Source organism: Sylvia atricapilla, chromosome 3 (assembly GCF_009819655.1).
Source record: "Sylvia atricapilla isolate bSylAtr1 chromosome 3, bSylAtr1.pri, whole genome shotgun sequence".
Lineage (NCBI taxonomy): Eukaryota > Metazoa > Chordata > Aves > Passeriformes > Sylviidae > Sylvia > Sylvia atricapilla.
The window spans coordinates 110837236-110909324 of NC_089142.1; the positions used below are offsets into that span (position 1 = coordinate 110837236).

General features: G+C 43.7%; 1 protein-coding gene across 2 annotated transcripts; it reads left to right on the forward strand.

Annotated features, from left to right (window-relative positions):
• The first annotated feature begins 4904 nt into the window (after positions 1 to 4904).
• On the forward strand, positions 4905 to 50954 carry EFEMP1 (EGF containing fibulin extracellular matrix protein 1). Of its 2 annotated transcripts, none has more exons than XM_066316585.1 (11): positions 4905 to 4941; positions 5406 to 5493; positions 8440 to 8488; positions 8667 to 8927; positions 38577 to 38699; positions 42119 to 42238; positions 44397 to 44516; positions 45925 to 46044; positions 47474 to 47597; positions 47719 to 47914; positions 49735 to 50954. In XM_066316585.1, the coding sequence occupies exons 2-11, from the start codon at positions 5413 to 5415 to the stop codon at positions 49891 to 49893; spliced, it is 1353 nt and encodes a 450-aa protein (XP_066172682.1). In that variant the 5' UTR covers positions 4905 to 4941; positions 5406 to 5412; the 3' UTR covers positions 49894 to 50954. The 2 variants fall into 2 exon arrangements, with proteins under 2 accessions (XP_066172682.1, XP_066172681.1); XM_066316584.1 differs by lacking the exon at positions 4905 to 4941 and adding an exon at positions 5200 to 5278.
• The last annotated feature ends 21135 nt before the right edge of the window (positions 50955 to 72089 follow it).

A 72089-nucleotide genomic window follows, 5' to 3' on the forward strand; every position in this document is an offset into this window, starting at 1 on the left:
TAGACATTTCAAAATGAAAGCACGGGTTAGCCCAAGTTAGCCAGAGGCCTCAGCAGAACAAAACTCATGTAAGATCTCTCATACAGGAGACAACTTGAAAAAAAAAAAAAAACAGGCTGAAATTCTACTACTAGATTTTTCTAATCCAACTTTTATGCCTTTTCTTTGTCAGTTTTCTCTAATTCTGTGTTAGCATCATATCACCTATGAACTCTACTGCAAAACAATAATCAAAGAACAACAACAAATACATCTTTAGATTGAATGGGAGGATTAAGCAGAAGGAGAGACTTTGTTCTCTGTCCCTTGCTACTGACATTTTGGTCCTTATTAACTTTCTATCATTTCAACACCTGTGATAAGAAACTGATACGGTGAATTTTTTACCTCTATGTCAGCTTTCTAATGAAAAGTGAGAGTAATTTCCTAATACAGGCCTTCTTTCAAGTTAAGTTTACAGTACAGTAACAAACACCTCATGGCACATACAATATGCTCAGGATACCTCCCTTAAAGATAAATAAACTTGTAAAATATTACCTCAAATAAAAGCTTAACATTTGTCATGTTTAATCAGCAATAAAAAAATCAGACATCTAATTCTTCACAATTTATCCTTCACCAACACTGTGTCACTTCCAAGTTGAAACACGGAAAAAATTTGACATTTGCAGGCAGCGTGGCCGAAAGGCAGCCTGCCATGTTATCAAAGTAATTTATGTTCTAAAATTCCTGTGAGTCCAACATGAAAATAACATCTCCACCATTCCAGCTCTGAGTTTAGACAACTCCAGTGTTACTCGATATGACACACTCAGGGACAGAAATCATCTCAAATTGACAACGATGGTCCCCTGAGCTGACAAACATGAGTTGCTTAAGTTCTCCATGTGCCTCATTTTCTGTTCTAGGGAGTGATGTTTGAAACAGGAAAAGGGAGTCAGATCTGGGAGTAGAAGAGATTAAACTGCAATTTTGTTTTCCTTCTTTTTGGGCTAGCCTCTAGTATCAATCTCAGCCTGTCTAAATTATGTCCAGCTGTCTGTTGCCCCAGGGACAATTCTAGCAGCCAGAATTAGTTGGGAGTGCAGTGACATTTTAACCACACACAGTCTTCCTTCAGCCTACCTATTCTTGGGTTTTTGAGGACAATGGGGGGTGGCAACACATCCTGCCAGGAAGAAAAAATGTGAACATTGAAGTCGTAAACACATTCGAGCTAAAGAATTTATGAAAACTGTTGGGTTTAAAGAAAGCCAAAACTGAGATGTGACAAAGAGTTCACTAAAGCAGTAGGGAGTGCACAGTTTTCAGAAGGAGCCAAAAGTAAGGGAACAAGGAAAAATTAGGGACCAGCCTGACAGGGTTTCTTCAGTTGCTGCAGGGGTTGGCCTCAGCAGTGCCAAGCTGCTCATGGTCAACATGGAAGGAGGGATGGTTGGACCACTGGGACATCTCCAGACACCCCAGATATGTCAGTAAGTTGTCCTTCAGCTCATTCACATACCTCACACTCCCATCAGCATTTCCAAGCGTTGAAGTTTTGCTCTCCCACACCAGGCAAGTTTTCAGCTGTCTCAGCAGGGAATATCAGAACTACCAAATCATGGAGCGAGTCTCCTACCTCCATTTAAAGGACTGACAGCCATCCTTGGCAGAACGGGGCATTTCTGCAAATGTAAAACACTGCCTGAAGCCCATAGAAGGGGTCCCTGCTCAGCCAGCATTCAGACATCCTCCAAAATGATGTTCCTGCTGTTCTCTGCTTTGCAGAACATCTTTCCAGAGGGAAAAAACACAATTGCAGTCCTGTGATACGGGCCGTGTTTTACTTTGTGATAGCTTAAAACAAGACTTTTTTAATTTTTTACTTAATTCAGAACCCAACAACTTAAATTCCGTTCTCTTTGTGTGGCACGGATGACAATACCACAATGCAAAAGACAATTCAAAACTCACTAAGTAGTCTTGCCAAGTGGATAAAAGCAATTATGACACTATTTTGCATTCATTAGATTATTAGAAATACCTGCATTTCTTTCTATAAGCAAGAAACAGTGGAGTTTAAAAATATATAAGAGACCATATCACAAATAGGACTCTGATTTATACCAACAGAAGAATCTAACACTGTGAAGCTGTATTCATAAATAACGAAATGGAGGCTTTAAAGCAATCATTTTGGAGCAGGAGAACACATGTTAAAAGACAGCCTGTTAAATATGAAATAAATATGCACACAAAAGTACATGCAAAATGTCCTATATTGTAGTTAACTTAGATTTTCTTTATTACACCATGTTGTTGCCTCTGTTCTTTATTAACCACTATTTGTGTGGATTGTAAGTACATTTTCAGGAGTTCCACTTACCTGTAAGCATAGAAACTGCAATGAGGAAGGGAAAATCCTGCCTTTTCTCAAAACCACCTGAAAAATAAAAGGCAACATATGGTTGCAACTACAAGTATTCTAAAATTACCAGCTTGGCTGATTCTAGAACAGATAAGAAGTGATTGGGTTCAGAGAGAAAATGAACGTGCACTGTATGGCCATCCAAAAAAGAAGTGATGCTTTATGTGAGATCAACTATAATCTAATGTTAAGAATTTAAGGGATGGTACATTTTTAAGGGAAAGCCATTCTCTAGGCCAGCAGTGTCAGCAGTCTGCAGCCTAGTAAGACACTTTCTCAGATTTCCAGTTCTCCAGGCCTTTCAAGGTCTACATTAAGGAGGCAAAAACTTATTTTAAAAAGAAGGACCTCCTGTTGAACTACAGGAACAGAATAGAGCTGCTCTACTGTGTCACAGGCCCCCCAGAAACAAAACTGGGGAATCAAATAAAGGTTCAGTGAGCACATTCCTGGACACGTTCTCCTCACCCAAACCCACCAAAGCTTCTAAACTCTTGCAATGACTTGTCATCCTTCCTTCTGTCCTCGAACTTTCCTCCTGGGTGGGGAAATAACAGCATTTCACAACCTGGAAAGGTTTTTAGAATGCTGAACTTAGGTGGTGTCTGAGGAACAGGCATTGCCCTGTGGAGGGCTCCTCATGGCTTTCATCTACCGAAATTTCAACAGCCACAACGCATCAGTGCTGCTGCTATTTTAAGTTTCCAGGGGAGGTTTAGATTAGAAATTACCGGAAAAAAATTCAAGGAAAGGGTTGCAAAGCACTGAAAGAGGCTGCCCAAAGCAGTGGTGGAGTCACCACCCATGGACATGTTCAAAAACGTGTGGATATGGAACATGAGGGCAAGAATATTGGAAGCAAGCTCTGTTTGCAACCAATCGAAGGGTAAGAGAGCCAAAGGTCTTTCTGTGAGTTTATTTTCTTTTAAAAATAAAAAAAAAAGTTGTGTTTGGTGTTTGGCTTGCATAGTGCATGTCAGAGAAGGAGAGGAAATTACACAAGCTTGGACTGGGGAAAACCCCACTTTTCCAGTCTCACTTCCAGATCTGGTTAAGGTTTGTAATTGACAACGTCGTAGCGATGGACTCGACAACCTCAAAGCTCTTTTTTTCCCCCAACCTTCACGACTCTATTACCGCACGACTCATGACAGAAACCCCCCAAAACCATGGCCCGTTCTGAAGATCCCAAACATCCGCGGCGCCGCTCCCGACCGGCGTGAGGCCGCCGTCCCCTCACGGCTCCCGGCGCAGGGCCCGACCCGACCCGCGGCGGGGCCGTGCCTGGCGCTGCCCTCACGGCGCTGCCCTCCGGCCGCTGCCCTCCGGCCGCTGCCCTCTCGCCGCTGCCCTCTCGCCGCTGCCCTCACACCGCTGCCCTCACACCGCTGCCCTCCGGCCGCTGCCCTCACACCGCTGCCCTCACACCGCTGCCCTCACACCGCTGCCCTCAAGGCGCTGCCCTCCGGCCGCTGCCCTCAAGGCGCTGCCCTCCGGCCGCTGCCCTCACACCGCTGCCCTCACATCGCTGCCCTCACACCGCTGCCCTCACATCGCTGCCCTCCCGCCGCTGCCCTCACGGCGCTGCCCTCAAGGCGCTGCCCTCAAGGCGCTGCCCTCACACCGCTGCCCTCACGGCACTGCCCTCACGGCGCTGCCCTCACGGCGCTGCCCTCACACCGCTGCCCTCCGGCCGCTGCCCTCACGCCGCTGCCCTCACGCCGCTGCCCTCAAGGCGCTGCCCTCAAGGCGCTGCCCTCACACCGCTGCCCTCACGGCGCTGCCCTCACACCGCTGCCCTCACACCGCTGCCCTCACACCGCTGCCCTCACACCGCTGCCCTCAAGGCGCTGCCCTCACACCGCTGCCCTCCGGCCGCTGCCCTCACACCGCTGCCCTCACACCGCTGCCCTCACGGCGCTGCCCTCACACCGCTGCCCTCCGGCCGCTGCCCTCACACCGCTGCCCTCACACCGCTGCCCTCACGGCGCTGCCCTACACGCCGCTGCCCTCCCGCCCCTGCCCTCTGGCCCCTGCCCTCCGGCCGCTGCCCTCCCGGCCCCAACATGGCGGCGGGGCCGCACCTGCCCCGCGCGCGGCCGCGGGGCCGGCAGGGGGCGCTCAGCGCCGGCGGGCCGGGCGCCCGTTCTATTTAGCCCGGGGCCGGCAGCGGGCACGCAGCGACTGCGGCGGGGGAACGGCGGCCGCCGGGCACGGACACACACGCAGCGGCTGCCGGCAGCGGGAGAACGCGCACGGCCGGCCGCCGGCACCGCACGGCACCGCACGGCACCGCGGGGGGGAAAAGGACGGCGAGCGGCCGCCGGCACCGCACCGACCCCGCGGGCAAGGGAAGGAGCGGCAGCCGGCACCGCACAGGCACCGCGGGAGAGGGAGCGAGCGGCCGCCGGCACCGCACCGGCGGCGGGGCAGAAGCAGAGAGGGAGAGCGGCCGCCGGCAGCGCGGAGCAGGCGGCGGAGCGGAGCCGCGGAGCGGAGCAGCGGCCGGCGCCCGGCCGGTCCCGCAGGTAGGAGCGGGCAGCGCGGGCGGCTCCGTGCCCGCCGGCCCCGGGCGGGCTCTGCCCGAGAGGGTCCCCGGCAGCTCAGGGCTGGCCCCCCACGCCGTGTTTGGACCGACAAAAAAAATCGCTTTTCCGCCCCGAAGCGTGCGGCGGCTGGGCAGTGCCGCTGCCCGCGCCTCGTCCGGCGCTGCTCCCGGTGAGCGCTGGGGTGTTTTAAACTCCATGGACTGGTTATTTCCGCCCCTCTCTCCCAGCTGGATAAAATCCCTGGGCTGGGAAGCACGGCCAAGCCTCACCCTCTCCTCGCGGGAGCGAGCGGGCAGCGCCCGGCCGCCTGTTCCAGGTAGGGGCTGGGTGGGCTCCCCGGGCAGGACCCGCTCCCGACCCGCTCCCAGCGGTGCTGCAGCCTCTTCCAGCGAGGGAGACCGCTGAAAGCATTCCGGCTTGATTTGTTTTTCCTTTCTTTCAAGGTTCACGATGTTGACAGCTATGTTCTTGGCTGCGCTCATTCTTATTACGGTACATTCGCAGGAAACTGAGGAAACCATAACGTACACGGTAAGGTTTAATAGACTTGGAGGTAATTGGTGCTTTGTGGGGATTTTTTTTGCTAAATGACCCTCAAGAAAAACCGGATTTCTTGCCAACGTATAGCATGTGCTACAGAGGTTGCTGAGTTCGAATGTTAACCGTAAAATAAGCTGTTCCTGCACTCAAACAAGTATTTAAAAGTTCAAGTTGACAAGATTGAGCATAATACATTGCAACTGCTTGTTTGGATAAGTTAATCGATGTACTCAGTTTGAGGGACTGAACAAGGTTAGGAGGTTTTAATATTTTTTTAATCCATTTTCATAAAGGCAGGGTCCCTAGAACCTTCGTTTGAAATGTATGGAGTTTGACAGATCATTAGGTCAAACATTCTTTTGTGTTTTCTTATGGATTTTTCATGCTGTTTTTAACAAAATGTAAGTAACTTCCAAATTTGGGGCTCTTAATGAAGCATATGAATCCTGGAATGATCATGGGACTGTTCTTTTCTGAGCTGGATTTGAGCAGTGGTTTTGCATGGCTTGACAAAATTGTTCAAGAATACTGGAAATAGGTTCTACTTGCAACCAAGTCACAGGCTAAGAGATTTAAAGGCCTTTTTGTCAGGCTTTTTCTTTTCAACCTGCTTGTGTTCAGTGCTTGGCTTGCATAATGCATGTCATAGAAGGAGTGGCAATTACCCCGTCTAGGGCTGGGGAAAAAAACCACATTTTCACATCTGATTACAGCTGTAATCCCTGCAACTTGCTTCATATGGGTGGACCTCTGGATATGTGCACACACATCAGCCCAATGCCACACAAGCAGAAAATTCTGCACACATGCAAAAAGTTAGAGAACCACAGCCAAAGCCCAGGATTGTGTCTTATACAAGTAATCCCACTGAAGTCAGTGGGATGGCTCAAGCAAGTAAATATTGCAGAGTTGGACCTTCTTGTAGAAGTCAGGGTTTAAAGAAGTCTCAAGTGAGCATCAGGAAGTCAGTAATAAAATACTTTAACACTGGGCTTTAGAAGCATTAGGGTTTTGAAGACTGGGAGTAGTTTTATTTAGAGGCTTCTGTGATTTACTTTTTTTTTTTTTTTTTAAGTCCTTATACATAAGTGGAAACTGAAGATGTAAGTATCTTTTGAAAATCTGAACTAAACAGGGATCTCACCCTCCTCCTTCTCCACAGTTATTATATGAGGGGGGGTTTAATTATGTAGCATTTCACATAATTCTGATTATACAGATTGAACATATCTAGCAAACCTGTGTGACTTGGGCACCTGTGCTCCATTTTCAAGGACGTCTTAGCCTTTAGGTGCTTCACTGGTCCTTTAACACTGATCATGTAAAATGAAACAAATAAAAAAAAAAACCAAAAACCCAGCTTTGGGAGATTTTGCTCTTGGGATGCTACTGTTTCTCATGCGCACATTGTATCCATGGAGGGCCAAATCCTTTGCTATTGTAAGAGCCTTTGGCTGCAGTAATAGATGGACTTGGCTCCTTGCAGTTAAACAGACAGTACTTCTGTTGTGCATTAACAGGAATTGGGTGATTCAGTAAATGCATGAATTAGCTGTTTTCCTTTGGGTTTGCCTTTTCATAGCTACAGTAACTTTGGAGTTGTCAACTCAGCATGTAGTCAGTCCTTCAGAGAGTGTCCACTTACCCCTCAGGGAGCAAAACCCTTCCAAGCTACAACTCGCTGCCACATTTGACAAATCGCTGGTGTCACCTGCAAGAGAAGAAAATATTTTCAATCCTCCTGCTGAGTCAGAGTCCATCAGTAATGAGTCCCTCAAAATAACTTGAGAACAGGACCCGCAACAAGTGGATCTTGGCATCAGAAAGTCAAGTTTGTCACTTGTAAGTCCCTCAGCAGCAGACGAGCTGCAATAAGATTTAGCTTGCTTGACTGTGACTAATTACATTAGTCAATTCCATTCTTTTTTTTTGTATGGGGCCATTAAAGTAATACCCTGAGCAGCCCAGGATGCACCTACACAGCATAGCATAGTTGATTCAGTAATACTTTAATATTTTAAATGTTTCTGCTGCAGTTGGTAGCACCATGATACTTTGATAATCAGTCTCTGTAGCTGTGACCTGCAATTAAAATGACTGCCCTCTGGATAATTTTATGGTTTTGGGCAGAGGAATAATGAAGGTGCAGAGCAGACTATTTAAAATCTTTTCTGAACTTGCTGGTGTGCATTGATATGAATAGTTGCTGAGCATAGCCTTGTTTGAATTTTGCAAAGTCCTGTATAAATAAGTAGTCCTGCTGTTATAAACTCTAACCATTTATTGTGTGTCTCACAACGTAAATTATCCTTCCTAGACTGCAGTTCCTGGAGTCCTATGATTAAAAAGCATGTGAATGAATTTCCAGCTGTCATGGGATCTTTCCCCATTGCTCGAGTGCTAATGGGAGAGAGGATGAAATCCAGGGGCACAGAAGCCTCTTAGTCCCTCTGGCAAACAAAAGTCTGGGAATGAAAGGGGTTCACCTGTTGGAAGGCAGGCAATGAGATCCAAATTCAGAAAAACTTGTTGCTTTTCACAAGATTTCCATTCTGCTCAGCTTGATCATGCCAAAGATCATCCAAGGATTCAGCCAAGGAGAGATGGTATAACACAGGGCATAGGAACAAGGCAAGGAGAAAGCAACAGTTTTCTACTTTGCTCCCCAGCCTGCTCACAATAGGCAGTATCTTGGGAACTTCCCGAGACAGAGGTGCTCTCTGTGTATCATAAGAGTTATAAAGCATTCCAAGTGGGAACGCACCCACAAGTTTTGCTGTTCCTGCACAGCAGTGCTGTACCAATTGCCATTTTTGTAGTCTACCAAGGTATTCCATTTCCCTTTGTGTCACACTTTGAATTCACTCAGTACACTCAACTGTTTTTCCAAAACAAAGAATCCTGAGTAACCAAATTTGTTTCTTTTCTTCTCTACAGCAATGCACAGATGGCTATGAATGGGATCCTGTTAGGCAACGGTGCAAAGGTACAGTGAATAATTTTCAAAGACAGACTTGCCACTGATATTCTTTAAGTATTTTCATTGCACACCCCTGTTTTGGACACAGAGGTGTGTGTGCATGTCTTGTCGTGTTCTTTATGTTAATGGCTCTTGCAGAAGGTTCGACTGTTAAAAGCATGACTTGTGTTGTTGCTAACCACAGATATTGATGAATGTGAAATAGTCCCAGATGCATGTAAAGGTGGGATGAAATGTGTTAACCACTATGGAGGATACCTCTGTCTACCCAGAACAGCGCAAATTATTGTAAATGAGAGAGAAGAAGCAGCAGCTGAATCCACAAGTGGTCGAAACAACGTCATTCGCCGGACCCCGGCTGACCCCCAGCGTGCCCCTCCCAACCCAACCCACCAAATCCAGTGTGCAGCTGGGTATGAGCAAAGTGACCACAACGTGTGCCAAGGTAAGCCAGCGCCTGCCTCAGTTCTGCTTCTGTTGCAGTCGCAGTGTGGGTGACCCCAGACCCAGGGGAATGACAGCCTCTAGCTCTTGCACTGACTGCGAGGGGCTGTTGCTCCATTAACACTTTTAAAGATACAAAAAATAAAATACATGAGTGTCACTGTTGTTGTTGTTCAAGGTATCAGGACGTGCAGTTTGTTGCAGCTTTACAGTCTGTTCCATCTGTTTTGGGCTAACGAGTTGAATTAATTCCATTGTCTGTAGCTCCTAAAAAAAAAAGTCTTAAAACAACTTTAGTGAAGCATTTTGTGTTGTATTAAGTATGTCTAGGAAAGAAAGCGCTCTGAAAAGAGCGAGCAATGCAGCAAGGCATAAACAATCTGGAAAGGTTTGCAGAACTCTGTATTTTTCAGTGAGTGAATGCTGAATGAACAAAAAATAACCACAGGATGAGCTTTTGCTTAGAGCAGGCTGCAGTGCAGAAGGGTCCCGAATTGTTTTTGTGGATAAGCAGTATTCCTCCAGCAGTAGGAGCCCAACATCTGAACAGCCTGCACTCTTCTGATTTCTGTGGAAGTAGCCCTAGGCAGACCCTGCCAGTTTACTCCCCGTCCTAGCCTGGCCACTCTTTGAAACTATGGCAATGAAGAGCTTTCATCTGAGTGTACATACCCCACACACAGTGCCAAAAATTCTCAGGGCATTAGCAATGCTAATTGCATGCATTCAGGAACCAGCCTCACAAGCACTACTGTAAACTAAGACTGTTTCATTTATTATTTTATATAAATAGTTTACTCTTCTACTTGCTGAAGTAACAAATGTTTTGGCCATTGTTTTGTTTTCTTTCGTAGAAATATATTCTACCCCTTGCTCGCAAACTTGCTTTTCATGCACATTGGAGGGACACCCATGCTAAGAGAGGGCAAAACTTGACCCCATGGTTCATCTTTTCCACTTTGTGGCCTGTAACAGTATAATCACATAAAATAGTACTTGAGGGACTATAATCAGGGCAGGCTGTAATACACAGTGGTAGTTTCCTTCTCCCTGGTATTCATGTACACAGGACATTATTTATCACTAGTAAGTAAATTCCCTGTCATTCTGGAGCACAGTAATCATCATGGAGGCTGGAGGAGTTATTTTTGTAGGCAAAGCCTCAGAGTTGCATTTCTGGCTTATCTGCTCGCGTCCAACATTTCTGTCACTCTGATTCAAGAATGTCAAGTACAGAACCCACCACAGGAGGTCAGATCTCCTTAGCCCTGGGCCTTCACTGGGGGTCATCAAAGGAAAAATCAATGCTAAGGATGGAAAATTGGCTTTTTCCTTAGTTTAACTTGTCAAAACAGCAGCAGAACCAGGAGCAGAACTGCTGGGTTTGGCCTGGCACTCCCTCCTTCAGGTGATGCTGCTGGCACTACTCTTCACTGGTGAACTGTAGTAAACTGTTCCAACTTCAGCACATAACATTCTTATTTGATAAAAAATGCAAGTCATGCTAGAAAATTTCTAAACATGGCCATCCCTTTTGCTACTCTGGCTATAGGTGTGTAAATTTGGGATACGGTAGGGCAGTTTGACAGCATTTAATACCCATAGTTTGCATTCCAAACAAAGGTTCTGGGTTAGGTTTAACTTAGAGACTGACAACTGGTTGAGGTTTCTGTTTTGTTGAGGAGAAATTGGTGGTGATACATTACTATTACTTTACTCCATGCTCTGGCTTCCTGAAACTTGCGACTAAATATTTCTACTCAATTCCCAAATCTTTGGTTAATTTATAACAACAACTAAGTGTTGTTACAGTACCAGAACTTTTAACTGGCAGGCACACAAATTATGGGGAAATCTTGGGCTTGACTGAATCAAGCTACTCATTTCCTCATGCCAAAATTTCAATCTAAATGCAGAAAGCATGGAAATATTAGTGTTTAAAAGCTGAAATGTATTGTACTGAATGCATTCCAGCTGGAAAAAGGCTAGTGGACAGTGTGCTTGAAATGAAGGATAAAAGAGTTTTGGAGCACTTAAAGCATGCATTCAGCTTCATGATCCTCATGCTTTTCACTGCTGAAAATATCTTATAAAGGATAATCTTGATCAGCAATGGTCCCACTGCGGATTTATTTAATTATGGTTAAAAGACTTTGCTATGATAACTGCTCGAGGCTCCTAGGGAGTTTAACTTACAGATATAGTCACACTTAAGCTTGTTTTATTGTTTAGTAAATCAAATATGAAGTCCAGCTCCTTCTAATTGTTTGCAGATGTATGACATTTTCCTTCCAGTCCAGCAGCACTAAGTATTTTATAACCAATGTGAAAGTGTGGAGACTGTTTCAAACAATAACACGCTCTGAGGAGCTGAATTACTGACATCATGCTGCAGTGTGAGGGGCCTTCTGTTTTAACACCAATGTCCACTCCCTTTTAAAGCATGGAATAGTGGGGGAATGACATGCCAAACACACTCCTTTGGCTCCTGTGCTTGGAATGAGTGCCCATAAAGGACACTGGTCCTGGTGGATTTCACTCCAGTGATGTGCCGATACACATTTTTATAACTACTAGTGAAGAGAAACACGTTCTAGTGTAGTCACGTTGATGTTAGATGTGGGGGCAGCAAACATTTCCCGGGACATTTTTAAGATACTCTTTATGAGCAGTGATGCCAGGAACCCCCCCAAACTGAAACAAGGATGAGGGAGGTTATTCTGGAGGAAGATCTCAGATATGGGAAAAGTTGTGATTCAGCATAAACACTTGAATTGTACTTTAAATTCTGAGTTTGTGACCTTACCTAATCCCTTCCCTCCCCATCTCAATCAGTTCCCACTTTATTGTCACTCCTAAATTTGGTCCCTAGGGGACATTCCCATATGTGGCACCTGGTCACACTTTCAGGAAGCCACTTGGATGTTCAGCCCAGCCATTGTGAGGGTATCACTGTAATGGGGAAGAGCAAAAAGCAGAGTAAGAAATAATTTGAAGCAAATTACTGAGTTAACTCATGTTCCCAGACACTTTTTTATTTTGCTGATAAAAACCATAAATGGCTGCACTCAATGCCTGCATGCAGGACTGAGTTGTGTTTTACTTTGTTGTTAGGCCCTCTGTGATTTGAGTCTGCTCCTATTGAATTCAAAAGAAAATCACCCAATTAATTCAATTTTGTCAAACCTGGTCTGCAAGAAAGTACTAGCTTCTCCTAGAACGTTAATGACACTTGATTGAAAAAAAAAAAGGGATCAAAATGGGTACCAAATAACCTGTAAACTTGAGAAGGGAAAATAACTTATTTTCCTTAATTCTTATCATGCTGGCAATATAAGCAATAAAGTAAGGAAAGTTTTTTGTTCCTCAGCTAGATTAGCTTTTGATATTTCTCCAGGCTGTTTGTAACCCTTTGTGCTGCTGCAATGTCAGTTACAGGAGGGGGACAGGTTGCTGTACAAGAGATCAGTGCTTGCTTATGTGGGAGAAAGAAATTTTTCCAGAGTTCTGCCCAGACTTGGTGGACATCGGTTGCTTTTTTCCTCCTCTCTGAAAGGAGGGAAAAAATGAATTTATTTTTTGTGCTGTGGTTATTTCCCCCCCCTGAAAAACCATTTTTGATATCTTTACACTGGTAGAGGTTAGGGGAGGTTTTGTTTGTTTTGTCTTCTGGTACTTTTCAAAGTGACTTATCATACTCAAGCTATGCTTTTAACTCCAGAAGTTAATTGTGAATAAGTCAAATAAGGCTAAATTTTGCATCTGTAGAATCCTTTCTGTTGTTGTCCTGTTAAGCAGAGAGGGACAGGAGAGTTCATGATGTCTTATTTTCTATAAAGAAATCACTTTATATTATATATATTTGCATATGTCAGGGATGTGCAGCTGGCATATAAAGGGCACAAAAGGTGTGTGAGTGCAGGTGCACTTGGCTGCCCTTGGCAGAGCCTGGCTGTGCTCTGGCAGGAGGCTCCTCCCTGGCATTTTGGCTGGGGCACTGCAGCTCCTAATGAGCTCCACTCGCTGTGCTTTGATTCCTCTCCCCGAGAGCTCCTGGAATGTGCAGCCGCCTCCAGCCCAGCTGAAACAACCTGAAATGCACCCCAGGGGTGCCCCTAAATGTGCCACAACCACTAATGAGCACTCACACTCCAGGGAGCCTCAGAAGTGCATGGACTGGGATTTTGGAGCCTCTGCACCAGGTTGGGCTCTGCTCCTATGGGTTCAAGCCATTTTCTAGCACAGACATAACCTAAAATACAGCTACAGAAGTTCCTTAGCCGTGGAAATGTTTTGGAGAGCCTTTTGTAAAATATTGCACCATCTCAAGTTTTCCCCCTTCCTGTAGGTAAGGAGTACTTCTAAAAATGCTTCAGGGCTACTTGTAAGTTCCAGAGTTGTTCCTCTCAAGGCAAGACTATTTACAAGGACATGCAGTCACAGGGCAAGGGGGAATGGGTTTAAATTTAAAGGGAATAGGTTTAGATTAGGTATTAGGAAAAAATTCCTTTCTGTGGTGGTGCTGATGCCCTGGCACAGGCTGCTTAGGGAAGCTGTGGCTGCCCTATCCCTGGAAGTGTCCAGGGCCAGGTTGGACGGGGCTTGGAGCAATGTGGGATAGTGGAAAGTGTCCCTGCCCATGGCGGGGGTGAAACAAGATGATCCTTAAGGCCCTCTTCCAACTCAAACAATTTTATGATTCTGTGAACACCACTAGGCTGTTGAGTGTGAGGACAGGGTGATCACAGAGCCTATGGCAGGAAAAAGAAGGCCTGGTTCTGTGGATTAGGATGGCAGTAGCTCAAAGTGCTCCCTCAGGCCATGTGTTTGTGCAGCACTCCAGCAACTGAGGAACACTTGTTGCCAGCTGTAGCCACTCTAAGAGACTGACCTGGTTACATGTCATTCAATACTCGTTACTGGGACAAGCCATAGGAATTCTGCAGGTCTAAGAGGATCCACAGAAGGACACAAGCTGACGCTTTCACGGCTCTTTGTTCATCGCTTCCATTTAATTCCTTGTACATTTGGATCCATCATGCAGAGATCATCTTTAATCAGCCCATCCTGAACCAATTGTTCAAGTTGTTAATCTGTGAAACTGCTGCATTCTCCTGCAAAGCAGAATCTCTTTAGTAGCCCTGAGGGTCTAGAGGGGCGTTCACAAAAACCCATCTTGTTTTGAGGGCCTGGTTTTGGGCATTTTTGAAATCTGGCCACTCTGAATCATCTTCCCATCTGTGCTATTTGCACAGCTGTGGGTGTCAAGTCAAGACCTTGGAGAGATATTCTCTGTTCTGTCTGACCATTTTACTGTGAACATCCATCACAAGCATAAATACTAGCAGCTGCTTTCCTTTCCTGAGTTAGTTGCTGCTTTCCCATTGTCCTGACCCCTGCAGGAATACTCTCAGTGTGTTGCAGCTAAAGATTCCTCCCATATGCTCAGCGGGCTAAGTGTGCTAGAGGCAAGCATACTTCCCCGAGTTGTATTTACCTCAGCTTCCTGAATTGGGATTATGTAGGCAAGCACTGGACTTCAAGTTTAAGTAAACTCATTAGCAGTTCTCATGGCTTCTTGCAGCACAAGAATGGGATCACACAGTAGTCACCTCGGCTGTCGTCCTTGTGGGCTGCATTTGTTGATTTTAAAGCCTGTTGCCTTAGTAGCTTGGAGGAGGCTCATGTTTTGACAGACAAAATGCAGCAAATGGATTCAGAAGGCACATGGCCTGAAGAAAGTCCAAACTCCAGCCATCTGTCCTCCTTCATAATTCCTCTCTCTAAGCTGGAGGTCTTTTCCACAATGCAATCAGGAATAACACCAGATAGCAAAGGGGAAGAATGTGCTTATGCCTGATCCTGACTTGGCATCCCCGAGTACTTGGCACCCCATTAAACAGCTCAGAGCACTTATTCCTCTCTTTGAGGAATTCCCTGTACCTGTTTCAGACACTCAGATCTGAGATCCTACGAGTCAGGAGAACCACAGCAGGATTGAGGGCTGTCACCTGCTGCACTCAGCAGCACCAGAGGGGGCAAAACAGGACTTGGGGCAGCAGGGGCTGTGCTCCCTGTGCCATAACCTGCTCTCAAAGGAATATATTCCACAGCATCACAGTGATACAAGCACGTGCCCCAGCAGCTGCTTTTAGCACCTCTCTCAGGTAATTTCACAGTGACACTATTGCTACTGGGATGTTCTTTCTCGTTGTGCTTGCTCTGAGTACTTGTTTCCTCCCAGTCTCCTGCACTGTCACTCATCAGTCTCCTGAGAAAAGCTCTGTGCTCCTCCTCTCCCCAGTGTTTTGTTCAGGATCATTTTCTCTCAAGCACCACTTTTTTCCTCCATTTTCAAACCTGATTCCTTCTTCAGATTAGTGTATAAAGGAAATGCTCTTACCCGTGTTTTATTTTCACTCTTGCAGTCTGGGTTACTGAGTCACCTTTGCCGGAATGTTTCTAAAGGATCTCAGCATTGCAGACACAATTTTCAAGGGTCCAAGATTTTTCTTGAGCAGCTCCAGTGGTGGGACACAAATTTAGGAAGCTGGAAAACCAATTCAAGGGCTGAAATTTGAAACTTATTTTTTCTCATTTTATTCTCTTTCCAAGTGATATCTCCGTTCCCATGCTGGCCAGGGAAGATGATAACTGCTGCTTCTATGTGCCAAAACAGCCATATGGGAAGAACAAAACCTCCTGCAAAGGCAGCAGAGGCCTGTTTGAGTCTTCCCTGCACAATCCAGGGATTTCTGTGTTCCTCTCCCTGTCCTCTGCTAGGGAATCCATCTGCTGCCCCACAGCCAAGCACACCAGTCTCCAGCACTGTGGGAATTCATTCAGGGTGATGTTTAGACTTGCTGGTTTGCCGTTTTCCTACTGTCAAAGGCAGTGGGAGTGTTAGAGGACTCCCTTCTAGTGAGATATTTTTGGTCTGGTAGAAACCACAAGGAGAATAGAATTTTTGAGTTCACCTACCACATTTCATCTTAAACATTCCACGTTTTTTGTGGTGTAGTCAACTCCTCTTGTGCAGCACTTTGCCATGGCAACTCCTTTGTGCTGTGTCTGTGTTAACTGGGATTAATGGAAGTTGAGCTTGAGCACCTCTTTTCGTTACACTTAAAGAATATTTATTCTTTTTTCCCCTTCTGTGATGCTTTTTGAACTGCTTTTTCTGAGTTATCATCGTTTATGCACGGTCTAGAATAAGTCACGTGAAATTTGAGCCTCCTTTGGGCTGAAGGGTTCTTATCAAAGGGAATTTTGCCACAAACCTGTTGAAGTTTAGGTGCTTCTATCCACAAGGATGGAAGATCTGGACTGGGTTTGTAAGATGTCTGTTCTCTGCATGACAGAGTACATGGAATAGGTAACCAGACATACGAAGTTCATGAGTAAAAAGTATGAAATTTCACAAAGAAATGCCTCTTTCACCATTAATTTGCTAAGTTCTGTTTTCATAGCAGCCAGAAAGCAACAGTTTTGGAGAGAAAGTTATTTGCCATAATTCAATAGACAGCAAAATTTAACTTGAAAAAAAACCCATACTAAACACACAGGAATGCTGCTTGTATCTTCTTTTCATCTACCTTTTAACTTTACCAAAAATACAAGAGGGATTTGCAAATTACAGAGCTCTGAAGTATTTTAGCACACACATAGTTATTATAAAATACCTTTATTACTCATTCACATTTGTGTCTCATTTGTTAATCTGAAATCATGTTAAAGGTTGCTGCTGTTGTAAGCAGACTAGAGAAATGTCTAATTTTTGTTAGGTATAATTGCATGAACAAAGCTGAAAAAAGTGACTAAGAAAACATTTTTTTACGCGCTTTCATAAGCTACGGTGCTAAGAAAAAGTTCTTGAGGTTCAGAAATGAATTAGACCTTTTCTGGGAAAATGTATCCCAAGCTCTTAGTTAAGCATTTTTAAAATTAGATATTCAGTAGCCCCTTGTTTTTGTTACTGAATGGCTTAAACAAATAATTTTAAAGGAAACTTCTTCAATGGAATGGCAAAGGATTCAGTGTGTGAAGGGACGTTTACTTCGAGAAACTCCAAATCCATCTTCATTAACTCCTGATTTAAAATATCCATACCTTTGAGTGGACATATTAATTAATTAGGCCTGTTTTGATCAGCTCTGAGGAGAAGATATTGCTTCCTTTACAAGCTGAATTTAACCTGAAGGAAACTCCTGGGCTGGTGCATGACCTGGTGTGAGATGATTTAAGCAAATCTGACACTGCACGTGAGCATGTTCAGGCTGTGCCTGAACAGATGTTCCATGGAGATTCCTGAGCACAAGCAGAGCTTGTTCCAGGGTTTTTGCATGCATCTGCCTGCACAGGTGGGATTTCTGTGAACAGGTAACTGGGCAGAATCTCTGCATTCAAACCAGTCCCACCATCAGATGGAACCCAAAGACAAACTTTGACCAGGCAGATTGCTGTGCCAATCTGGACCTTTTATCAAGAGTTAAGTTTGGGTTTCAATTTCAATTAAAATTCATCAGAGTTAAAGAAACTCAAGGAGGTGGGGGGGGAAGGGGGGGAGAGGAAAAAAAAGAAAGGCATCTTATGGAATATAAACCCAGATAATTTCAGAAAAAAAGTAATTTGGACAACTGGTTCCTGAATATCTTGTAGCATTATAAATTTAGAAAGAAATCTTTATCAATCCTGTAACAGCTGATTGTTGTCAGAAGTAGTTAGAATTAGGAAGTGCAAGAACTTTTGACAGGTGACACTGTTCTGTGTAGTTTTAAAAACATTGCCAGTAAGGTAACATTTAATAACAGTCTTGGACAGAGCAAAGGAATCAAACGTGGCAAAGTAAGCAGAAATTCAAGTGTGATTTTAGCTGAGGTGACCTATCTTGATCTGAGGTGACCTACAGAAAAATAAAAACCAGGCGAAACCATCTCCTTCTTGTCTAAACTTACTCTGGGGAGAGTTTTGAACATCTGGGATACAGAGTAGATGGATTTAAATACTGATTTATTTATTTAAATATATTTAAATACCAATATTAAATTTGGAGTAACTGGGATACAGAGTAGGTGGAATTAAATACACTTTTAGAACCAACAGATACTTGCTTTGAGTTTTTAAAGCACTTTCTTCATAAATTAATTTGTTCTCAAAGGATTTTCTTATCAGGAGCCAGAATTTTGAGATGATAAAACAAGGACTGGGTAAAACAAGGACTTGCGTGTCGTGCCTGGAGTGAGTTAAAAGCAGGAATATAGGAATATTTCACAGGGCAGTGAGCACAGAATCACATCAGAAATCAGCTGTGCTTTGGAGCACCCCCTGCTCTGCCCCTGTGGGCTGCAGATGACACCTGACTTCATTCCTCCCAGAAGCTGTTGGAGACTAAATCAGGAAAGAGTGCAGAATCCAAAAGTCATTCCCACTTCCCAACGGGAAAAAAAAAATGTGTTCTTCTCTGACATCATCCTGCCTGTATGTACTCTGCATCCAGACCTTCCTCAGCCTTATCTGGCTTAACTTAAAGCATCAAGACAGATTTTCTTTCCCACACTCTCCGTATGTGTTACTGGAGTAGAAAATAATTTGAGGATGGTTGCAGCAACCAAAGTTATTGCTGACATTTGCAGCACTTTTTCCCTGGAGCAGAAAGCACTGTATAGGCAGATGAAAATGATTGACTTAAAACCACCAAGGACCTCTTGGGTTTCTGGTGTTTGCAGGAGCAGTAGAACTTTACAGCTTAAATTAACCTGAGGTGGAAGAGAGTTAGAAGCACAGTTCTGATAGCAATTGTGCAGGAAGAGTTGGGTGCAGGAAAAAACCCCAGCCATTTCCCACATTGTAAACACTGACCATTATTTAAGCAATCCAGAAACTATATTCATAGGTTTTAATCTATTAATCAACATGTGAAAAAGGATGATTTTGGGGAAGGATAAACTTTTTCATTTGTGCTCCAGGACAAAGTGTTCCTCTGTTAGAAACTGTGGCTCTCTATGACTATAAAAAGGAAAATTCCCCATTTCTAGACAAGATATTTTTATGAAAAGTTCCTTCATTATGTATTTAAATCAAAACATTCTCTCCATTCTGGCTACACTCAGAGTTCAGTATCCACTGTGAGGAGAATCTCTTCCTTACTATGTATGCAGATTTATAAGGCTCCAGGCACCTTTGAAATAAATTGAAAGCATAGCCATGTAATAGAGCCAAACCCCAAAACCAGCCAAGGAGATCCACCCAGCAACACCCTCGAACACCCTCAGCTCTTCCCCTAAGCACAGCTTTAGAGCACCGGTCTTGATCTCGTCTCTCCTTTCTCCACCCTCCTAAAACTTTCCGGGGGGATTCCCCAGCTCTGGAGCCATGCAGGGGCTGTTTGGGATGCAGGGATAGTTCACTTGCTTGTTCTCCTTCCCTCTCAAACAGCTCAGGAGCAGGGCAGCTGTTTGCAGAGCCTGGGACTGGGGGATACTGAGAAACAGGAGCAGCAGGAGAAAGCAGCAGCTTGGGGATGAAGAGAGGTTTCGACAGCAGATAAAAGTATAGCAAAGCCATACAGAAATAATGAAGGCAGATTTGTAGCTGCTTTTTCCCGCTTTGAAATTTACAGTTTGAGTATTTGTGATGCTGGAAGGTGGCATGGTTAGAGAAGCCCCCAAAAGGAAACTCTTCCCAAAATCTCTGCATTGGGATAGGAGTGAGGCCAACAGCTGAGGAAATTGATCAAACAAAGGTCTGGACATTTTATACAGTGAAAACAGAAGACAAAAAGCAGCAACTTTTAAAAAGGTTAACAAACCTAATTTCTGCTTAGGGCAATCCTCAATTCTTAATGAATGTCAGGATGAGGTTGATTGTTGAAGAGCAGACTAGGGACATCTGTAATTTTCTGAGGTATCTCCCAGGTGCCATTTGTAACAGTGTGTATTTTCGGAGTGCAGCTCCAGCCTTTCTAAATCCCAGGCAGCCTCTCCATAGAGAAACTGCTTGAGAAGAATTGAGGCAGCAGTCAAGCTCACACAGCCACACACGTTCCCAGGCTGGCTCAGCACAGAGGCACAAGGCTCCCAGCCCCAGAGCAATTCCCAGCAGCGTTTATTCCATGTGCTGAAGGTGAATCCAGATCCAAAGAGGGGGAACGTAGTTTTCCTTGGTTATATCGGGTCTGAGGTTGGTGGGTGGTGCTGGGGGCAGGACAGGGGGCCAGTGGCCACAGGGGAGAGAGGAACAGGACACCAAGCCCCACAGCCAGTGGGGAAACAGGGAAAAGGGATGCCCTGGGAGGAGTGATGGATTTGTGAAACCCAGAGAGAAGATTGCACAATGTCTGTAGGGATCCATGGGGAGAAGCCTTTTTTACACTTGGGGTATCTTTAATTTTCACTTTTCCAGGGCAGGGCAGCTGGAAATTCCTTTAATGACACGAGGGTCTCCACAAAAGCAGAGTCTGTATGTTTTCCATCTTTCTGGATTTGGTGGCTGTTACCAATTTCCCAAAGCTCTGGCTAATCAGCCTGGTGGGCATCAAATGTTCAGTCCCATAATGGAACCACTCCTGGCCCTACAGGCTGCAGAAGGTTGAGCCTTTTTTGAGACAACACAGACCAGTGTAGTTTTGTTAAAAATTAAAACCACTGGGAAATTCAGACAAAAGTTTCTGTAATTCTAACAAAGCAATGTGTAAATAATCTGATTATTAGCTGTCAAATGCAATTTCTATATCTAAAAGAAATCAGGTATTGATATCAGAACATTATCATCATAGGAATCAGGGTTTTTTATTGAGGAGCAGAGCAAGCAATACTGAAATTCAGTGGCACTGAGTACTGGCACAGCCTCCAGGGGCATTCCAAGGCCCCATTCTCCTGAACAAGATGTGTACGGAGAAGGAACAGTCCTTCACTAAAGACAGCCTCACGGAGCATGCAGTTCCCTACCTTAAGGGTTGGAATAGATGATCTCTTTCAGCTTGGAATATTCTGTGATGTGTGACTTAACCAGCACATCGTGCCCCACAGTTGCTGCGTTCAGCGGTGCATTTGGAACAAAAGCAGCAGCATGAGCAGCTTATATCACTCCTTGCATTTGATTCTTTGTTTTAGTATCTGTCATGTCCAAACCAGCCAAAAAATGGCCTCAGCGCATTCTGGCAGGTGGAGGCTGAGGGAGCCCCGGGGGCTCCATTCACATGCCTCATGTGTGACCAAGCAGGGGCTGAGGAGCCACTGCACAGCCTGGTCCTCAGGGTGGGGTCCCACTCCTGCTGCAGCCCTGAGCAGTAAGCTGGAAGAAAGCATTAAAGAGACCAAAGGGACCGCTTGGGATTTTCACATACTCAATGGCTATCGGCGGGTTCAGCCAGCAAGAACAACCCCAAGCGTGTAAGAACGGGAAAAACAGCAAAAAGGCAGCACAAACCAAAAAAAGGGTTTTTTAATTTGGCTGTAACATTCCGAGTGGGACAGCCGTGGGATTTGCCTGGATGGAGCCCATCCCTGTGGAACGCACCAACACACACGCACTCGGCTTTACGGCCTGGAGTTCCAGAACTGCCTCTGTCACACAAAGCCAGCTTCAACACAGCATTACTGTCCCGTTGGGATGCACTTGGGATGGGCTGCACAGACAACAGCCCTTAAAAACTGGAATGATAAAATGCAGGTTTTTCCATTCCTATCATTTGTCCTTAATTTGAAAAATTAAATGCTTATGTCCCACTGTTAACTATTCTTAGCACTAATTTCACAATTTAGCCCAGTGGTGACCAACTGGTTTCCTTACAGTTCTTCTCTTAATTCACAGCTGGGCTGAATTGATTTAGTTTGGAGCTTAGGTTGTATTAAAAAAAAGAAGTTGTGTGACAGTCTCCACATGTTTTAATCAGAAAACTCACTGCACTCAATTCCTGCCTGAAGAACACTATAAATTCAGAGGAAAGAAAGGTAGTAGAGCTCTACATTCCGGTTTATAGCTTAGAGTATGTTATCAGCAGCCCAGAATAATTCAGGTGAGAAGGGTCCTTGGGAGGTCTCCAGCCCAACATCCTGCTCAGCTCTGAGATCAGACCTGGGAGATTTATCCAGTCAGGGCTTGAAAAACCCTGTGGAAGGAGAGCATGGAATTTTTCTGGGCACCTGTTCTGTGCCTTGACTGCCCTAATAGTGAAAAAGTTTTTCCCAATACTCAGAACCCACCTTAGAATTCACCCTGGATTGACACAGACAAAAGAGATGTGCTAAAAATGCAGGCTTGGGGGAAAACAGGTTTGTTTTCTTACAAATACCTAGGTGAGGAAATGTTCTCCATAAGGGGAGGTAACAATTCTGGGCAGCCCTAGGTTTGAATGAAAACCATTTCCTGAGGAGCTGACCGGCTAAGTGTCATTTCCAACCTCCTATGACCCAACTCCCACTACAAGTGAATCTCTGCAGCTTTTTCATTTCCAGTTAAAAACAACAGCAGAAAATTAACAATATCAATGTACATCCACACACAAGGAAAGAAGTGAAGTTTCACTGATCCGTGACTTGTGCTTACTTGAACTCTGAATAACTGCAGGTATTTTCATAACTAGTGCCCACCAAGCCTCTCAAAGTACTGAGAGAACACCAAGACTTGTTTTAATAAACAAAACCACTGTTTGTACTTTGAAGTGTCATATTAAGACACCTTCAGTTGCATTCCAGCATTTAAAGCACATGCTAAGATCCGAGTGTTTTCCCTGACACCTTTGCACATGCCTCAGTTTACGCAACTGCTCACTGCTGGCCTCAATCAGTCCTTCACCTTGTTGCTAGGAACTTTTATTTTAAAACCCCTCAGTAAAAAACTTGCCAGAGCAAGCCTGCAATACCAGGCACAGGCTGATCCTGCTCATGGGTGGGTAGGAAATGCTTGGGAGTATCAGAGGGAGTAGCCTTGATCTGGAGGAATTGGCTGTTTACTCAGCTTGCAGTTCCATTGCTGTGACAGTTTGCAGATCCCTCTGCTGAATATCCCAGTTTGCCTCACATCTACCAATGCTGCCCCTTTTAGATACCCTTCAATTCCTGTTTCTCTTTAATTCCTCGCTCTTCCTTCCTCTATTCTGTACTTAAACGCTTGGCAACGAGGGCCAAAACCTGACTGAAAACAGCAGTTCACACTGTGGTCCTGGATAAATTACAGTACAATTAGCGACGTCACTTTCAAAATATTAATGAAATAAAGCTGCTCCTTTAGGAAATCAGATACTTTACAGCTGATGATTTATGGTGACTCCAAGCAGGACTGTGAATTTGCAGTGCCAGATGAGGCCATGCTGTCACTTCTACTCACTGAATACTTCATGCCACTTCTCGAGGAAATGAGACCTGGCTTGGTTACAAGAACCATCTTCTCTGTATCTTCTCTGTAAAATCTAATCCCTTGGGAAGCTGAATTTCCATCTTGTCGATGATCTGCAAACCAGATCCATTCTGTCCCTTCTGAGGAGCAGATGGATGCAGGGGCTGGTTTGGGACAAAATGACATGTAACTGTGCATCTACAGTGATCTTCCAGGGACCTCTCAGATTCCTTTTCTGGCTCAAGGGGCCTTGCTCTCCACCACTGGACATTTTGGGCAAGCACATGTACATGCAATAAGTGTGAAGCCTTGTGGGATAAATAAAAATTCCTGCACAAATAAGGGGAATAATAAATCAAGCCCAAGAGTTTTAAGTCAATATGAAGAATTAATCTATTTGCTGAACCGTCTGTAGATAAGAGGTCATTGTTCTTTGCTTTGAAAAGATTTTTGTTTTTAATATGTATTTGGCCTTGCTTATCTATTATGCTTTGCTTCCTTTTTATTTTCCTTTAATTGAAAACAACCCCTAATTCATTAAAAATCATTTGGACTTGATCCTAAAACACTTTGAACATTTCCCAGTCCAGAAAATAACAGGGTACAAGAACCTTCATGACTTGGATTTCATTTGTCAGAGGTGTTTTTGAACCTCTGAAATCTCTTCAGAAGACCCTCTGGTTATTAGCTGAGACATTATTTCTTTTCTTTCATGCTGATTTTTTTGCCTGTCCTTGAAATCTCCAAAGCAAACTCACAGTCTATTAGGTCCTAAATAAATTTAGATACCGATCCCACTACAGAGGATGTTCAATTAACTGCTAGAAACCAATCTTATCATTAGCCTTCTACTGGTGTTTTGCATATTTATCGGTAGCATCTAATGAATTAAACCCAGCCTCTAAATCAGGGAAGTTAGTTAAATGCTATCTATGAACATTTTCAAGCTACTGAAGACCACATGTTTTCCGTCTGCTAAAAAACTTCCCCTCCTCTTCAGTAGTCCCTGAAGAGGGACCTTGTATTTTGGAAAAGCTTTTTTTAAAAAAAAAATCTTTACAACCCATAACTTTCATTACCTGGTTCTTGCAGTCCTCTGAAATACCCCCTCTCTCCTCTGTCCCCTCTGTTTGCTGCTTGAACATGGTCCTGGGTTTTGGTTCAGGGTTTGGAGCAGCACAACAAGGAAATCTTTCTACACAGCCAGAGCTTCTGAAGCCCAAGAGCACAGAGAAATCCAGGTTAGATCTCCCAAATTTTCACCATGAATTTGAGGTTGATTAGCTTGGGATAAGGCTTAATGTTGCACATGTTGGTTTGGGTTATTCCAGCTAACAACTATAACTGCATAAATAATATTAGTAAATTACTTTAAAAAACTACTTTAAAACACTTTAGCTTTAGAACTTTAAGTGATTCCCCCCCCCCCTTTATCCTATAGATAAGAAATTAATGTGCTCATGGATATTTATTCTTTCTCTGCTATAAATAGACTATCTTCCTAATACTCAGCTACATCTCTCCTTGCTTCACCTTTTCATTCTAATCTTTGCTCTTGGCATTAATTACTTGGATATAATTAGCCTCTCCTAGATTCATCTTCTGCCAGTTCACCTCTTGCCTCATCAGTTCCTGGAAGGCTGCACTTCCATGAGGAAAGAGCCACCAGTCAACTTGGTTGCCATCCAGCAGCTCAGTGAGGATGGCGTGGACTTGCCCCGACCTGCTCTGCTGCAAAGCCGAAGGGACAATCAATGCATTGGAATGAAATCCATCTGGAAGGCATTTGAGGCAGCAAGGCATCTCTGAGAGCCCTAAGTGTGATTGACAGCTTTTTCCAATAGCTTTGATGAAAGTCTAAGTTGAGAAATCTCTTCTCCCATCCTGCAAGAATTTATGAGCAGAATTTCTTCTGACCAACGCCATTGGCCTGTGTTCCGCAGCATCTGAGGCCCTCATGTTTCCCTGTGGATCCTGCCCAGCCATTAACCTCTACCGTGGATTTTAATCACACATTCATGGCTGGCTGCTTAAAGCTCCAGACAGCCAGGCAGTGCCAAACAATGTACTGACAATGTCCTGGGCATCCCTCAGATGTGCCAGGATGCAGACAGGCATCCCTGGCACTTGGCTCATACATTCCATTTGCAAGAGCATAAGGATCTGGGATCTCATGCCTTTTAAAGAGGGGGATGGAACACACAGAGAACCAGGGAAAGAACCTTTTGGAGTAGGGGAAAAAAAAAAAAAAAAAAAAAAAAGCCTTCAATGCTTTTTCAGGAAGGATGGCTACAAAAAAGATAGAGAGGGATTTTTTACAATTTACTTTTTCATGTTGAGACATCAGGTTTACATCGGATATTAGGAAAAAATTCTTGGCTGTGAGGGCGGTAAGGCCCTGGCACAGATTGCTCTGAGAAGCTGCCCCATCCCTGGAAGTGTTCCAGGCCAAGTTGGACAGGGCTTGGAGCAACTTGGGATAGTGGAAGAACTGCCCATGAAATGGGGTTGGAATTGGATGAGCTTTTAGACTCCTTCAAACCCCAGCCATTCTACGATTCTAAAGCTTCCCACTCATCTTTCTTCCTGGGGCCAGAAGCAAGAGAAGCATCTCAAGCCAAAGAGTATTTAAAAACTTGTCCAGTGAATCTGTCAGGGCCTGTTCCTTCCCTCCAGTAAGCTGCAAAGCCAATTCCTTTTTTATTCCCGCCATCCTCTGGAGGCTAAAAGCTCAGTCTGGATGGGTATCAGTGCTAATGATTGTCCCACAGATCTCCCTGTGTCCTGGGCTCCGTGCTGCTGGAGTTTTCCAACCCCTGCCAGTGATCCAGGACTCTCCTGATGTGGAGCAATGGCCCAGAGCAATGTTCCCTCCTTGGAGGGGTTCATTTCTCCCTGTCCTTGGCTCTGCTGCTCACAGAACATCAACACGTTCTGGGGAGCGCCTGCACTTGGTCACAACCACAAATGGCTTCAAAAGCAATAATTTTCTTTAATTTGGTTCTAAAGTGTTCTTTCAGGAATTTCATCAACTTACAGGGAGTAGCAGGGATTGTCAGAGGAGCTGCTTCTCCTCTCATGACCACTTTGCAAAAGCTGATTTTCTCACCAGGCTGTGTCCTGACAAAGCCTAGTTGTCTCCCTGTGCTCCCTTACCTGTGTTCTGTACATTTTAAGATCATCTGGAGACTTGCACAGGGCTGTATCTATTTTGGAGTGTTTTTATTGGCAGCTGGTGTATACTACCATGCACCCACGTGAACAAAATTACAGAGTCCGGACAACTTTTGTACAGAATTCCTTTGGCCATGGTTTCTCTGTGGGTTTCATTTGGCAGAAATGATATCAAGCAGAAATCTTTCCCTCAGCTTCTGATGTAAACTAAAATACACCTTATAAATAGAAAACACAGGCATTAGGAGCAGTGCCTTTAGGCAATCAGCCGCCTTTGGGCTCTGGGAAAAATTCAGTTAGATATGATTCATAAATATAACAAATAGGGTGCCATAAACTTCACAAACAAAGGCACATTCTCTGCCTTGAAAAATTAGAAGGGCAAAACCCAGAGGAACAGGGAAGGGAAAACAGGAGAAAAGTGGGAGATTTAAGGGGGAGAATGAAAAATGGGGCTTGAGTTGTCAGTGGAAAATATAATTTTGAAGCCCACCAAACAGTTTGTGAAGCCAAACTCCACTGCACCCCTCCATGCCCCGCTCCTGCTGAGCTCCAGCTTCGCTTTACAGAGCTCACCATGTAGGACATTTCAAAAAGCAGTCAGTTTGTTTTTCAGGCTCTGGTTTAGCTAAAGGCTCCTATTGATTACATCTGGAGCTGGATCAAGCTGGGGCTGCCTGTGTTCTGCTGGCAGCCTCTGGTTTGTAAATACCTTTCATCTCATCCAGCAGTGATGATGATGTGCTGGGATGATGTGGCAGCAATTATTTATCTGCTGCGTTGGGTTTTCTCCTCCACGCTTGCCAAGAGCCCTAAAGTCAGGCCGTAGAGAGGGATGCTGACATCTTTACATTTCCATTAAATCTTCCTGCTTCTTCTGAAGGAATTCTAACAGCTCTATTGTCATTTGAGCAGGCATTTCTTTCCTCACTCTCACACCGATAGATTTGGAAGCGCTGAATCTATTCCACCAGATTTAGCGAGTTTAAACTTGTCACAAATAACCTTGTTATCTGATGGCACTCCCCAAAGGAAAACCCCCTCCAAGCCTCTCTTTTCCCAGGTTTCTGAGCATCCTGTCTGTATCCAAAGATGAAGCAGAAAAAGCAGGCCTTGGTTACCCTCTGAATGGATTTACACCCTTTCTTGATGCCATGTAAATACTGACAAATAAAGCATAGATCTTGTCAAACTTAAGAACTTAGCAAACAAGGATCATTAGAAACAGCAAACAGAGCTGAAGTGTCTACTGCCAAGTCAGTGAGCGATCCCACGTCCTGCCTGGCAATCACTCTAAATACATCTTTTCTCCCACTTCATGTGACCTTTCCAGGTCAGCAATGTTGTGTGTTAGTTTAATATTTTAAAACTGGAACTTTACTGGTATTTGGCCTACTTTTTGCTATTTATTTTCTAAACAAATGATAGCCACTCCCTTCTCAAAATAACCTTTTAAGCTTCGCCAGGAGTCTGTGAAGATCACAAGGTATTTTTAAAAAAAGTAAAGGAAAAAAAAATGCCACAGGCTCAGGCAAACAAAGCAGGTTGCTGCATTTCCCCCTCCCACCAACCCTGCAGCTGGATGTTCAGGATGCTTCAGGAGTTCTCCACTTACTCTAGGAAACACTGCTGAGATCTCATTTTCAGTAAAAAGTGCCAGGTTTATGGTAGCACAGCATCTATTCTGAGGCAAACCCATGTAACTTCCCAGCCAAACACCAGGGGAAAAAAAAAAAAAAAAGAAAGGAAGGAGCAAAGCTGTCTCAATTGCTATTTCTACTTGATTGCTTAAAGGCAGCTGCAAAGGCAGGTCCTCAGCCTGAGAGCAGAGCACATCCCAATTTTAAGGCAAAGAAAATTTGGAAGAAAAAACAGCCCTCTCTTCCCAAGGAAACTTCTGGTTTTTAGAATGTTCATTTTTATTTATTACTGACTCATTGAAAGAACAAAGTATTTTTGGTGTCTTTTTTTCTTTCTTTTTTATTTTTTTGTTCCAAATACAGAAAAAAAAATGTGGCTAAACCCCAGAAAAATATTAGAGAAGGGCCAAAAATAATAATAATTTTCAGTTTTCAGAATTTTTCGTCAGGTTTTTGAAAGAGCAACAAATACTTCCCAAGAACCGTTCTCACTTACAAACTTCAGCAGGCTGCACACCCTCAGCTTATTGCAGTCACCCCTCTCATCAATCTCCTCTTTTCCACAACCTCCTCTGGGCTCCTCTCTTGCTTTTCCCAAGTTCATTTTCCTTCCTTCATTAGTACTCATGCTTTTTTTTTTAACCTTCAAAGGATTAATTTTTTTTCTCCCCTGGTGCTTCTGCCTCACTTTTAATCCTGCCTGACTTTGCCTCTTGTACCTATTCTTTTGCAAACAAAGAATTTTTTAAACTTCAAACTCAAGTTTAAGCCCTCTTCATGTGAAGAATTACATGAAAAATTGAATTTTCCACTTAAGTTCGAAGGAGGAGGCAGTTAACAAGAATTCTTAGGGCAAAACAAACAAAAAAAAATTTATACAATCCAGTTCCTGATGGTTTTGTTAGATCACAACTGTCGAACACTACTTGGTTTTGGCATAGTCAAATTTTTATTGCCACAGAAACCTTAACTTCTGCACATCCTTTCACTTCACTTGAACTGTGCAACCTGAACATCGTGTTTTTCTATCCCAGCTCTTCCAGTCCCCTCCCATCCCTAGAGTATATTTTGGACCAAATCAACTGATGTGTCTTTTTTTTTAAGTACTATTTCCATAATTTGCTTTTGCTCTTCTGTCATTCAAAAGTTGTAGAAGGCGTGAAAGTGAGAATTTCTTTTAACCATTTCTATTTCACAGCCCAGTGCCTGCAAATAATACTTTAAATATGTTTTAGATACATTTCTACAGAACAAGGCATCTGTGGGTACATCCAGCCACATGCTAAACGTATCACATAACAACATAGGAAAAATTCAGAGCTGAATAATGCCTTCAAAGGTATTTCTGAAGCTGGAACAGCATCAGGAATCTGCTTATTTTTGTGGGGAGCTGTGGAGATTGCAGCATGTTGGTACTGCCAACAGATAGGATGGTTAGTGCTAAAAACAATATCATCATTTAGATAAGCCCTCTCCTTCGGAGAGTTGCTGTTGAACTCGGCTTGAACTTAAATGTTCTCAGCTTGGAAACTGGAGTTCCTAAAAAGGCTCATTCAGCCTGCAAAAGCTGAAGGGGAATGAGATGGTAGTGATAAAATTGGTCTCATATCAAATACTCTGTCATTTGTCCTACATCTGAATTTCCTTCTAAAGGTCCCTTGTTTCTTGTGTCAGCAGAGCTGCTCTGATCAGCTGCACATCCACTACCACAAAACCCCCAAAATCAGGTTCCTGTACTTCTGACTGGGACTAAACCAGTGGAACACATGCCAGCATACAAGACAAGCAACGTGTTTTGCAGGAGCTGTTTTCTGAGCTGTCTCAGAATGAAAGTTGATTTTTGAAGTGTGCCCTGAACTTTGTGGGTAGATATTTATATTTTCCTTTGCAGGGATCCAGCAGCTGCCAGTGTAAATGCTGTGAAAAGGCTTGCGAAGCTTTAATGAGCTTCAATTTCCTAATTAAAAACCACAATGAGCTTTCAGGCCTTGATTTCCCCAATATTAACAGGTTGTAGCAGTGATATTTTGTTCAGTCAAGCCTAGCTAAAGGAAAATGCTTATGAGGTTTCCAAGGAGAGAAATAAACAAAATGGAAATGAAGAGGGAACTTGGAACTTTTAAGTGTACATAATTAAGAAAAAAATACATCCTTCAGATAATTCTGGAAAGTATTAGGAGATATTCATAATTCATAAGCAGTTGTTTGGTTTTCTTTCAAGCAAGGGGGCAGCTTTACATCAAACACTGACTAGCTTTTCCATTAACTTAAATAAACAAACCAGTATGCTTCAAGTTAAGTGAACATTCTCTTTTTTTTCCCTTCTCCCCCCACCTCTTAAACTTTTTTTTAATAACTGTGTGAATTAGGAATAAGAACAAGACATTTACTTTCAAATAGGAAATTAGTTTGCATGCTATTTCTTCATGTTAAAAATACCTTGGAACACTCACAAAAACAATGTTAAGCTGAATTTATGGAAATGTTCCATATCAGTTTTGAAGATTATATGCCAGATGTCGGGGAGAGCTCTTTCATCTGCAATAATGGAATAGTTTAATCCACCCTTGTTGTTTTTGAGCACAGCCCAAGTGTATTGGTCATCATGGGTGGGTGATCCTCACTTGGGCAGGCATGAACCAAAAAGCACAAGTTGTTAGACCTCTAGCATAAAATCACAAGAAAGCAACAGCAGGAAATACTCTAGTGAAAGTAAAAATAAGCTATTGCAAAATGTAAATCAAAAAGTTTACCATTATGACAACCCATGTTTTGAAGCACTCAGAGACTCACAGACACATTGTTCTGAATTAGTGAATTTTACTGACTCCATTTATTTTAAATGAATCTAGACTCATCAAAAGCATGGAATACTTTTCTTTTTGGTGAGGGAGGAGACTAATAGTTAACAATGTGGTCTTCTGGTGGGGGATTAAGAAAGTTTGAGAAACTTTAAACACAGGGACACATTATTGTCCATGTTCTTATTTTAATGATACACATTGAAGTAGCACTGGATAGAAAACCCTTTTGGGAATAGTTTGTGCCCTTTATCAGACTAACACCATTATCAGCTGTACCACTCTCACTTGCAGTGATTATTTTCATTCCCATGTTACTTGACCAATGTTTTATGTGTCACATTCATTTAATTCACTGTGGCTGTGGTTGGATAATGAGGTGCATCCATCTAATTCTAAAGGATGTTGGAATCAGGAGCAATTTCCTATGTGCAAAGCACCTCCCAGAGTGTGCTGGAGAGGGAAGAAGCATCTCATACAGAGGGAAAGAGCAGGAGAAAGGAAGAAATGCATTTTCAAATACATCAGTTCAAAGCTTCATTCATTTTTATTCTCCTTTCTCAGCTGCCTGCCACTGGCAAGAACATGTGGGAGATGTTCTAGCGCTGAAAGCTGTGGCTCACTCCTTTATTGAGCTGTTTTGTGTGATAAGTCAATTTGCTTTGGACATACCAGAGACAATAGATAATTATGACAGAAAACTGCAGGGCAGGCTCACTTACAACAGCCTGTTAGCTCTGTTCTGTTAATAGAAGAATGCTTTTCCTGTACCTTCCCATTCCTGGAATCACCATGCTTGGGTTACTTGCCCAGATCCACAGAGGTTGCTCACACTTTTGCAGTCCAAATACAAAAATCACACAATGAGTTGCGGTGCATTCAGTTCTCTTTTTGCACGTTTACTACATCAATATTTTTCCTCTCCTGTGTTCTGTCAGGACATCCAGGAGCAGTAAGAGATGAATCCACAAGGAACTTGCTTTGCTGCACTCGCAAACTGGAGAGGGGAAATGTTTCAGCACACCAAAGGAGTCGTGCCGTTTTTCAGGAAAATCTCATTAATTTAAACATTCTACCTCACCTATTTGCTTAAATGTAGGTCTTGGCTCTCACATCTCTTTTTCCTGTGCAAACAAGTATTTGTGCAGGTTACCTTTGCTCAACTGTGAAAACTTGTTACCAGGGCAATCAGGCCAATATACCTCACATGAAAGGGCAAAGGAAAATTTAAAAGGGAAAAACCAGCAAAAAAGGGGGAGGTTTTGGGCTGCTGCAGGGCTGTGCAGAATTAGAGAGTGTCCCTAATGACACCACTAGACAGTGACAGCACTTGGAGTGAACGTCTCTGCATTAGCAGGTTTTGCCAGTCCAGGAATGGGAAATTTCTCCAGATATTTCATCTCCTGTTGCCTCCTGCCCTGATGTTATGTAACACATTTTATGCTGGGCTCTACCACCACAAAGCACAGCCTCCCAACATCAATGAGTTAACAGCTGTCTGGGCATCCAGCCCAGATGAATAACATCGCAAATTTTGAAGGAAGTAGCAAGGGAAATAGAAAAGCCTTTGACAGAAATTGTTGATAGCTTGCTAAGGCTGGGGAGGGAACCAGGGAATTTGGAGGTTGCTAATGTTGTTCCTATGTGTAAGAAAGGATCAGGGAGGATCCAGGAAACTACATAGCAGTGAGCTTGGCTTCAGTTGCAAAAACAATACAAGAAACATAAATAAGGGACAGAATACTTAATTTGGTCAAATAAAAAAGCCCATACTCATGGATGAACTGTAGAGGTCTAATTTCTCCAAGTATGTTATCTTCGGGTGGTTCTTTCTGAAAGATGCCAGTATAAAACATCCTAAAGACAGAATAAAAATTAATGAAGTGGGCAGAAAGGGAAAGTTTTGACAGAACCCTGAGGTTAAGTAAATTGCCAGCGATGCTGCAGCACCGTGCAGATTGTTGTGTGTCTGATATCAGACTGTCTGGTGCCATTGCTGACGTGAGAGCTGGTGTTTGCTCTTCAGATGAATCCATTAGAAAAATAGACCAAATCATTTTCTGGCCTCACTCACACTGAGAACTCAAAAAATTTAAACCCATTAAGTAAAATATTTATGGTTTATATTCAAAACAAATTGAGAACAGGTTCGCTGCAGTCCATGACAAGTGCAACACTGACATCGGTGGGACCATCATGGATATGGACTTCTGTGAACCATTCAGAGGCTGCTCCACTGGTGCTCCTCAGTGGGGACAGAAATATGAATTTCAATACCATAAAATATTTTAAGAGCCTTCTTTTTTTGTGTGTGGTGGAATACTAAGATTGCTATGGACCAGGATAGAGAAAAACAACCTGGAAACATTTTGTGGAGGATGTGCACAGAGAGCAAGAAGATGCTGTAATATATTGCAATATTTTGAGAGCCAGTGAGCAGCAACAAGCTGAACACTTCAGTCACAGGAGAAAGACACACTTGAGCTAGTTAAGAAAGTGTTTCTCCAGCTCTGAGCACAACATACAGGTATGTGCTGGAAAGGAGGAGAAAAGCTTGAAGTGCTTTAAAAAAGATGAAGGTGGATGTGGATAGCATTTCTTCTCTAAAAGTCCAAAGCCCTGGTGAAAATGCATCTCCTGGTTTTATGTGCTGCTTCTAATGATATGAAGCAAATTGCAGAGATTAAACTGTTGCATAAGTGAGCGAGCAGCATGAGTCAGGGGGTTTGGGAAAAGTGAGTCACAGCAGGAAGGGCATGGAGCCAGGGTTGTAGCTCACAAAGAGAGACTAGCAGGAAAATTTTAAGGATCTAGGTAAGAGCCTGAGAGAATGGAGTGCGGGAGAGAAGCAGAAAAACTGCCTCTAAAAGAAGGAGCCATACATGAGGGTTAGGGAAAGCTATAGCTGAAAAGCAGGTCAGGCAAAATTTTTGTACACAACTGGTGGTTGAAATACAGAGCAGGCTGCCAAAGTCAGCAGTGGAGGGACAGAATTGTGTAAATCACTTCAAGAGTCAGTGCGGGCACATTTTTGGAAAATGAGGGAATCACTGGGTACAGCCATTAGTGAGGCTTGTGGAATTATAACTATGAAATGCAAGTTGATTTCTATTTTGAAGGAATACAGGAGCAAGATCTGCTGCCCTCCATGGTTCTCACACTATGGCTGTAGCACCCTGCAAACCTCAGACCACTTGTCTCTGCAACTCAGAACATTCTCATAACTTGCAGAGAGTTAGGGATGGCAAAGTCTCCCCAAAGGAACTTTCTAGAACAGCCACAGAAACTGCTGCAAAATGCAGGATTTACATCAGGGTGAGTTACTGGGGTCTGAATTACCTTATCTACCACAGCCCACTTGAGGACTTCCATCCACATTTCTGGAAGAGCAGTGGAGCTTACACGTCATTTAATTGAGACATCCTTAATTTTGTGTTTCTGCCCCACTTCTCCTTAGACTCTGACCTTGACTTTAATTTAATGATTTTATACAGCAACCTGATAGAGGCCCACACCACCCAACCCATTCTGGGCACAGCAAGGTCTGACCAAGCACAAGCCAGCAGGAAAAACAGAGTGAGATTAAAGACTCTGTCATGATTTAAGGTGTTCAGAGAACCTGAATTCTGTGCTTTGTCACATCCTTTCAGTGCAGTATTCTGGATGTAATACTTACAAGCGACAGACAGAAATTAAAATACTCAGCCCAAACTCATTTTTGCAAATATTTTTGTTAACCAAAGTACAAAAAAAATCCCTTAGTAAGTTTGATTTTGAGTGGCCTACTGAAAGACTACATAATTATCTGAGTTCAGTTATTACAATCATCAAGACACTGAAGGTAACCCAGCTCCATTTTCAAGTAAGATTGATCTGCAGAAAGATTCTTAAAGACACCCAGACCATTTCAAAGAATTTTCCACCTACACAGGATGTCCAGAGAAAAACTGTCTGGGAATAAAAATATGAGTAACATCATTGATCAGACTCAGAGACAGAGAGAGTTTAGGAACTAATCTATGCATCAATAATCAAACACCATTCAGGTTTTTTAACTACCTAATACAAACTTGCAGCCTTTTTTTTTCATGTGTAGTGAACAGCACAACCTTTAGAAATGTTAGCTGAGATGAGAAAATACAAAGGAAAAAAAAGAAAGAGCAGATCACTTCCATTACTAGTTACTGGTGTAATTGAAATGGCTTACCTGGACAAACAATTGCTTGTACAATATCTAGAAATGAAATTTAAACCAAGTTGATGAGGAATGATTTAAGAGTGTTTTCAGGTGTTTTCTTATCAAGCAAGATATTTGCTTGAGGCAGAAGCCTCAGCTATGGAATGAGCCGCTGAAACAGTTCTGGAGATGAGCTTTATCATGATGACACTAAATTTGGAAAAGAGGATGTAGAGGAAAGATGCTCAAGAATGAGCTTGTAAAAGCCCCATATTTTCTTTCTAGATCTGTTTCTTATACTGCACTCATCACTGTGGTATCTTGAGTGCTTTCCAGTAGTGCATTAAGCAACATGACAACCATCTGTCACATGTTTGTTCTCTCACCCTCTCCCCAGAGGGACAAGTGTGTGCAGTGGAGAGCCTTGTTTTAATTTTTTTTAATTATTATAAATACACATGCACGTAACACATTATTAAACATTCATGCTAGAGGGGAAAGGTCAGATAAACTTATCTTGCTCTCAGGATCAGAGCTGGTGAGCTCTGTGATATTCCTGTATCACACCCTTGCCCCAGATTGCAGTGTCTTGTCAGAGACCAAATCATGGCCATGGGTGTCTTCACCAGGCAGAAACCAAAAGTCTGGATTCCCAACGCCTCATTTACTGTTCACACTCAAGCCTAGGGATTCTGTCAGGAAATATCAAATGGAATGAGGTGGTAGAATTTAGGGAAGAATATATGCTTCATGTAACACCCATCTCATTCCCATATTTGATACAGGCTAAAAGCAGGATTTGATGGAACCTCAAGATCACTGTCAGGTCAGAGGGCACCACAAGAGTCATGATAAATCTAGGAATCTTGTGGATTGGAAAAGTCTGATTTCAACTGGAAAAATAAGTCCTTACAACAATAGAATGAAGACCTGGGAGTGAATGATTTCCCTACAGGGGGGACGTAAGTGGGAAAACAGTCTGGAAGCTTGAGTTTGGTAAGACCCTGAAGAACTGCAGATAGACAATCTACCCACTCCAGAGCCACAACCATAGAGTGGGAATCCCAGATCAATCCCCAATCCCCAGTCCCCAGTGTGGGATGATGGGCAGAGGTGTGCATTGGTAAATGGATAACTCTGCCTTTACCACCTCAGAGAGAAATGGAGCCACTCTGCCACGTGGCAAGGAAACTCCAGTGTTGCTGTTGCTTCATGCCAATGACTCCCGCATCTCTATTTCTCCAGTAACTCTCTAGACAGTTAGGAAACAGACTGTTTCTGTAATGGACAGTGATTTGGGTCACACGGGGTGCCAAGAGCTGGAGCCTCCTCTCTGGTTCGCTCACAGGCAGAGCTGCAGCATCACTGCTAAATCCACCATTGCTCCTTCCCATACTCCACGAGGGCTGGGCTGCTCCGGGACTGCACCAATACAATCCACATTTGGCACTGCTTTCAGCATAGAAATCTTCACTCACTTCTTCACCTCTGTATCAGTCACGACAGTAGGACACATCTGTAACTACTGCAACACTGGAGGTGCCAGCACTGATACCTTTCCAGGTGCCTGTTGTTGTCCTCACGCCGTGTTTCCCTCAAACACAACCTAAGGCCACCAGCCTTGCTCCACCAGCACTGATTTCCCTGCACAGGTGGGAGCAGGCTCACTCCAAGCGTGGCAACCTTACCACCCTTCCCTAGGCAGTGCAGGAGGCTGCTCTCCTGTCCACCCTCACTTCCCACCTTTTACAAACCCAGGTCTTGGCCAGAACATCAAAACCCTCCGAGGCTTTCCAGATGGAGAGGCAGTGAGCAGGCAATAATTGGGAATAATTGTTTTTCTGTCCAGCTGAACCTACCATCAGGAACTGCCCAAGACCATGAGTACATTAGTAAATCCTTGAATCATTTTAGCTGGAGTAGCTTATTATTCAATGCATTTTAACTAATCCATCTTAAAAGGCAGCTCATGTTTACTCATATATGAAGCTCCTAAAAATAAAATAAACTTTCTTTGTTCCGGCACAGTCTGCAACAAAAAGGATTGGAATTGTACAAGTGTCTTATTTCCAGCTTTTGTTGGAAACACGAGTACAAAGCTCACTAGGTCCCTGCAAAGACTTGCCTTGAGCCACCCGTTGTTGGGGTGGCAGGAGGTAGCCAGTTGTAGTCCCCAAAAGTCTTCACACCTGGGAATGTGCTTTTCAGCGTCAGGACACAACAGTGAGCTCAACAAATCCTGCACCAGCACATCAGCTTCAGCACTGACACTGTGCAGAAATGCAAAGAGCAGCCTAATATAAAAGGCCTTTAGCTTCCCTGTCGAATAAAGGAAGATGTATGTAAAATATTAGGACATTTGGGGAAAGGGTAAACATTGAGAATTAATTCAAACTGTTGATGGTTTATTTTTTTTATTCTATCTTGTGGTAGGAATTGTTTTCGTTTGTTATGAGAAAGAAGCCATCATTTTTTCCAAAGTACCACCCAGAATCTGCCACTGGTGATATCCTAACATCCCCGGTGCCTATACAAATAGAGAGGTCAGCTGAGATTTGTAAACTAGAGATCATAAGTTTTAAGGAATTTGTTTATTCAGCCTAGAGTCTCCAAATTGTGTACGATGCCAAAATTAAAAAGTCATCTCACTGTACTGTGTCATGTTACAATAAAAAGCTCTCCAACGTTTTGGATGTTCAGATGAGAAAGCAAATTGTAATTCATTTGTCAGCACATGCAGTTTAATTATAATTAAGTATCTCCAGGAGTCATAATGAGCAGGCAAAATGAAAATGCTCGTTTTATACTTGTATAAACCTGCATTGAGTGCAAACTAAAAGCTGCCTGAATTACTCTGAAAAGCATCGGGCTGGAACTTGCAGTTTGTACTGTGCAAATACAAACATATGTAAACTGTTCCCAGAGACTTGAACAGATTGACTGAATTAGGGGAATTTTCATGGGAATGACAAGAGGGCGATCTCTTCCTGATGAGAAGGCCACCACATACCAAGTTCCAAGTTCCTGTCCAAAGCATGGAGCACAGGAACCATGCAAGAGATCAGCAGAGTCCTTTTAGTACCAGCAAAACAACATATTTCTAACTCCTCTCCTTGAGAAAGAGCTGAACTACATTTGCTGAAATTTTCTGGAGTAATTCAGCATGAAACATCCAACCAGCATGGGAAAAAAAAACCAAAGCAAAACAAAACAAGCAAATTATTCAAATATAATGAAGCTGCAAGAAGTTTACAGAAAATTCTAGACTAAAATATTAATGGTATTTGGCAAACAAATGTTTAAAATAACCATATCTGAAAAAATCTATGAAGGCAGTTTACAAGAATCAAAATGTTACAAGATTTCTGATAGCTGCAAGTGTAGAGGTGACATCTTGGGAGTGCATTTGAACTTTTCTGCCTGCACTTACAGGTAGCTCAAAGATATGTAGAGCATTTCCACGGGCTAAATACCTTAAGTAAATGTAATGACTAATACTTTGGGTTTGTTTTTTTTTTGTAAAGATATAGATGAATGTGCAACTGGAACCCACAATTGTAGAGCTGACCAAATGTGTGTCAATTTAAGAGGGTCCTTCAGCTGCCAGTGCCCTCCAGGCTACCAGAAACGAGGGGACCAGTGTGTTGGTAAGTGTTGCTTTCCATCCATTGGTTTTCTTTCGTTATCTACATATGACAAGTATCTAAAAGATGCAAATTTCATATTGGTCATAGAGTGGATGGGTATGTGTGGTGTGAAACAGCTGTCTCACTCTGGAATGCAATGGCATCGTCACTTTACCACAGTAATTAATCACTAAAACATGGGATGAGGAGCTATTTTAAGGATAATCAACACTTGGAGTTCCCAAGCTGAGTTTTGCTAATAGTTCCCATTGTGTGATTGTTTGTGTTGGGGCATTGCCCAGTGTCCCAGACGTTGCCACGAGTCCCGATGGCAGCAAGGCACATCTTTCCCCTGAGATTGAACCCTGGGTGTGTGGGACACAGCACTCCCTCCCCCAGCCCTGCTCCAGGCTTTATGGGCACAAATGAAAGAGATGGAAACTCTGAATGCAGGTACAGGAGAGCTGCAGCCCCTAAAACCCAGCAGGCTTTATTCTCCATGCCAAGATAAGCCAAGCACAGCATGGAATTAAATCCAAGTGCAGGGCAAACACTGCATCTGTCCTATCCCACCCTCAGGCAGGGACATCACCCTGTTCCTTCAGCCTGCAATTCACATCTCTTTAATCACCATTTCAATGAATAATTTGTTTCTAGAAGCACTCCAGCCTTAATCCTTGGTTTGTCAGATAATCAAAACAACTATGAAGGAAGAGAGTCACATCTACGCATCAGGAAGTGATATTCAAGAGAGCCTCTTCTAAGACACTGCACTGGTTTTATGCAGTTTAGGAGAAAAGGCATTGGGGCTGGGGTTTTTTTCCTCCACAGAGCTCAAGGTTTTTTCCTCTTCCAGGGATCCTGCATTTCAAAGTATAAAAGAAATTTAAAATTTTTATTCTTAATCTCTTCAGAAAGCCTTGCTAAGGCCATAGGTAAGAAATGAAGGAGATTTTAGCACACACCTAGAATAACTTCAATTTCTGGGCATGGCTCTTTTCTTCAGGATTCGACTCCAAGGGCTTTAGAAATAAACCAAAAAATTCTTCCCTCTTTCCTAAGAAATGTAGATCAGGCCCTAAACTGTCAAATTGGTATAAATACAGGTGTATCAGATTTTTCTGAGTTCTCTGTGCAGGAGTAGGATGACTGATTTGGACTGTAGAGGAAACAGGTTTAGAGGAATAGTTTTGGAAGATCACAGATTTTTTTTTTTTAATATCTAGGGTTTATTTGGATTTTTTATATATCAGGTAAATTATATTACTGCCATGCAGCAGCACTTCTGATATCAAGACACATGGTCCTAAATGAAAGTCTCACTGGAAAACAGGATAGAACTGAGAAGAAATGAGAGTCCTGGACCCTTATACCTAAATGTGAACACATTTATGCATCTAAATCTATCCATGAAGATGTCTGGAAAGTGAAATTTCCTTTCTCCCATTTAGGTCAAAACCAAGAATAACACCTGTGTTACATATTACACACTGACCTAAATTACAAGTACATCCCAACAGTTAGTACTGTCAGCATTTCAGAATAAAGCCTGTCTTTGGGGATTTTATAACAGCTTAGCCAGAAAATGTTCTTGGGGCCAGATCTTGATAGAGGTTCTCCATATGGGAGGAAATGTTTCTCAAATTTGAAAGAAATTTTTCCAGACTATGTTGGCTTGAAGGTGGAAGGAGAAAAAAAGACACATTTTTAACAATTGGTTGATTTTAATCTAAATTCACTAACAATTTCTGACTTTTTTTCTATTCTTTTTTAAATTTACTTTTTCATATCTTGCCAAATGAGTCTTTTCTGAAATGCATGACTACAGAGAACGAATTGTTTTCCAGTGTCACTTCAAACACATTTGGCCCAATTGATCAGATGAGTCTCAGCCCTTAGATCTGCACAGAGCTGATGTGCCTAATCCCACGAGGAAAATTCCCACTGAATAAGAGCCAGATCGTGAAAGCATTTGTGTGTATAAATGTACCAAAGCATTGCTCATATGCATAATCCTATTTTTTTAGAGATACTTAAAAGAGCTTAGTCCTGTAAAAGTCAAGGATGGAAATCTACTGTGCCTCCTTAATTTCTTCCATTCCCACTTCCAAATTTCTCTCTGCAACAAGAGTTACAGTGACAATTGCTACTGTATGGATAGCCAGGAATTTTCCAGCATAAGCCTTTTCATTCAGAATCATCCAAAACACTCCACTAAGTTCAGCTCTAAATTTGACAAAGAAAGGGTTAACTTCTAAAGACTATTTTTTCACTTGATATTAAAACAAACACTTTCCTCATTATTAAAAAAAAAAAAAAAAAAAAAAAAGTCTTGGCCTCTTTTTAAACACATCTATGATGGAAACAGCTGGAGGTAGGGAACTCAAGATCTGGCATGGATGTGGGAAGTGCCTTTCTTTGTTCCAGTGAATACTGGTGTGATTTGTGTGAGTGTTGATCCTTTGAAATGTCCCATTGTGTACAAGCCCGGAGCACGGCGGTGGATTTCTTCACCAAGCTCCAGCAGGCCACAGCTCAAGGCAGCCACAGCACACACACGATAATGGAATAACAAAACATGTTTTCCAGGCAAAACCAAAGTCACTCTCTCTCCCAGGCTCCAGGGAAGCCTTTTAAAATGCAGAGGGGTAAGGGAATGGGGTGGTGCCCATTCTGTGTGGCTGGCAGGTGAAAGCCCTGCTCCAATGCACACCAGGAATGCTGACTCTTGGAAAGGCAGGCTGCTCCACCTCAATAGCAGGGCTGACCTGCAAGGAGAGGCTCCGGACGGCTCTCAGTGCCTGAGAGGCCCAGCCAGGTGTGGTGCTGCTGGGTGGGAAGGTATCCAGGAGAGGAAACCAAGGGAATGGGAGCAATGGGAAACCCTTGGGGAGCAAGGCAGGGTCTGGGGATCCTTGTGGAAGCACAACCACCTGTTTCCTTTTTAGGCCCGTTAATTCTCCATCCTTGCCATTCCCCTGTTCTTGCACAGAAAATCTGGACTGTTCCTAATGGAGCTGAAAAGATTTAGTATGTGCCAGGAATGCTGCATGCGAGTTTTTAGGAAAATGAGCTCCAAGGCGCATTGGCTGTGTTGGTCAGCACTGTGTCTGATCATGAGGGATCAGGAAAAGCTTAACAAAACACTGAGTTTTACCTACACAGTACAAACCAGACCACGCACTATTACAGGACTGAGTCAATAACATAAAGTTGGAATGCATGGTGAAGACGGGGAGCATAAAAGCCTGTTAGAAAATAGTCTCTTACAGGAAAAGTTGAAGTGTATCTTGTAATATCCACGGAAGCAGTCTCCAGCTCACATAAGCTTTCCTCCTGCTTTTAATCAAGTGCAATTGGCTTTCCTTGGACTGGAGAGAGAGCAGCAGGGAAGCGCTGTGCTTCCATGTGAGCTAACTGGTGTCTTTTTGGTGCCCCAGACATCGACGAGTGCACCCTGCGCCCGTACTGCCACCACCGCTGCGTGAACACCCCTGGCTCCTACTACTGCCAGTGCAACGCTGGCTTCCAGCTGGCATCCAACAACCACACCTGTGTAGGTAAGGACTCCTCAGCAGCTCTCACAGACACCAGCACACCGCTGCCACGGTGCAAACTGAAAGGAAATAAACAGCGACTGCTCCTCTGCCGGTGATCCGAGAATTACAGGAGGGTTGGAGAAAAATTTACAGCTTTCTTGAACACCTGCTATTTTGTTGGCATAGCAGATTTCCAAGGAACATCTAAAGCCTTATATTCAGTATTTAATCCTAGGTTTAATTATTCTTTCAGTTCTGCTTTATTATTGACTTTCCTGCTATTATTCCCAGTTCACAGGACAAAGGCCAGAACTGGGAATCAAGGGAAATCAATATTATACCTCTGCAGTTAAGGGTAATTACCCTCAGCACATGGTGAAGAAAGTCTTTAGGTCACATTTGAATATCTAGAAAAAGTTAAAAATTGAAACAAGGGTTGCTAAGAGTGACCTTTTGGCTGTGATGTTGCCCTTAGAAATAAAACACTAAGGGAAGCTGCACAGTTAAACTTTAGACTGATGTCAGGTTTGAAATAATAACATCTGCTCTAGAAGGATGACAGCAATGATAAAAGGTAACTCTGTCTGCAGAAGCACAGAGAGAATGGCAATAAAATCAAGAGACTGAGGATGGAGATGGTGAGTTCTTTATAGATGTAATTTTTGTGTATAAAATCTGCATTAGATACATAGAAAAACCAGGCTGCATTTTCCAGCTTCCACCATCCTTTCCAAGCATTGGCAAACCCCATCAAGCACCCTGGCACACTGCACAGCTCTGAACTGAGACAGGAATTGCTTGGTTCTCACCAAATCATAGAATTTTTAAAATTGCCCATGGACACAACAGAACCATGTGACAGAAGTCACTTATTTGTGCCTTTCCATGGCTCAAATGGAAGGTGGATTCTTTCAACACTTCACCAAACACCCCTTCCCTGGCTTTCCAGCCTCCCAGCCTCATCAGGCACATTTCTACCAGGTAAAGGGGAGGAAAGCATAATGAGAAGGTTTATAAATGAATGGTTGCTGCATCAAGATAAATTCTCACATCTGCCACAGCAGCACTTGACAGCTGTACATTTACACCTTACATTTGTGTCACAGCTTCTGCCTATATTGAAAACAGGTCAATATTTCTTGGAAAATGATCAGAACTGGGGCTTGGGCCACCTAATTTATTCCTCCTGGTAGTATTGGAGGAGGAATGATGTACATCCTTTGCACTGTTGCCAGAAATGAACTCAAGAGGAAAAAAAAACACATTGCTATGAGTTTTTCCCTATTATCATTCATTTTCAGGACTAGGAGGTTCATTATGCAGAGAATCCATATCCTCTTCAATGGTTTCATTCTTCTGAGTGCCTCATCTTCATCAGTTTTTATGTGTATCTGTAAATTTACAGTGTTCCTGATATTTATAAGGCACGAACTCAAAGGTTTTTTTCTACTCATGGAGATATCTGATAAATACAAACATGAATGGGAAACATGCAGGACAGAAGTACAAGGGAAAACATTAAAATCTACAGACTGACAGGAGCAGTAGTAAATCAACAGTAAATCTGTGCCAAACAAGGGCTATAGATTCCAGAGGTGATTAGACTTCTATAAATGTCTCATTAAAAATTGCTTCTCTGCTCATACCAGTGTCCTCAAAATGTTCTTGGGATGGGCAACATCATGGAGAATGTAGCACAGAAAATGCCTTCCCTCAATATGGTCTAGGCCTTTGTGCTATGCAGAACTCTACTGGCCTCAAAGGCTCATGTTATAATTGCAAAGGAATTTAAAGGAACAAATTTTCAGAGTAATAAATAGCTCAAATAAATCTTAACCACTGCACGCTGAGAGCTCTTATCAGTATGTGTTCCTTATATCAATTATTTATAGAGACTTGGCATTTCATACCTGAAAAAAAGGAGCTGGAATGTGGAGTTTAATAGCCACATTAAACATTTTTGGGAGAATTCATCACACATTAGAATAACTCTCATTCCTGGAAAAATGCTGGTTTTTACGTGGAATGTAAAGCACAGACCTAACATTGCTCCAGAGACTGCAGATCTACATTGATAGAGCCAACTGAGCCTCTGCTGAGCACCAGGCCCAGCCTAAGGACTAATCCACCAAGCCTAATGACCACCTACACGAGATAAATATCTAATTTTTTCTTTCAGACATAAACGAATGTGATGCCAACAACCCATGTGCACAGCAGTGCTACAATATCCTGGGTTCTTTCATTTGCCAGTGTAATCCAGGCTTTGAGCTAAGCAGTGACAGAATCAACTGTGAAGGTGGGACTATTTTTTTTTGTCTTGGAAAAGCAAATTTTGTTTTGTTTGTTTTTGTTTTCCCAGAAGTCTTTCTGTGAACTAAGGGACAGAATTGAAGTGGAGACACCCTGTGGGTAGAGTTTGTAGCCAAAATCCTTAAGATATTTATTTTTTTATGGCACAAAGGGAGCTAATTCACACCCAGGTAGCTGCAGCTGATTTCAGGTACAGATAGGAATGGGTCTCTCTATAGCAAGTGCAAAACAGGACAGAGATTGCTGCACTTCAGATCCCAAGCAGGAAGAAAGAGGTTTCTAAACCCTGATTGCACAAACTCCCTGGAATTGTGGGTGGTCTAATGCTGATGACCATTAAATGAATTGGAAAGGAATGCACACCAAAAACAAGGGCAATTTTGTGTGTTGTTAGGCTCCTCTGGAAACAAAACCTCCAATTTCTGATGTTAAGGGAGCAACAAGTGTGCTTTTGAGGTGCTTTGCAGCCTGTGTACACAAACAGCATGTCTTCTGATGATTAGACAATCAACACTTTATTTCCTCTGCTGGAGGCTTCACAGGAATGCCCTAATCTCCTTTTGGACACATGATGAGCTCACCTTTAGAGCCCACATCCTTTCTACCAGCCTTGGAGCCAGAGAGATCCCTGCTTCAGCCCTGCCCTCCCCAACGAGCTGAAAGAGCTGTTTACAGATGCTCCCTCTGCTAAGCCAAGCTGCTTAAGCTAATCCTATTTGAACAGAACAGGGAACAGCAAGTATGCAGCCTCCAAGGACATCCCCGACCCCAGCCCAAGAGCTGGGCTCAGCTCAGAGGTAGGAGGAGGGAGCTTTGTGCTTTCCAAGCCAAGCCCTCCTCTTGATGAGTTTAAATTCATTTCCTGGTGATGGCATACACAGTTCAGTTCTGTTTCACACCAGGCTGCCCTCACGAGGGACTGATGAATACACAAGGATAAAAAAGCAGGAGAATGGTATCCACTGATTATTATTAGAAAGAAAAGACTTTTCCCTCTTTCCCAGAGAGCTACTCCATGAGTGTAGGGCACAAGTACAAAGGCAACATTTTTGCCTTACTAACTAATCTCACAGCTGTGGGTTTTTCCCTCAAAGTCATCATATTTTGGAGTACTGTAAGTATACACAATTTCAAGAGTTATTTTCCCAAACCTGTTCTCAAGTCTAATTTAGCTTCTGCTTCTTCAAATCCCAAATTCTTCTTTTGGAGGATTGCTAACAAAATCCCAGTAGAGCTCAGCCTTCCATTCTTAAGATGTTAAGTAGCACATTTCAGGGTTTGGATAATACTTTTTAGATTTTTTTTTTCCCCCCAAGCGTTAAGCTATTATATTTAGTTCTGTAACAAGGTAAATTTTAAAAGCAAATAACACAAAGCTCTTTTGCTCTCTGCAGACACTGACGAGTGCAGAACCTCAAGTTACATATGTCAGTACCAGTGTGTCAACGAGCCAGGGAAGTTCTCCTGTGTGTGCCCCGAAGGATACCAGGTAGTAGGAGGCAGGACATGCCAAGGTAAGTGCCCTCCCCTTGGCATTATTTACACCACTTGAGGCAAGGCTAAGGGTGATTTCCTAGCTAAATGGTTGTATTGCATGACAGGATTACTGTGCTGATAAAGCCCTTGATGAATCATTAAATATCTTCTAACCTCATTTGAATCCTTCAGCTCAAGCTCCAAGTCCTTTGGATTCCTAGGACAAAATTTCAGTTTTTGCAACCTGCAGGTAAAACTTGTCTTAGGTGTCAAGGTAGTGGCTCTAAACTTGAGACAAACATCCCTGAATAAATCCAGGTCGCTTTTTACAGACATGAAACGTGGCTTTATATAATGTTTCTTTTCAGAGAGATTCCTAAATCCAGTCACAGTAGAGATTAAAGATATGTTTCTTCTGATAACAGGAGAAAATAATTGCAAGCCTTCAGCAGCTTAGATAATTCGTGTGTAGAAAAATAAATGTTCTGGCCAGGTGCCACCAAATGCCAGGATTTTCAAGTTTGTGGGTTTTTTCTGTGGTGCTAAAAGTCTCTGCATCTTATTAGAGAATATTGTACAACAATATATTAAGTGCAAGAACTATTGCTTCTGTAATGCGGAACCTGATTTAACAATATATATTTTTAGAAATAAAGAGGTGTGATAATTAGGGGCAGAAAACATAAGAAAATAACTCTTCCTTATCAGTATTTTGTCTTAAAAAATCCTGATTAACTTTTTTCCCTTCTGAAGAGCAGCAGCTGACACTGAGCATTGCAGGATGGTTGATTTAAGCTGCTAAAAACCTGTTTGTGCCTTCCAAGAGATTACATTTGGATAAAGCCTTTCTGTGCCTGCGTGCAATTCAGGAGACTGTGTGGAGAGAGGGGCTCTGGCACTGACAGGAAACAGAGTGTTAATACAGTGCAAGGCTCACAGTCCTCACCTCCCTTCAGGGTTCTTGTCCCAGGCAAAAGAAGCGCTACTTTGCACAATAAATGAGTTTTCACTATTCCTTCTAAAGCTATTTTTGGTGAAAATGCAGCCATTAATGAAGCACCTTAGACCATGAAACCCAGGTTATAACAACTGAGAAGCTGCAAAAGGCAGCTTTTGTGTAATCACAATTCTTCCTTGAGACATTTTTCCTCTGTCTCTAGGACACCTTCTGCTGTAAAATCATTCTTTGCTAATTATAAACTTGACAGCATTTTCACAGTCGCATTATATATGATTAATGTGCATCTCCAGTCAGCTAAAAACGTTCAGTCTTGCTTAACACCCAATAAGCAAGTTTATTCCACTTCTGCATAGAGAAACCCTTTATAGCTGGGTCCCAGGAAACAAGACAAGGACAAGAACATGAAAAGCTGATGGGCTGCAACAGACAAGCAGGCTTTTCTGTAGTACCTTTGTAGCAACCCCAATTCCATCTGCTTTGACACAGTTCCTCCTCCTTCCTCCTAGATATAAACGAGTGCGAGACCACTAATGAATGCAGAGAGGACGAAATCTGCTGGAATTACCACGGAGGGTTCCGCTGTTACCCCAGAAATCCTTGCCAAGAGCCCTACGTCCTTACCTCAGAGAAGTAAGGGGAAAATGAAATCTGGCGGTTTTAAGCTCCTCCTCAAGAGGAGACATGATGGAATGAACCAGCAAATGGTGTTTGAATGTCTTTCCCTGTGCTCTTCCCCCTGTGTGTGCGGCAGCCGCTGCGTGTGCCCGGTGTCCAACGCCATTTGCCGGGAGCTGCCCTACTCCGTGGTGTACAAGTACATGAGCATCCGCTCCGACAGGACCGTGCCCTCCGACATCTTCCAGATCCAGGCCACCACCATCTACCCCAATACCATCAACACCTTCAGGATCAAGTCTGGCAACGAGAATGGAGAGTTCTACCTGAGGGTGAGTATTGGGGGCGCTCGGAACGTGCCTCCGCACTGCCCCGTCCTTGTGACAGCCCCAAAGGTCTGCGTAAGGCTTCCACAACACCCCAAAGTTCAGCAGCTTTTTGGCGCTTCCTCACTAAGTGTGCTTGGTTTCCAGTTTGTAACAAGCCTTTTTACTTTCCTACCTGAAAACCCTAAACCCCAGCTGTTTCTTTCAGTCCTGGGACACCCGTGTCAGATTCACACAAAATAACTCCACCTTCCCCTCTCTGTACTAGCACCTTAGGTAAATCTATTTGGGACACAATTATAGAAAGACTCCTTGTACAATTACCCTTATTTCATTTCTCATTTTGCAAAAGAAGAAAAAAATAACAGCATTCGAGAAACCTGTGCCCTATCCCAAGTTAAGCTCAGGCTTACAGTGGTTTTATGTTGAGAATAATTAAACCTTTATTTCCCATAACAAAAACCAAGGAAGTTCAAAATACTTGGGACAGCAATATTTCCTGTTAGTGGGATACATCCAAGTAGATACACATGAATGGAAGTGTCTAGAAGAACTACTTTTTAAGGGCTTTTGGGGAGGAAATCTCATCTTCTTGAACCCCTATAATATTTACAAATTCCCTGGAAATCCTTTTTCCTTCGTATGTGGCTTTACACTCAGTAAAACAGATTCACCACAAAAATCTTGTATCAGAAATACAGTAACTGGGAGGTTTTAATGTTTAATTATTTTTCTTCAAGTCAGGAGATTATGGGCTTTTGATTGTACATCCAACAAGTGATATTGCCATTTACACCATGTTTACCCAAGGTGGGAATAGGGAACTACTCATCCATATATCATTTGTTTCAATATAACAGGAGAAAGCACTGGATTACAGGTTACACATCAAAAGCCCCTAACTACCCCAAAATACAAACAGATATTTGCTTAAAATAAAAACAAGATCACTGCAGGTCCCACTTGAGGCCCCAGTGTGGCCCTCAGACTGACCCTTGGAGTAATGATTCCCATCTCCTCCTACCACCCATCAAGAAATCACAGGCCTTAAATAAGGAAGCACGTGTTTATTCCTGCCAGGTGACTGTGGTAAACAAAAGTTTACTTGGAAGTTATTCCTACTGTTGTAGTAAAATGCTGAGCTGGCTCCTGGATGCAGCAGATGGACTGGATTCATCTGTGCACCCAGCTCACGTGACACGGGGAGAAAATATTTGTAGTAGGCAAGGGGAGAGATGGAGTTGACCCTTTTATCATCATCTGGAAAAGACAAAGCTGTTTGACACACCAGCAGCATAACCCCAGACGGGGAAGAGCTTTGAAGCAGAACAAGATGGAGGGATAGCAAGAGGCACACGCCAGTAACAAAATTTCCCAGCATTTACAAGCACAATTTCTGGAGTATGAGCCACAAGACAGAAGACAGATTTTGAGTTTCCCTCCACTGAACAAACTACCTCACTGTTAAACACATTAGGGCTCCTGTTTTACTTCTTCTCTCTCTATTTTAAAAAGCTGGTAGATGGGGTTAAAACAAAGACCATCCTGGGATAGATTACCACTTCCCACATCCTCTGGTGTCAGCATAACCAGAAACAGATTTTGCCGTGCAGTTTATTCTTCTGGGCCTCAGTCAGGTGGAGTTTTCCCTGCAGCACAGGCAGGTGTGAGATTAGTCATGACCCTCTGTAAGTGTTAAAAGCACCCTCGCCTGGTACACGCCTGTGCTGAGCCAGAGCCCTGCACAGGGTGGTGCCAGAGCAGCACGGATGCCGCTGGGACTTGCTGTGGCTTGGACTGAGCTGGGCTTTGTGGTGTTGTTGCAGCAAACCAGCGCATTGAGCGCGATGCTGGTGCTGGTGAAGTCGCTGTCAGGCCCCAGGGAGCACATCGTGGACCTGGAGATGCTGACAGTGAACAGCCTGAATTACCGCACGAGCTCGGTGCTGAGGCTAACCATCATCGTGGGACCTTACGCCTTCTAGTGTTTGCAATAACCTCCCACTGGCACCCGCAGCAGCCAAAGAATATTATTGGAAAGAAAGCACTTACTATTTTTATTTATAGATTTTGCTCTCTTTTTTAAAAGGATTTGTTTAGTAAGTTGGTATCTCTTATTCACACGTTACACCTGTAATTCCAAATTAGTAGATGTGTTCCATAGTATAACATGGGCATTGTCACTTTCTGTATAAAGATTTAAATCTTTTTTTTATTACCTTCCTTGGACTAGATACATACTATGCTTTTATACGAGAACCGTATGTTCATACTATCCTGTAAAACTTCACACACCCTTCCTAGCCAAATAGGTCATGCAATTTAAAAGTTTTGTTTTTATTTTAAATTCTAATGCAGCTACACTGAATCTCAAAAAAGAAAAAAATTATGTAGTACGAATGATACACAAAGTAACGGTTATCTGATAAGCTAAAATATATTTCTTATTTTTAACTACTTTGTAACAAGAGGTAACAGTAAATAAAAATCTATTTCTGTAGACATTTATGTGTTATCACAGTTGGTTTTTCTAATCTGGGTTGGAGGTAAAGTGACATTGTGAGAAATGCTTTGCATCAGGTATTTGTAGGCAGATTGTGTTAACCATACCATGGAATAACATTATGCTCTCTCCAAGAAAAATAGACCACAGGAAAAAAAAATGTCTCCAACAAAGAAAGAAACTCCAAATGGGAAATCACCGGGCAGGGCACGAATGTCCATGAGAACACTGTTGGTAGTTACTGCTCAGTTACTGGATGCAGCCTTTTCAGATTGAAGTTAGCATACCATTTTTCCAGAAATATTTTGTTGTATACTAAGAATTGAGTGCATTTTCTTATTAAATTATATCCTTTTCAGGCACTCAGTCCTGTTCTTGCTCTTACAACTCAGATGTATCATGTACAGTGTTCATAGAATTTATTTCTAATTCAAGGACTAATAACATCTTTTGTAATATGTAAAATCCTATTTCTTGTTTAAAATGTAGTAGTTAATCCTCCGATGTACAAAATTTTTAATAAAGATCTCTTACCATATTGTATTTGGTCTATTTTGAGGTAGTTTGTTATTACTGTCATTATTGTCACGTACTGTGGGAGTTGGCAAAGCCGTGTTGATGTCTGAACAGTCAGAGGGATCCAGATCTCAGCCCGTACAGGATGAGCTCTTGGCAGACTAAAAAAGCACAATTCCTCTGTAAAAGGACAAGCCTGCTGCTTACTGAGATTTAGTGTTACTGACAGCAAAAGTTCTCCAAAGCAAAACTTAGAACAGGTCAGAACCACTGTGGTAGAGGGCAGCACATCCCCCTGCCTGGGCAGACTGCAGAGCGGGACCCCATTATCCAATGATCATTCCTTCAGGAAGCCATTTGTGGCTTTAAACAAACCCTTCATCTGCCAAAAGGCTTGGAGCACGTGGCTGCAGCACAGGCCAGAGAATGGTGCTGGGTCACATTCTCTTTGCTTGGGGCCTGGAGCAATGGGGTGAGCCCTCTGGCACCCCTCATGCCTCCCCACAGGGAGGGGCTCACCAGGACAAATCCAGTTGCTCCATAGTGGGATTTAACTGGGGCTTGCCACAGTGAAAATCTCTACTACAGAGTTTGGCTTGTAAGGAGCTCCTTCCTCCCCATTCATCACTGCAAATTCACTCGGTCTGAAAGGCAGCTCCTTGTTCCACAAAGCACTGAGCAAGATGCCTCCAGCCTCCTGCTCCTCCATGCAATTCCTGTGGCAACTGCTCACCTCTACCCGTCCTTGAATTAACTTTTTCTCTGTCCTTGAATTAACTTTTTCTCTCAAGGCAGGTTGCCCTCACAAAGGAGCTGTGCTGCTGCTCAGGCACACCCCTCCACCCCCAACATCAGCACTGTTCTTTTACACCAACTGTTGGCTTCCAAATTGTGCAATTCACCATTGCCCACTCCAAGAAAATCAGTTTTAGTGCTTTCAAGTGTAAGATGGGCAGTTCTCCCTGAGAGGTGCCCAGAGGAGGCTCAAGTGGCTTTAGCTCCTTAAGACCCCAGACTTGAAGGGCACCAGGCTGGTCCCTGGAGCATTTTAAGGAACCACAAATTATCCCTGAAGTCCCCAAACTGCCAGGCTCTGCCCCACGGATTTACTCTACCTGTTTTTATATCAGTTTCACCAACAGCCCTGTTAAGCCTCCATTTTTAATCTCTGCTCATCTGAAAGTAACCGAAAAGTGATCATTATATATAAAAATATTTATATACCTCTCAAATGGCAGGAGCAACAGAGGCAGTTGTAGCTCACACACGTTCCCAAGTCATTCTCAGCCTGCATAGTCTTGCACACCTCACTGTGCTCAGTCCATTGATTTTAGATACTTGGCTCAATCCATTTCATTTAGACACAACTGTCCTGCTGCCCTGCTCCCTGTCTGTTTGCAATATTCAGGTTCCCAGTGGACCCCTGAGAGCCCAAGCTGGCTGAGTCAGAGGTCACACAGCTCAGGAGTGCAGATCCAGCCGTTTGCCACTATCCTGCAGGCTGGTTGAGCCTGAAGGTGGTCACTGGGTGTGGGTAGTTCTTCCACGAGAGCCAGGACCTGGAATAACAGCAGCCCCTCCAAACCAAAACAGGAGCAGAGCTGAGATGTGCAGAAACTGGCAGGGGGTGGTGGGTTTTGTTTTGGGTAGGGGTGGGGTACATGACTGAGCTTGAAAGGAGCCCACAGTCAGAATGAGAAGATGGTTCAGAGCCTGAACAAGGAGAGCTTTTGTACACAAAAAACCTGCATGTTTTTAGGAGGGAAACCTAGAGGTCCTCCAGTTCTCCAGGCAAGCAGAGCTTTGCCTGCTCCCTGCAAATTGTATGGAAGTGCATCAAACATGCAAGAAAATATTGAAGAGCTACTTGCATTATAAGGAACACTGAAATCCCAAAAAATTATATAAGAGCAGAGTGTTTGCTCAGCCTTCTCTGTATCCCACTGCCATGACCATTACCAAGAGCACACTCCAGGAAGGATTCTCATATAAATCTGTCAATGTTGGAGAAGAATCTAAACCAGGATCACATGCAAAGTTAAGTATCTTCTCAGAAACAGAAAACAGGGAGAAAAGAGAGGGGAAAAAATGGGATTGAGTAAACAGAACTTAAGGAAATCAAAATGCAAGTTCATTCACTTCCCCAGGACCACCTGAACACAGTGCAGTGGGATTATTTTGCTTGGAAGGCTCACAAATGCAAGTTTGTTGTTGAATCCAGTTTCCATGGCTGCAAAGAGTTGCTTGTGTTTTGAATGATCATTTGTGTTTCTAACTTTATAAGTCTCCTAATAAAATATAGAACAGCTGCTGCCCCAGTCAGCTGTTGAACATATGGAGTCCACCAGGGACAAAGCCCACTGTTAACACAGAGAATCATTTTTAACGCCCTCACATATCTAAACCTCCCCATCATCTCAGCTCAATGGCACGATTCCACACTTCCCAGCTGGGGGAACACCTGCATCATGCAAAACTGAACTGGGCTGCATCTGCTGCAAAACCCAATTTTATTTCATCTGGCCAGCAGAAAAAAGTGATCAGCCTCAGTGAACAGGGCAAAAAGTTAACTGTGTTTTATATCTGGGGAAAAGCAGATGTCTAGTTAAGATGTTTATACAGCAAACATTTCTGTATATATTAGGAGGAAAGAGAGCTGTTTAATAAAACAGGGTTGGGTTAGAGTTGCCAAAGCAAATTTGAAGGGCAGTACAAGAGCTTTTGTGATTTTTTTGCATGGTAAAAGATACAAAATCCTGGTTTATATTGATATTGATTATGTGCATCGAAGAAGGAATATTTTTAAAGTAAGTGACCTCAAACTTAACTCTTTAAAACCTCACACTTACTGTATGTGTTTGCTCAGCAGAAAAACCTGCAAACATCATATCACAGAAGTATGACAAGGTAGCACTGAAAGCACTCGCTCTCCTAATTTATTCTCTGCTATCTCAGCAATCACCTTGATGCTGGACGAGGGACCAAGACACTCAGCAATGCTTCCTGCAGACCAAAATACTGGAATCAGGTGAGCCCCAGGTTTTGTTTGCAAACACATTCACTCTGTCAGTCGTATGCTTTCTCATGAGATAAATTATTTTGCTTTCTGATCCAGAATCCCAGTGGTCCCAGAAGCAACATCAGCACTCTGCCTCCCTGCTCTCTCACAGAAATGCATCTGGATAATTAGTATCTTTCAATATTAGTAATATTTTTTTGTAATTTCTACATAACCACACAGTACATATATATTCAAACAGGATAAGCATTCAAAAGGTGCAGCTCTCAGCAAAGCACTCCAGCAGCTCCTGCCCTGCAAACACACTCTGTGCACTTCACTGCACTGCTGTGATAAAATATTCTTTTTTTCTCCCCCTCCAACCCTTAAGACCCCCACTAAAGCTTCTGCAGGTCCATAAAAAACTCCCAAAGCAAAGACATGGCCCATCCATATACCTGAACAAGTGCACAGAAAGGCTTTCAAAAGGAGCAGCCTGCCAGCTGGGTTGACAAAAGCAATATATTTATGCTGTTAAGCTCTGAAACCACAGCTATGGAAGTTACACAGGCACCTCAAGGTTTAAATCCTACCAGTGCCCGTGCCACTCCAGAAATATCTGAATCTGTGACCACCTCCTTTGGAGGGTCACGTTTTCTTCTTGCACTAGAATGTTTCTGGAGTATCTCTGTGCAACATACAGGAATGTTTCCTATACAGAATATATACAACAAACACCCAAGTGGGAAGTCAAAAGAGCAAAATTCCTGCAGGCGGCATGGAAACTAGGAAAACAAACAAATTTTGGAAGCTCGGAGCAAGGGCTGCAGAGGGGAAGCCAACATACCAAAGCAGCAGGGTAAAAGGCATTATTAAAATAAGTAAGTCATTCTCTGAGAAGCTGAGGCTGTACATGAACAAGGCAAATGGAAATGCTCCTGAGCTTTGAAAGGTCAGGGGTGAAAACAAACACGGCAGGCCAAAGGAGCAGCTTGCAAATGCCTGCACTAGCAAATCAAAACTCTCCCAATCACAGCAGAAGCAACATCCCAGGAGGCTGGTGGGGCCAAGGGGTGTCCCACACATTAGGGAGACCAGCAAAAAAACAATAATGCCATGAAAAAAAAAAAAAAAAAAAAAAAAAAAAAGTGAAACTTTATATTGCATGCCTGGAGGAGGAATTTGGCACAACAGCCCTGTGCCAGAGCTGCTCTTACAAGCAACGTATCAAAGGACATGCTCCGGAGTAAGGAGTGGATAAAAGAAGGGGAACAGAACATTTTGCTAATGATATCCAGTTGTTCAGGTAAAGAGGAGCATCCTCTAGAAAACAGAGCCATAACAGTGCTCTGAATATTGAGCAGGAAATGGCAAATAAAACCAAAGGGGATAAATGCAAAGTGATGCACATGCAGGAAGTTATCCCAGCTTTATTTGAACAGCTAAGACCTCTGCACTGACCACCACCTCCCAGGAGAGCATCAGGGTTATGGCAGACCATGCAAAGAGGAAACCACAACTCCACAAAGCCAATCCAGCATCAGGAATAACTGGGAATCAGTGCAGGGAATGAAGCTGAACCTTTGCACGCTTGTACAAATGCACTACAGCATAAACACAGCTTGAAGCTTGGGTCCTGTCCCCTCTTACAGCAGGAATATTAAAGCCCAAACCAGGCTGAGATTTAACTGCACACACTCACAGCAAAGCCTCCCAAGAGCCATTAAATACGTGGCTGTCCTGGACAGGAGCTGTTCCCCTGGCACCCAGAGGCGTGGGGGAAGCATTTCCAGTTTGCCATCAGCAGCTCCAGAGCTGTTGCATGTCTTTGCCAGGAGCTCTGCCGTCAGCACCAGCTCTTATGATGCCAAATGCCCAAAACCTGGAAATCCCACCAAAAGAAGAAGGGAGCAGCCTGCACAGAGCATGCTGGTGCTGCCTCCATCGCCTGCATTAGTGAGGTTTTTGTGTAGTTGCTGCCAGCACTGGCTTCGGTGCCCAAATATCACACCCAGCTCAGTAGTGGCCACACCTGCATCAAAGCCAACTCAGCCAGCAGCAAATGTTTGTTAAAAAAAAAAGTCACCTTTAAGGGATAAAGATTTCACTTCTGCCCAGTTTAAAGGCACTGCCTGGGGGAAGGTAGCAGGAACCAGAGGGCTGCACATAATGGTGTTTCCAGGAAAGTTGTTTCTGCACACACTAATTAGGTATGCACTGATTTTTGGAGTGATCAAAAGAGATTTACATTTGCTGCTTTCTCTCTCCAAAATAAAACTGGTTTCAGATCGTTTTGCAACCCAGGGTCAGTCCAGAGAACTGCCCCCCAAAATTTAGTAGAGTTGTTTTGTTTCAGGAAAACTCTACAAGCTGGCAGAGGTAGGTAGGCAGAGGAACATAAACCAACACGCCAAGAACTCCCTGCAAGGCCTGTGATTTGTACTAAAAACCAAACCACAAGGATCAAAATAGAAACATGAAACTTTAATGGGGTCAGGAGATTTCTGCCACTGCTCTGGTATGCTGAGGAGGAAAGATCTGAATTGTACAGTGAATATCTCCAACAAAGCACTGAAAATTCATGGGCAACCAACCATACCAGGCTGAAAGCTACCCAGTTCTAACAAGTAAACATTTTGCAGGAATATGTTTCCTTACTGGTTTTAAAGACTCGTTACCTGCATTCTCTGGGGTGACAGAGCCTAAGAGGGCACAGTGACATTCCTCTGAAGCTTCACTTTGTGCTTTGTGCACAAAGGCTGCTTGCATACAAGTGTAAAGAAAAGCAAAGCTGGAGAGGCACCACACTCACCTCACAGCAATCAAAGATGCAGATAAAGCTCTTCTGAAGGATTACTCACACATATCTGCTACAGATGTATGATACATAAAGAAATGAGGATCCAGTCAGTACCAACATCCCACCCAAATCCACCTGCCTGCAGGTACCCAGGTAATGGAAATATGTCTCTAAGCTGGCAGCATGTTAGCCCAAAAGAAAGCATTTAAGTCACTATTCATCTTGTCATAATTTGATGCTTGTACCTAGGCCAAAATCCCTAAACCAGGATATTTGCAAATATTAAGTCCAATAGCTTAGTATGTTTCTATTCCTCAGACTGGGATAAGCATTAACCAGCTCAGGAAAAAAACCCAAAACATTCATAAAATTTCCAGATTCTGCTTTTTAGCCTCTACTGCTGAATTTACAAGATTATTTCGACTTTGGGCACTGAGTGTTCAAGCAGCACATTTTGGAGCAGGGTGGAACAACCCCAGCCCTTCTTTACTCTGCCTCTTCAATGGGCTTTGGGCAGCACCACTACACATCCTCCATCACGGCATATCACTATTTGAATTTAACCCATCCACTGCTGATATACTGCTGCAGGGATATTTTTCTTAGCTCTGCACAGCAGAATATTTCTTTGCCTCTGGGATCCCCTAAATTTGCACACACTCAGGCACTTGGGATTCAGGGCTTTTGGTCTGATTGCTCCTGACCACCATCACCCAAAATGAAAATACTGTGCTTTGGGGGGAAAATACTTTCTAGAAATTTAGAATGATCAGCCTGGCCTTGAAAATTAGACAATGCTTTCAAGCAGTGGAAGGAATTTGGTGATGAGGGGGTGCTGCTACACAATGGTGCTAATACTTCTAACACCAGTCACCTATCATTTTACCCCACATGCATCTTGCACTGTTCTGATTCTCCAAAATATCTGGTCTGTTTGCAAGGCCGTTGCTTGAAACATGTTTCCAGTTCGATTTCTCTGTCAATGTCTTCCCTATTCCATAGCCTTTCTAAGTCGACACACCTTATCTCAGAGTTTGTACACAGATGTGTAAGGCTGTGTGAGATTTCAGTCAGGCTTGAGCATCCTCTGCAAATCCATTTCTCACAGGACACCTCCTGATTTAACTTTTTAGCTCTGCCAAAACGGAGGAAGTACTACAGAAGGGTGTGCATCTGCGCCCACTGCCCCCACTGCCCTTCCTAGCCACGGCATGGGGGGCCTGAAACAACTTCAGATCAAGGACAAGGTGAAGGTGAGCAGGGCTCAGCCTCACACAGAGGTGAGTGGGGAGCTGGGCTGCTCTGTGGCAGGAGGAAGGGTCTTGTGCCAGCCCAGAGAGCCTGTGCACGTTCCCAGGGAACAGTTCTGCCCTGCCTGTGCCTCTGCAATGAGCTGTGCTGCTCCCAGTGCCCCGTGTAGCTGTAGGGCTGCTCAGCCGTGGGGCAGGCAGAGGAGCAGGAGGCTGCATGTGCAGCTGAGCCATTCCCAGAAAGCACAGGGCTCTGGGCTCCCTGCTGTCCCAGGGCAGCCCAGAGGCCAGGGTCTTCCTGTGGCAGCTCTCTGGAAGTGGGTCAGGCTGTCCCCCTGACCAGCCTCAAGGAACTTCAAGCAGGAGCCTGTGTCCCTGTGCTGCTCTTTAGAAGTTTCCAGGAAGTCTGTCCCATGGAATATGGAGCTTCAGATGCTTTAGGCTTGCACTGCAGCCTCTGTTGCATTTTGTGTCTCTGTTTTGCAGACCTGACTGGCTCCACTCTTACCAAGAAGTTTTGTCTGCATACTTCCTATGTACCCTTACCCACAAAAGCCTCCCATGCAGAAGAGCTCTGCTTCCTCCAAGCTCAGGAAGAAGCTGCCTCCTGATCATGGAGTGATTGAAGAAATGGATTTATGCATTAGCTTTATAGTTACAGATGTACATACTTTCTGCTATTTAGCTGTAGGTTTGAATAAATGTGTTTTGATTGTATCATTGAAATTTGGATGGTAAGTTTTAACTCAATATAGTTAATTGTGATGATTATTTTTAATTGAAAATAAATTTAATTTTTAAAAAGCAAGCAGAGAATGCAAGACCAGGACCTGCTGGTTTAGGGATTATCAGGGTGCGGTTCACTTTGATGTGCCAGTGTCTCACCACATATTTTTCCTCACTGGGCCTCTCATTTTCCCTTTTTGCCCTGTTATCTTTGTGTCATTTGTGCTGCTGTTTGTGACATGACCTGACAATGGGGCCACCTACTGACATATTTGGGAGACAACGAACCCAAAACGCCCTGTATAGTCAAAAGTTTTCTACCTGACTGTGTTCTATGCTCACAAGAGGCCTGAGCAAAGGAACAATGAGAAGTGTGCTCGAATGCCTGAGCTTTGCTCCTTTGCAATCTCACACAGATCTGACTCAGAGGTGTCTTCAATCACCATTCCATTGGGAAGAAGAGGTCGTGTATTTCACTGGGAAAAGCTGCACTGTTTTGGGCATAGTCATCTGTATGTCCATTTATCCAGCCAGCAGTCCAACTATGTTCTTTGCAACTTGTTTGCAGAAGCAGGAGTGGACTGTGAGGTCAGTAAGAGGTGACTCTCCTGCTTTCCAATGCAAACCCTGTACCTCATGCTTCCAAAGTTTGTTACAAACAAGTGTTTGAGGCTGCTTAAAAATTCACTGGCTAGGTTATCAAGAAAAAATCAGACTGAATATTAAGCAGCAGCTCTACAAAATTTGTTAGCAACAATCCCACTCTTACTTACGAGTTGCTTAAGGCACAACAAGGAAAATAAGCCACAAACAAAAATAAGTCAATCAAATGAAAAATGCACCGAGAACTATCTACGTGTGTGTGTGTGTGTGTGTGTGCATTCATTTGGGTTTAGGTGCCTTTGACAAAGGGACAGAAAGGACAAGTATAAAAAGGAATACTGCCTAAAAGCTTAACAGAGCTCAAGCTTAACAGTAGTTAAACTGGAGCCTCCAGGAGTGGGGGAATCAGCCCAGGATCCATTGTTGGCCGCTGATGCTGCAAGTACAGCAAACTCCTGAGCTCACAGGGAGGTTGCTGCTGGCAGCCACTGTGGTCCAGGAGAGCTCCAAGGGCCTCCTTCTGGGCTGCTGGTTATGGGCCACAAGAGCATGGGCCTCAGCCGTGAAATGCTTCATCACGGCCGCACTTCAGGTCAGCACCCTGTCTTTGGAAGCGCGGACAGAAGGATGTTATGCCCCTCAGGCAGGAAAAATAATTTCCAAGGCTGTTCACAGAAAGCTCCAGGAGCTTGTTAGACAGCACAAGTTCCTGGAGCACTCAGTGTTTCCCCTTTGGCCCATGTCTTGAAACATCAGGTCAGCTGTTTGACAGCTCAGGTTGGTTTGGTGTGAAGGAATTTCCCTCAGAATTACTAGGTTTGTCTTCCTCTGTGCCTTCCTCTCAGCAGCCTTGGGGATGTTCCTATGTGCAGGCATCTGTCCACACAGTTTGAGGAAACTTAAAATAGGACACTCTGGAACAAGTCATCTCCTCTAAAGTCTTCCAACTATCCTGTTCCAGTAACAGGAAATAAATATTAATAGATGAAAGTGGAAAAAACCCAATGGTTTGTTAACATAGAGAACGGCCACAAGGCAAGGGAAAAAAGTCAGTAACTTCTAGATGTCAAACTGTCAGATCTCACCGTCCCCACACTGCAACAAAGACACAAAATGCCAGAGGAAAATCCCTCCATTACACATGTTCCAAGATGGTGCTGAGTTCTCCCTCAGGAAAAGCAGGAGCCATCACAGAGTAGTTCTAGCAGCACACAAAAGCTTGGTGGCTCATCTGGCCTTGACTTTCTCCCAGTGGCAGAGCTCCACAGAACAGTCACAGCAAGTGCAGCAGCTGGGCTGGAGCTCCCCGGTGTCTTTTCTCCCCAGCACGGCTCAGCTCACAGACTCTTGGGCTGGGAGCAGGGCCACTCCACTTCTGCCAGCACGAGGTACCTGGGTTTGGACGGTTTTCTGCTAGGACAGCCCTGCATACTGTTCCACACATCTTTCATAAAGGCCAAAGCACCAACTCCAAACACTCTGCCTACAGCAGCTTTTCACACAGGGCTGCAGAAATCCAGGACAACTGCAAGTGAGTGTTGGAAGAGTTAGTCCTGTACCTGCCAGCAGAATTCTCGATGATCTGAAGCAATTTCATTCAGATGTAACATGGGATCTGAGATTTTTCTATTAAAATGTTTCATGATGAGTAACAAACCTCGGGAGCATGAAGTACAGGGCTGACATGTGAAAGCATGAGCATCTCCTCCAAAGTGACCAGTTTAATTGTCCATCTTATTACCCTCTTATTTATTTATTCCATTGTGTCCATTTTATTACCTTCTTAGTATTTATTCCACACCAGTAAGCAATCTCATGCTTTTCTTGGAGACAAGACATGGTGTATATACCCTATGGTCCCTCGCAGAGTCACCAGGGCTGGCAGTGACAAAGCATGGATCTGCTTCATTCTGACCCCCTACAGAGTTACATCCCAATCTGTTTTTAAGTAGCATGGCATTATTGAGAGCTCCATACCTTCAAGAGATACAAAATAGAGGACCCCAATGATCTTCTTGCAAACATGCAGTAAAGAACTGGTCCTATTATCCTAATGAAGCTCTGGCTTTGGCAATTAACCCTCTTCCCATCCAACTTCTTGACACAGACACTTCAGGTTTTACCCCACACTCTTGCAATGCTGGCAGTCGCTGTTTCCCATTTCCTGTTTTTCCCTAGAGTCAGTACAGGGGCTGCTTGGAAACAAAAAGCCCTGAGATCTGGATATCTTGAAGGAGCACGAAATGCTAATTAAGTGTTCATATTGGCAGCTACCCAGACCTTCACCTCGCAGTACTCTGAAGCACCAGCAGGAGGACCAGGCATCATTGCTGTTTGTGGATGCTCCTTTTTCTGGCGTGCATGACCTGTGACTTTGAGAAGGGATAAAAATGCCCCTATTCAAACAGTGCATGTGCAAGGAGAAGTGAAGTTTCACTGCCTTTTCTAGGATATTTTAGAAAGATCTAAGAGAATATTGCGTCATGGAACAAGTCCCTAATTTTGTCTCCAGAGGAATCCCTACAGGACAAGTTCACTCTGCTGGTGATGGCAACCCTACAGGCTCAGGGACTAGTTCTCCCTGCAATGTCACCCTGCCTGGGCCTTTACTAGGCCACGACAAGACCTCAAGCTAAGCAAATACATGCAGCCACAGGACAGGGAGTTTTTCCTTCAGAAAACCTCATCACACACTCACATGCACTTTCTTCTGTAATGTCAGAAGCAGGCAACCAGGAGGTCCTTGCTGTCAAAAGGTTACAGCTTGCACTGGGCACAGAAGTGTTTTTCCCTAAGGCAAAGCAAATTGAAAGGTGAAGTTTGAAAGATTCAAATGACTATAGAAGAAAACTGCAAAATAATTTTGGAAAGGCATCCTTGTCAATGATCATCCAGCCCACCAAGAGCTGGAGAGCAAGAACTGTTTATTGTAGACTAGCAGGAATTCACTGTGCTGGCAAGCACTGGTCCATGGTAACAAATGATCCCATACCCCTGGGCTGAATGGCACCCAGGCAGTGGTACAGATTTGAGGAGCCCTTGTCACCTCTTATTGACCTCACAGTCCACTCCTGCTTCAGCAAACAAGTTGCAAAGAACACAGTTGGACTGCTGGCTGGATAAATGGACATACAGATGACTATGCCCAAAACAGTGCAGCTTTTCCCAGTGAAATACACGACCTCTTCTTCCCTATGGAATGGTGATTGAAGACACCTCTGAGTCAGATCTGTGTGAGATTGCAAAGGAGCAAAGCTCAGGCATTCGAGCACACTTCTCATTGTTCCTTTGCTCAGGCCTCTTGTGAGCATAGAACACAGTCAGGTAGAAAACTTTTGACTATACAGGACGTTTTGCGTGCGTTGTCTCCCAAATATGTCAGTAGGTGGCCCCATTGTCAGGTTATGTCGCAAACAGCAGCACAAATGACACAAAGATAACAGGGCAAAAAGGGAAAATGAGAGGCCCAGTGAGGAAAACATGTGGTGAGACACTGGCACATCAAAGTGAGCTGCACCCTGATAATCCCTAAACCAGCAGGTCCTGGTCTTGCATTCTCTGCTTGCTTTTTAAAAATTAAATTTATTTTCAATTAAAAATGATCATCACAATTAACTATATTGAGTTAAAACTTACCATCCAAATTTCAATGATACAATCAAAACACATTTATTCAAACCTACAGCTAAATAGCAGAAGGTATGTACATCTGTAACTATAAAGCTAATGCATAAATCCATTTCTTCAATCACTCCATGGACAGGAGGCAGCTTCTTCCTGAGCTTGGAGGAAGCAGAGCTCTTCTGCATGGGAGGCTTTTGTGGGTAAGGGTACACAGGAAGTATGCAGACAAAACTTCTTGGTAAGAGTGGAGCCAGTCAGGTCTGCAAAACAGAGACACAAAATGCAACAGAGGCTGCAGTGCAAGCCTAAAGCATCTGAAGCTCCATATTTCATGGGACAGACTTCCTGGAAACTTCTAAAGAGCAGCACAGGGACACAGGCTCCTGCTTGAAGTTCCTTGAGGCTGGTCAGGGGGACAGCCTGACCCACTTCCAGAGAGCTGCCACAGGAAGACCCTGGCCTCTGGGCTGCCCTGGGACAGCAGGGAGCCCAGAGCCCTGTGCTTTCTGGGAATGGCTCAGCTGCACATGCAGCCTCCTGCTCCTCTGCCTGCTGCAAGTTCCCATAAGTATGTTCCATAAGTATGAAAAGATGATTTGATAGTCTTCCCAGATTTCTCCTTTGGGATGCTGATTTGATCATCCTCTGGATCCCCCACCAAGTGGAGGCCCATCCTTGATGAATGGGCCATCTCCAGTCCGGCCATGTCATTTCTGTTGCAAATGTTGTGGTTTCACAGCTTGTACAATAGGCCTTGGAATCTTGGAGACACCCTTGAGAGGACCAAACTTTTTGATACAATATTATATCCATGATTTTATCCAATACATTTACCACAAGTGGAACATCCTGGGCTGGTAGCTGGAGTGGCAGGGTGTCCCGGCAGGGCAGGGGGGTGCAGGGTCACACTGCAGCAAGAGGAGCAGTCCCAAGAAGCCGACAGCGGGGCAGGGCTGGCCCAGCTCCTGCAGGGTGGCAGAGGAGCTCAGAATTCCAGGGCGAGCAGCTGATGGTAGATCTCCCAGGACTGGACCTGTCCAGCCACAGAGAACTCCTCCACAGCAAGCAGCAACCCAGCTGTTCTCTCTCCCCAAATGCCGGAAAGAACCGAGACCAGCTGCCTCAAGCTCTGTCCTTTACCCGCCCCAAAACTCGCATTATCTCCCCCTCCGAGCTTTGGCCACCCCTTTGTCTTGGTTCAGTACTCTTAAGTATCCAAAACCTAGTCTCCTTGGTAACTTATGGGGAAAAAATTCTTTAGAGAACTTAACTCCCAACATCTGGGAATGTGCACAGGCTCTCTAGGGTGGCACAAGACCCTTCCTCCTGCCCTAGAGCAGCCCAGCTCCCCCCTCAGCTCTGCTCACAAGGGAAGAAGTGTGTCAGTAGATCTTCCACCTTTACCATCAACACACCTAATGGGTGAGGGGTTTCTGAATTATTCCAAAAATTTCTTTGTATTTATTTTCATGGAACTAGTCTGCATTTAATTCCTGTTAACACTATTGAGTTTGCAAGTCTGAAGGAAAAGGTGGAAGGCTCCAATGATAAGAGGAGGAAAATTATTCCTTCCTTAGGCCAGCCTTCTGTGAATCATCAGTAAACACCCATAGAGCTTTGACAGCTATTTCTGCAAACCACAAAGACCTCTGAACAAGCAGGCTGGCCTTACTGGTGGTTCTATAGCACAGTAATACCATACTCAGGGTTGTATTAGAGGAAGTAGTAGAGGAAGAAGAGGAAATTTATCTGTAGCAAGATCTAACATTGATGGCAAAGAAAGAAACAGGACTCGCATCTTGTGACCATGTCCAATTTTGGCCAGCTGTGGCCACAGTCCCTGTCCTGGCTAACACTATGAGTGATTTGCCTACTGTCAAAAAGGAGACAGCAGAGTAAACAAATGGTAAAATGTGTTGTGCTTTCTCTATTGCAGAGACACCCAAACCCAAAAAACCATGATCTGCCTCAACCCCTTTCTGATCTTGCCAGTTCCTGACAATTCAAAACTTCCTTAATGGAAATAGCATGGGGCAGGTCATTCTGAAATAGTCTCCAACACAGCGGTTAAAACTAATCAGGCTTGGATTTGGCAGAACTAAGCCTGAGCCAAGGGATCAGTGGGTCTGATTGCTTTCTCTGCACCAGCAAAATTATTTCTTTAAGTCTCATCTCTCCTAGCTTTTCAAAGAAGTTTTTCCCTCTGCATTGGGTATCCCCAATATTCAATAGGCTGATGCCATCAGTGTATCTGTAGGGTGTCAATTAGCCATGCTAAGTTCTCCTGCGTTGTGGCAGGGCTTTATTCCTGCTTTCTTTTCTGCAGACACACCCAAACACTACATTACAACACCTGCCTCACAACAATTCTCATTGGGACTGTCCCTGAGAACTCAAAACTATACTCAGAGTGTTCCCCTGTACCCATAGACAGGCCCAAGGCTGGGCTCTCACTTGCACAGCATGAAGAAGAGCTGCTGCACTTGCCAGCAGCTCCAAGATCTCGCTTTGATCAGCGCTTTGAGTGCAGTTTTTGTACACACTCTGCCTCCCTGAGCATCAGTGCCACCACAGCAGGCCAACACCCTCCAGGCACAGCTGCAGAATGAGATTGCAACAAGTCCTGGCTCAAGGAGTCTCCAGTCTGCTGCAGCCCTTCACCCGCTGCAGAATCATCTGGCGCTGCCATGGGGGGAGCAAAGGGGGTGACAAGCTCTTTGCAGATGAGGGTCTCCTCAATGTGCTGCTGCTCCCTGGGCCTGACATAGCTGCTGGTGCCTTCTCCCGCAGTTGTATCAGGAGCCTGCCTGGCAAAACAACACTGCCAGTGCAAGTGACAGCCACCAGTCCCTGCCACGGCCCAGCCCACAGGGCAGCCTGCCTACCAAACTGCTCCAGTCAGGTGGTGTTTGACAACATAAAAATACCTTCAAACCATGCTTTTTCCACATTCTGGTAGAGTCATGGCCATAAAGCCCACATGCTGGAGGCAGACTGCTGTGGGCAGAATGAGGGAAGCCCCAGCAGCTGCTCTCCCAATGGTTGGATGGCCATGGCAGCAGAGGCAAGTCTCTCACAGTGCCCACTGCTCTGGGACCCAGTGCTTTGGAGTTGTTCCCACTGAAATCAGTCTGCTGCTACGGCAGCAACATCACACATTTGATAACAAACAGTTCCGATGGCACACAGGACATGCCCCAACCTGAGCAGAGTGACGGAAGCAGTCCAGGTGAGGTGGTCTTCCTGAAGCAGTGATTCCATAGAAAGGTCTGGTAGCTCCTGTCCTCTGGGAATCCAGTGGGTGAGGGCTGCTCCTGCTGTCCCAAATCCCAGTTTATATCCAGGTGAGAATGCTTGGCTCCTCCCCGTGGGCGGGGCATCTCACAATGGGATGATGAGTCACACAGTGGGTCCTTGATGGCCCATTAAAGAGAGAGAACTCCCGGAGGGAGTGATCTGTGAGTCATGCACAAGGCATTGATGGGCCATGAACTGAAGGCACCCCAGAGGGAGGGAGGTTTGGGAAGACACTGCTCAAACAATTGGATTCATCAGTTCATGAAGATGGTGATAGAATATATGCTATATTACAACCCAGGACACTACTTTATGGAGATTTTTTTTTTTTTCCAGACAGAAATCCAATTTCTGTACACACTAACAAGATGAACAGACCTAAAGGGACACTTGTGTGCACAGGAACCACGATTGTGATTCAACTCACGAAACACCAGAAAATTTTGCAGCTGCACCTCCATAATCATTGGTTAAGCCATTCAGATGAAACAGTTGTGTAACAGAGTTATAAAGAAGACCATGGAAAACCAGAAGAAAGAAATTTCCTGAGTGTTTGGCATTGCTACTATTAGTGATGGCTGAATTCATTTTGCCTCATTTCCAACGCAGTCAGATATTCAAATAAAACTTGAACACAATCTGTTTGCCATGATCCAGAGACAACAAGAGTTGGAGACCAGGAATCATGATGATGGCAATAGTGATACACAACTTTTTGCCTACCAGATCCAGTCTGGGACCTGTGAGAAAGGCTCTACCTGGAACAAGGGGAAAAGTTTCCTCTCAATGCAAACTAATTTCTAACTGAATCAGGATTGGACATGTGGAAAGACTATATTTACAAGGGGAAAGATTTTACAAGAAAATTTTGCAAATGTAATCAATTCCTGCATGGAAAGAGTCTCTGGAACAGCAGGGCAGAAAGCATTGGCTCTGCAGAAACTGGGGAAGAATGGCTTGCGAAACCTCTGCACCTCAACCTGTGCTATAATTATACAGTTCATTAGTTTAATCACTAACGACTCCACTCTTCATGATGGAACCAAGAATACTGTTTCTCTGATTTGGGAAGCTCTCAGAAATCAATTTTTTAAAAGCTCAATTTTTTAGAAGGTTGACAAAACCAGGAACATTAAAACTCTATGTATTCAGGAACTGAAGTAAATCAACTAAATAAAACATCTAATAAAAGCACTAACATCTGGGAAAAAGCACTAAAGCACTAATAAAAGCACTAACATCTAAGAAAAACACTAGAGCAAACTTAATTGTGATAACTGAGTTTAATGATGTTAAATAGCAAAGCTAATCATAAAAAAATTACAACTGAAACTTCCCCCCAGTATTACTTAGGGCAGGTTTTACTCCACTTAACTCAGACAACAGGAACAGGATTCGCAATTCATTTAGTCAAGGAAAACCTGTGGGGAGCAGGAGGGCTGAGGAAACATATCCATAATTAACTCCATTTGGAGGCACAGTTATGATATGAGTGTGCACTAATCCCTCATTTTCCTTCCCTCAAACATTTGGGCTCCTAAACTTGTGGCCAAGATTTGCGCAGTTCTCTGAACGGGAATAAATCTGTGCAAGGCTTTGCTCTGGCATTTGCTCAGTGTTAAGCACACTCTGCCCCAGGCAGAACCAGCCCAAGCTGGCGCACAGGGTGTCCCACCCTCTCTTCCTGCCAGTAGCAGCACCAGCCAGGGGACACAGGCAGACTCCCCTCAGGAATTCAGGGATTGCAGCATGGCCATGCCAGGCTCCAAGGGTCAGCCGAGGAGATGCCATGGGCAAGGTTATAGAAGGGAAAGCCTGTTCAGGAAGCATCAATTAACTCCCACCCAGTTAGAGGCAGGTGCTGAACAGACCCCAAATTGCCACAAAAGCACCCTCAGCAGTATTTTACTGCAATCCTCAAAAGCATATTCCCTCTTGCATGTAACCAAGGCCACTGATGTTCAGGGCCAGCCCTGGCCAAGGATCCCAATGCAGAAGCCAACAAACCCCAAACCTTGCAGAGTCAGCGAAGTATTTGGGGTTTATTCCAGCTCAGTCACTCAGAGCCAGAGGCTCACAAACCTCAAAGGCTTCAAATTCTTCCCAGGGTAAAAAATTTTGTGGCATGGCAAGTGAAGAGAGGATTTTCTTGGCAATGCTTTTTTTTTTTTTTTTTTTTTTTTGCACAGCCTCCTTAGAGACTGTGAATTTGCTGGTGCCCATCAGCCTCTTGCACTGTATCCCCATTACAGTAGAAATTGCTGTGCAAGTCCAGCCAACCATGTGCCACTGCTCTCAAAAGTATCAGGGTCTGGAAGGAAATATAAGATTTACAGATGAGAGGGTTTTTTTGCTGCTCATGGCAGGGGCAGAATTACATCTGCTTGAGGATTTCACAGGTTAAAACTACTCAACAATTGCTTGGAACTGGAAAATAGGTACAATCCTGAAGGAAAAAAGTCACTGAGAGAAAATTCAGCAAAGAGCCCATAGTTAATAGTACCCTGGATATTGCTGCCCTGGCTTTGTGTTTCTATTTGCCTGTACACACAATCATTTTTAATATCCTGAAAATATCAGTAATAATTTTAAAAAATCATCCAATATAGGGTGTTTTTTTCAGAACTGTGTTGGAAACTCTGGAGCCAGAAGGATAAAGTACCACCTGTCCTGAGAATATGCTGAGTGTTGTTCATAAAGATCAACAGCAGTGACACAGCTAAAAGTCAGGGTGTACCACTGAGAAACTCCTGATTTCCTTCAGGTACTCTTTCCACCCACCACACAAAAACTCACAAAGCTTATAAGGATCAGGTTTGGGATGCTCTGAAGACACCTGAAGTAAGATCAAGGCCAAACACACAGAATGAAGTTATGTCACAACAAAATAAATCCAAGTCTGCAGCTGAATCACTGAACTGTTACCAGCTGGAGAGCGAATACCTGTTACTGGGAGCAGCTGCTACTACCCTATAAAAATTTTACACTCTGCAAATTTCAGACCCCAAAACGGGGTTGACCACAGTTTTAAAAGGGAGATATCCCTATTAATATAAACAATTACCACTCTTCTCCTACTTTTACTAACACTGGCATTTTTCAAGCCAGTTGAACTTGTGCAAGTAGCTGTATGAATTCAACACCACACTCTGAATTCTTTACTAACTTTCCTTTCAACAAGGTAGCAACATATAAGTATAGCTATAGTAAGTACTGATGAGATTTATAACTGGGTCCTGACTATAAATCATATCTTTATCAGCCTTAGAAACTTTTTATTGCTGTTTTCATCCTACATTTTATATACGTCATATCTCTTCTCATCAAGAGGACCTATATCAAGGTGTATGTTACTTCATAACCCAAAAAATAATAGAGATTTTTTTTTTCTCAAGGAAAAAAATTAATGCAAATATTTAGGGATTCCAATGAGTTATTTTGGGGGGAAATAAGTAGCTGCATTCATGGTAAAACTTAAAGCATCCATATAAAGGGCTTGACCCAGCCCTGGTGAAACCAGTGACATTTAACATAGCAAGAGGATGGAGCCAAACACATTGGAAATGGATCAAGGATATGGCATGGTTTGACAAACTGCTCCATCATTGGCTCTTAATTTAAGCTTAGACCTCCTTTACAAGGCAAGTGGGTGAGAACAGAAGAAAAAAAAAAGAAAAAAAAAGAAAAAAAACATATCAACCACCATATTCACACAGTTCCCAACTCCTATTTATAGTTTTGCTTTGAAATTGAGGCGAAAAATGCAAAGCATCCTGCCAAAGGGGAACAGCCATGATCCACAGAACACTGAGATTCAAGGCTCCTGCTTTATTTCAACTGTGCTGTCCACCACACTCAGCACTGCTGCAAGTTTAGACTTCATCAACATGCAACTTTTAACAAGATTTCAAAGGCTTTTTTACTGAGGTTTCTCAGAGACCAAAGATAAAAAAGGATTCAGAGGCTGAGACACTTCAATGATAAAAAAGTTGTGGTCAAGTGAACCTCTCCTGTCTTCCTCCACTATCTGCCTTTCTGCTTGACACCTCCAGTAGCTTGAGGCTCCTAGAGCATTGTTCTTTGTTAGAGAGGCTCTATGAATCACGTCTTACTTTTGCTTCCCTTACTCTTCACAGCCAACAAAGATCCCCACAGCCTCTTGTAACTGTGTGTCTTTTCGGAGTGCAGCTCCAGCCTTTCTAAATCCCAGGCAGCCTCTCCATAGAGAAACTGCTTGAGAAGAATTGAGGCAGCAGTCAAGCTCACACAGCCACACACGTTCCCAGGCTGGCTCAGCACAGAGGCACAAGGCTCCCAGCCCCAGAGCAATTCCCAGCAGCGTTTATTCCATGTGCTGAAGGTGAATCTGGATCCAAAGAGGGGGAACGTAGTTTTCCTTGGTTATATCGGGTCTGAGGTTGGTGGGTGGTGCTGGGGGCAGGACAGGGGGCCAGTGGCCACAGGGGAGAGAGGAACAGGACACCAAGCCCCACAGCCAGTGGGGAAACAGGGAAAAGGGATGCCCTGGGAGGAGTGATGGATTTGTGAAACCCAGAGAGAAGATTGCACAATGTCTGTAGGGATCCATGGGGAGAAGCCTTTTTTACACCTGGGGTATCTTTAATTTTCACTTTTCCAGGGCAGGGCAGCTGGAAAATCCTTTAATGGCACAAGAGCCTCTCGGGGTGAGAGAGAGAGAGGGAGGAGCCCTGAGCAGTGCTCAAGCCCTCAAATGGGATTTCTGGCGTGTTCTCTAGACTACAAACCATTTTAACTTGGGCACCCAAAACCTGACATGACAGAGAGCAAGCACACATATCAGGAAGCTTTGTGCATTACACATGATGTTCACTTACATTTTTTACACCACAGGTAAAAGTCATTTGTAGTGTTAGAAGTAGTGCTAATTCAGTTTAGAAAACAGGAATCTAAACGTTACCCCACACATGCAGAGCACTCTTGCATTTAGCTTTGCTTAACTTCTTTGTTAAAGACACAGCATTAAATTATCAGAGTTCACAGAAATAGCTGAAAAGGCTTAAAAATCGCACCTCTAGGTGCTCCTCTTTAATCCATGAATTTAGGGTCTCCTGGGCCCTCTCCACTCCCATTGCACACAAAAAGGGAAGAGCAGTGTCCATAGTAAATTCTGTAAAAAATTATTATTTCTGTAGATTTATGTCTTCACTTTGCAGGGGGAAATGGGCCACTGAATAACAGAACCAATATGATTCCAACAGAAGCCATTTATCATTTACCTTACATGGGCAGATATAGATTCTAGGTCTACTGTCCACATGGGCACACATTTCTGGGTTGGCTGAGCTGCTTCTTCATGAGGGAGGCACACATCCTTCAGGACATCCAATTGCTCAAGCCTCCATCCTCATGTTGTGCTTCCCCCTATCTAGGGTTTACATTTTTTGTGGACATTTTCTCAGGCTCTCTTCTCATTTTTGATCCTGTTGTTTTCTCAGTAACCTTGATGAATTCCTAAGAGCTCTAACAAAACTGCAGGTGGTTTGATAATATTACTCACAACCAGTTTGGCTGGTGCATCAGAATGGCCTGTTATACAGATACATAGATACATTGCTACATTGCTTCAAATAAAAAAATACTTTCTGTGCCAATCACTCACCCATGCAAATTAAAAAATTGAAATGAAAGGGAACAAGCTGTTGTTTTCTATTATTCCGTAATAATATGGAACAATAGAAATTTGTTTATTCCATATTTATTAAAATTAAATATTAAACTATTTTTAATATTAAAACATTTATTCCATAAATATTCAGGGTACCCTTGGAAGTTTCCAAGCAAACCAGGGAGGAGCTGCGCGGGCAGAAGCTGCACCCTGCCGG

Excerpts from the sequence above, each read along its gene's own strand:
- EFEMP1 (XM_066316585.1), top strand. The coding sequence starts at position 5,413 with ATGTTGACAGCTATGTTCTTGGCTGCGCTCATTCTTATTACGGTACAT. Across the intron at positions 38,700-42,118 it reads ACGAGGGGACCAGTGTGTTG|ACATCGACGAGTGCACCCTG; the intron begins GTAAGTGTTGCT and ends TTGGTGCCCCAG. Across the intron at positions 42,239-44,396 it reads CAACAACCACACCTGTGTAG|ACATAAACGAATGTGATGCC; the intron begins GTAAGGACTCCT and ends TTTTTCTTTCAG.